This window comes from Macrotis lagotis, chromosome 1 (assembly GCF_037893015.1).
Source record: "Macrotis lagotis isolate mMagLag1 chromosome 1, bilby.v1.9.chrom.fasta, whole genome shotgun sequence".
In the NCBI taxonomy this organism is placed as follows: domain Eukaryota; kingdom Metazoa; phylum Chordata; class Mammalia; order Peramelemorphia; family Peramelidae; genus Macrotis; species Macrotis lagotis.
Window position 1 is genome coordinate 842567169 of NC_133658.1, and position 72089 is coordinate 842639257.

At 36.0% G+C, this 72089-nt stretch overlaps 7 protein-coding genes and 1 pseudogene across 7 annotated transcripts in view; all 8 read left to right on the top strand.

Annotated features, from left to right (window-relative positions):
• Positions 1 to 5152: 5152 nt before the first annotated feature.
• Positions 5153 to 6111, top strand: LOC141490431 (olfactory receptor 56B1-like; annotated as a pseudogene).
• Positions 6112 to 14176: 8065 nt separating this feature from the next.
• On the top strand, positions 14177 to 16495 carry LOC141490447 (olfactory receptor 56B1-like). Its single transcript, XM_074190472.1, has 2 exons — positions 14177 to 14191; positions 15536 to 16495. The coding sequence occupies exons 1-2, from the start codon at positions 14177 to 14179 to the stop codon at positions 16493 to 16495; spliced, it is 975 nt and encodes a 324-aa protein (XP_074046573.1).
• Positions 16496 to 23567: 7072 nt separating this feature from the next.
• Positions 23568 to 28406, top strand: LOC141490463 (olfactory receptor 56B1-like). Its single transcript, XM_074190474.1, has 2 exons — positions 23568 to 23576; positions 27447 to 28406. Exons 1-2 carry the CDS (start codon positions 23568 to 23570, stop codon positions 28404 to 28406), a joined length of 969 nt encoding a protein of 322 aa, XP_074046575.1.
• A 10002-nt stretch (positions 28407 to 38408) lies between these two features.
• On the top strand, positions 38409 to 39383 carry LOC141507891 (olfactory receptor 56B1-like). The gene has a single exon (XM_074215997.1). It carries the CDS (start codon positions 38409 to 38411, stop codon positions 39381 to 39383), a length of 975 nt encoding a protein of 324 aa, XP_074072098.1.
• A 9148-nt stretch (positions 39384 to 48531) lies between these two features.
• On the top strand, positions 48532 to 49506 carry LOC141507893 (olfactory receptor 56B1-like). Its single transcript, XM_074216011.1, has one exon. The coding sequence runs from the start codon at positions 48532 to 48534 to the stop codon at positions 49504 to 49506; it is 975 nt and encodes a 324-aa protein (XP_074072112.1).
• Positions 49507 to 58615: 9109 nt separating this feature from the next.
• On the top strand, positions 58616 to 59612 carry LOC141507901 (olfactory receptor 56B1-like). The gene has a single exon (XM_074216022.1). The coding sequence runs from the start codon at positions 58638 to 58640 to the stop codon at positions 59610 to 59612; it is 975 nt and encodes a 324-aa protein (XP_074072123.1). The 5' UTR covers positions 58616 to 58637.
• Positions 59613 to 68689: 9077 nt separating this feature from the next.
• Positions 68690 to 69686, top strand: LOC141507906 (olfactory receptor 56B1-like). The gene has a single exon (XM_074216035.1). It carries the CDS (start codon positions 68712 to 68714, stop codon positions 69684 to 69686), a length of 975 nt encoding a protein of 324 aa, XP_074072136.1. The 5' UTR covers positions 68690 to 68711.
• Positions 69687 to 71307: 1621 nt separating this feature from the next.
• LOC141507911 (olfactory receptor 56B1-like) overlaps positions 71308 to 72089 on the top strand; it is a 9904-nt gene continuing 9122 nt past the window's right edge. Inside the window, exon 1 of the mRNA XM_074216049.1 lies at positions 71308 to 71360. Within this exon, the coding sequence (XP_074072150.1) occupies positions 71308 to 71360 (53 nt within the window). The remainder of the gene's footprint in view (positions 71361 to 72089) is intronic.

Sequence of the window (72089 nt, forward strand, 5' to 3'; positions counted from 1 at the left end):
TGTAGCTTTAATGTCACTACAGAGGCTTCATATTTCTTTGGTAGGGAAAATCTCTGGGAGCATGTTAACTACATGCCACCATCTTGGCTTCACCCCAAAGGTCCTGAGTTTGATATCATTGCACTGTGATAAAAAATTAATACTCCTAGTCTAAATCAAAGTCTAATCAAACGGCAAAGTAAAACAACACTTGTAGGAGACTCTCAGAATGGAGCACTTCTTACAGTCAAACAAAACAGAAAATGCAGAGCTGAAGATGTTAAAAAAATTAGATTTTAAAAACCAGAAGAATCTTTGAAAAGGGAATAGGAAAGAAATTGCATATCATTTAGTATTGGATGCTATTCAATGGGGGAAAACTAGTTATATGAAATAAAAAAGGCAAAATTATGGAAATTAAAAGACAAAAAATAGCAAAATTTACTATTAATATATGGAATAAAGGAAAATAAATAAAATAATTGGACACTATATAATGAATGACAGCCTGATAAATGAAATGTCAGAAGAATAAATCCTAGAAGCAATAACTATATAAAAGAAGATGATAACAATGGTATAATATATCAGTTCTGAGATGATGAAAAGTATAACAGTGCTCCTGGAAAAAACGTATCTCAGAAAATATAACAAGTTCCAGAGAATTTCCCTTATCCTCTTTCTCTTTAAACTTTTATTCCTCTTGATACTTAAAGAATAGTGGAATAATTTCTACTGTATATTTGAATTAGATTTGTATTTTCAAAACCATATATAGGTTTTAACAAAAACAAACAAACAAATATAGAAGTTGGAAGAGCTGGGGGTGAGAAAATTTATATCAATTATTTTTCACAAGTATTTATTTTTAGCATGTAGAATAAAACAAGCATTTCTATAACATAGTAAAATATAAAAGATGATCACAAATGAACAATGAACTGCACATTTCTTATGTAAAACTTGCTAATCTTTTTAAACTTATGAGGTTATTATGTAAATTCCTTTTTTCCTCCTGCCCCACTAGGGATTGCTATCAAATAGATATAGATAGATATAGAAACATATATATAATATATATAAATTATTCTGTACATCTTATATTTATCACTTCTTTCTTTGGATACAAATAGCATCTTTTTATGTCCTTTGTAGTTAATTTAGATAGCTATAATACTCAAAATGACTTAGTTGCTCAAAGTTGTTCTTTAAAATATCACTGTGAGGGAAACTAGGTGATGCAGTGGATGGAGCACTGGCCCTGGAGTCAGGAGGATTAGAGTTCAAATCTAACCTCAGACACTTAATTACCCAGCTGTGTGACTTTGGGCAAGTCACTTAACCCCATTGCCTTGCAAAAAAAATTTTAAAAATTACTGTTAATGTATTCATGTTCTTTTGGTTCTACTTATTTCATTCTTCAGTATTTTATGCAAGTCCTTCCATATTTTTCTAAGATCATTGAATTCATCATTTCTAATAACCCAGTAGTATTCCATCACTATTATATACCACAACTTGTTCAACTAAATTGATTGGGTATTCCTTCAATTTCCAGTTCTTTGCCAATGCAAAAAGAGCTGCAATAAACATTTTAAAAAATAAAGGGTTTCGCCTTTTCTTTTTTATCTATTTATCTTTAAAAATAGACATTATAGCAATATTACTGGGTCAAAGGATATTACTCTACTCAAATTCAGTGTATAAGAGCTTACAGTAGAGTTTTAAGGAATAAGGTTGGGGTGGCTAGGTGGTGTAGTGGATAAAGTACCGGCCTTGGAGTCAGGAGTACCTGGGTTCAAATTTGGTCTCAGACACTTAATAATTACCTAGCTGTGTGGCCTTGGGCAAACCACTTAACCCCATTTGCCTTGCAAAAAACCTAAAAAAAAAGAAAAAAGAATAAGGAGAGAGTTTCCAAAATTTATTTGCATTTTTGAACATTTGTGAAGGCCTGCTTGAATAGCAGAGTAGTTCCTAGGAGAAATTAAAAGAGAAACCATTGGGGCGGCTAGGTGAGCAGTGGATAGAGCACCAGCCCAGCCCAGTCTCAGACACTTAATAATTGCCTAGCTGTGTGGCCTTGGGCAAGCCAATTAACCCTGTTTGCCTTGCAAAAACCTAAAAGAAGTAAAATAAAAACAAACCATTAGTAATAAATTTGAAATGTAAATTTAATGATTTTTTTCTAAAAAGCATAATTTAGAATTAAAAAAACTTAGAACTGTAAGATTTAATGTTATATTAACAATGTGATGATAATAAAATAAACCTGAACATACAGATGAAAAAACTGAAGTCCAAGAAAATTTAGAATCTTTGGGAAGTTGCACATTATCAGATATATAATACTCCTATGAATTTAAACACAACTCAAAGAAAATTTGCTTTGACACACATTTCAGCAACTCACATTTCATAGATCAAGTTTTTTGATACTACTGCATATTCAAACTTTAGCATCATTGCTCCTTATTCAGTTGGTCTCCTAAGATTATGGGCTTCCTTTACATCTGAGAGAACAATAAATCTCTGAGGGAGGTAGTAAACTTCTTTTAGTTCTAACCTTCTTTTAGTCCTTTTTCTTCCCATTAATTAGGTTCCTCATATGATGAGTATCTGTCCCTTGGACTCTTGAAATGCTTTCCTTAGTCTATAAAATCCTATTTCTTCCCTATGAGTCTGATCAACTCAGAGTTCAACTCAGTTCTTTTACTTGACTCTTGAAGGATTGATTGCTATAGACTGACAGTGATCAGTGGTCATAGTGAGTATCAGAGTGCTCTTCTGCTCACATTCTTCCACTGAATACCAAAGACTTGATCTGGTCATGGTGGTACTGTTGAAACTTTTTGTCCTTTTATCCAAAATTGACCATAAAATGTGCCAAAGAATGGAGGGAACCCACTGCTAGAGAAGAAGGAAGTTTGGTAAGGGGGGTACTGGCCCTGAAGTAGAGCCAGAACATGAGAAAAGAATTCTCTGTGGGTCAAACAGCAGTCATTTAATAATCCCCTACACACAGCTGAGATGATCACAAAATAGTCACTAAGACTGAGTAAGGTTTTTTTTTTTAACTAGCTGAGGAAAAGTCAGTATTTTGATTCTGTGTCCTAAACTAAAAAGTTTCCATATGATAAAGAAAATGCCCTAAAGATATCAGAAATGGTTGTTTGACTCAGTAGAACAAGTATTCATACCTGAAGAATGGTGCAGTTATAAAATTATAGTCTTGGTGTTATTTTTAATTAATTGTTTGATTTTTGCAAGGATTTAACATCTTTCCTTCCCCCAAACCCCAATAGAACAATCAAAAATACAAGACCCTCATAACAAAAATATATAATCATTCAATTACCAAGATTCACAATTGTTACTCCAAATTCATCTGAATCATTCTTCCTTTAAAGTTCATCACTTCCCTGTCAATAGATTTGTAGTTTGTTTCATCTTTACTCTTCTGGATCCATGCTTTACCACTGCATCAACCAGAGTTCTAAGGATGTTTCAAAGATGTTTGCCTACATAATGTCATTATTTGTCCTCCTAGTTTCAGGTTACATCAAATCATAAAGGTCTTCCCAATTACTTTTGAAATGGTATGTTTTACTATTTTTATAGAAGAATATTATTCCATTATCTAGATACAGCATAAGTTTTTAACTTTCCACCATTAAGAGGGCACCCCTTTAGTTTCCAGTTTGAGGCTATAATGAAAAAGAAAGAGCAAATGAAAAGAAATGAAAAAGTAATGTTACATTTTATTCTTTTCATCTTTTATTGACTTCCATAGTCTACTCCCTTATCTAAAATGCTACTCCCTAGAAAGGGGATTGGAGTTCCAGATCAACAAAAACATGATTTAGAACAGCCAGATGATCATCTTCATCATACTTTGGTTATTAAACTTTAAGATTACATTTATTTTCTAGCCTCTATAAAATATTCCATCTATAAGAATAATTACCTTGTCTTCACTTGAATTGACTTTCATTACACACTGATGTAACTATTGAGCAGCTATTACAAAGGACTATGACTAATTTAATTCAATTCAATAAATAATTATATTTAGTTTATACCAAATCTTAAATGATCTTGGCATAACAGCTAGTTTAAAATGTTGTGAAATGATTTCTATATGCTATCTTATTTGTTCTGCTCTGCCACCATGAGAGATAAGTACTTTTTTGATCATCTCTATTTTTCAGATAAGGAAACTGAGGCTAAGAGAGTTAAAGTGGCTTGACTAGGTTCACTCAACTTGAAGGTTTCTGAGGATGCATTTGAACTTACTCTTTTTGATACCAAATCCAGAGCTCTAATGCATTATGTCACTCACCTACATGATTAAATAATAAAAATAATAAAATATGACCCCATTACCATTTGAGAATGGAGTAGTGCAATAAATGCACAAACAAGTTTCATGTCAATTTGGGGATAATAGAAGTTATAGAAAAAATATAAACCAGGTGATCTAGGAAAATTTAGGGCCATAAAAGAATATCAATGAATTCTGCTTGTTAAATGTAATGTTTTGACTAAGACAAAAGTAATACTAATGGTATGAACTAAGACAGCTTGAAGGAAGATTGTAGGAACCTCTCACTATAGAGGGACACCATATAATTGGGATTCTGAAGACCCTGAATTATGGAATGGTATCCTGTGCCCTCTGATCTAAATCTAAAATGCACCAAAGAAAAGGAGAAAATCCACTGAGAACAAAGATGGCACTATAAGTGATAGGGGCAGAGCATGGGGTGGGATGGGATCTCTTATGTTCTCACTTGGAACATGTTTTCATAGAACCATATTCAGAAGCGGGTTGAACAATTTCAGATTCTGACCAGCTTGAATGGCTAAGATAAAAATATTATTCAAAGTAAATCAGGAAGAGGGTATGGGTGAGTGAATGTATGTACCTCTTTTATGGAAGATAGCTAAAGGAAGTAGGTCAGAATGAAGGAGAAGAAAAAGGAGGAAAGAAAGACTAAGCCTTGACTCATTTCTATTCACGTTCCAGTTAGATGGAACAGGGATTCCATTACTAAAAATCTGTGCATGCATTTTGAAATACTACAAACGGACAAATACTGCAAATGGACACAATGATAGAAAATCTATTTTATATTAAATGATTCTGGAGAAATTTTCTTCTTAGAGAATAATGGCTCCATCTGCAAGACTCCTCAATGGCTCCCATTTCCAAGTCACAGAATTCATCCTTATGGGACTCCCCGGAATCCATACTTGGCAACATTGGCTATCTCTACCGTTAAAATAGCTCTACTTCTCAGTCATCAGTGCCAATCTGTTCATCTTCATCACTATCTAAAAGGAACCCAAATTGCATCAGTCCATGTACCAATTCCTAAGTATTCTATCTGTAGTGAACATAGATCTGACCACTACCATCATGCCCAAGATATTAGCCATCTTCTGGTTTGATGCCAAGGCCATCAGCCTCCCTGAGTGCTTTGCTCAGATCTATGCCATACATGGCTTTATATGCATGGAGTCAGGGATCTTCCTTTGTATGACTCTTGACAGACATGTGACTATTTGCCATCCCCTCCACTATCCCACTGTCATCACAGATTCTTTTGTCTTCAAAAATCAATGTATTCATGTTGCTCAGAAATGGACTTGGTATTATCCCAGTACCTGTATTGGTTTATCAGAGAGATTACTACTCCTCAAATGAGATTAAACACTTCATGTGCTCCAACTTGGGGGTCACCAACTTGTCCTGTGATGACAGGAGACCCAACAGCATTTGCCAGATGATTCCAGCCTTGTTGATAATGGGAGGGGACTTAACCATGATCATCCTTTCCTATATGTTGATTTTCTGGTCTGTGTTGAAGTTGAATTCTGCAGAAGCTGCATACAAAGCCCTCAGCACCTGCAGCTCCAAACTCATCTTCATCTTCTCCTTCTATACTGCGATTGTAGTAATTTTTGTCACCCACCTGGCAGAGAAAAAGTACCTCTTGATTCCAGTGCTCTTCAATGTGTAACACAATGTCATCCCCACAGACCTCAACCCTGTAGTGTATAAATTTAGGACCCAGGACCTGTTGGGGCTTCCAGAAGTGACTTCTGCCAGTCAAAAACAACAAATGAGTCAAAAGCAACCAAGCTTCCTGGGGTCACACTTTAATTGTGTACAATCTACCATTCCTCCAGAACAATTGAGGACCAGTTGGATTTTTTTTACTATGTAATAGTTTTAATGTCCCACAACAGTTTGTTATAACATCAGAGTATTTTCTAATTATTGAGATTTATTTCTGCTACTATATCATTAAAAACCAAGGGAATTCTAATGATAGAAAGAATTTTATCACAAATCTTGAGATATTCCGACCACTAGAGAATGCCTTGGAAGAATATAAATGATCTCTCTTGGATTTTAATGAACAGTGTAGACAGAACTTTGCATACAAGTAGGAACTCATATTTATTTGTGGGCATCTATTTGAAGGAAGGTATACAATGCAGAATCTGGAGTCAAAAAGATTTATATTCTGATTTCCAATCAACCCTCAGACACTTACTATTTGCACAAGTTTGGTCAAGTCACTTAAATCTGTTTTCTGAAATTTTATCATCAGTAAAATGAACAAAGAAATGCCAACCTATTCAAATGTCTTTACCATGGAAACTGAAGGCATCAGAAATGATTGAAAAACATCAAACATTCATTTTTGGATTCATGTTGCTTCCATTCTTTTAAATTTTAACAATGAGATGTTGAGTAAACACTCTGTGTAGAAAGGGATATGTATGTCATAGGAGAATTTGCTTTGCATTAACGCTAATGGTTCACTCACTGAATTTGCTGAAACTCACTTGGACTGGTAAACCACTAGATGATATTCCTCCCAAGGAAGGTCTCAACAAATTAAATGCAAGTCCTTTTTTTAAGTCTCTTATGTGGTAGCAGAGAAGCAATAGAGTATGGATCCTCAATACATATATATATATATATATATATATATATATATATGTATGTATATATATATATGTATGTATACACACACACACACACACAAACACATCAATTTACAGATCAGCAAATGCTCTTCTGTACTAAAAATGATGTACATGATAAGATGTGCAAAGTAAAAATGCTTAAAGGATGAGATAAAGATGGGATATTTTATTCTAAAATCCCTGGAACTCTGTGAGGAAAGTGATATGGTCACATAAACCTGACATGTGAACAGAGGATGGTTTGTGTAAGGGAGAGACTTGAAACAAAGAACCGATTTAGAAGATTTATGATAGAATAGGAAAGAAATGATGAGGTCTTGTGTAAACATTGAAAAGGGCAGAAGACTGAGAGATGTTTTCCTGATTTAAAAAGAAGAAATTTGGTAACAGATTAGATAGGTAGAGTGAAGGAGTGTTAGGAGTTAAGAGTGACAAAACAAACTTTTAAATTTAGATGGATACATGGCAGTGCTTTGGATAATAAAATAAAAATTCTAAAATAGGGGCAAGATGCAGCCATGAGACTTGCAAAGTATATTGCAATTCATTTGATGCTTGCTTATCCCCTGATTGTCTCCCTTTTGCTCCCAAAAAATGAAAATTGCTTTACTACTTATAGACCTGAGAAAGCAAGGGGTGAAAAAAGAGGCAGAGACAGAAACAGACATAAGGAAAGAGAGAAAAGTCTGGAGAGAGCCTTGGCTTACACTCACACAATGAGGATAAAGCTTGGATTTTCATCAAAATTAAAATGATAAAAAAACATTTAAGAAACAGAAATGGGGGGTGAGGGAATGAGGAAGAGAGGATATGTAGAAGTTGGTCAATAATAATGAATAAAAGAAAAGAACTTTAGGACTAAAAAAAATAAAAAAGCAGGACCTCACCAAACTAAGTCCTGAGTTCTTTTTCACTCATGTTAAATACATGTCCAAGACACTTTAGTGGCTCACTCTATGTTTCTGCCCTGAATTAGGATATGAATTTGCCCAACAATAATCCACAATGTATCAAATGACTGGTCCTTTAGCCTATTTAGCTTCAAATCACTTTGAGAACTATATGTGACCTAAAAGGATTACTTTATTAATGTTTAAATTATTAAACAGAAAGGAATTTTCATAACATGATAAAATAAAAATATGGCTGTACATGAAATTGCAAATGTATTAGTTATAACTCGCTATTCTTTTCAAAGAAACAACAAAATTATGATGTAATTTTTCTTTTCATTTCTTCCCACCCTCGAGCTAAAGCTCATTACCATTAGACACAAATATATATCTGTATGCATGTGTAAATGTATGTATACTCATAGAAATATATCTAGACATATACTAATAGAAATATACACATTTATGTATATATTTCGAGCTATAGCTCATTACCATTAGACACAAATATATATCTGTATGCATGTGTAAATGTATGTATACTCATAGAAACATATCTAGACATATACTAATAGAAATATACACATTTATGTATATATATATATATATATATTATAGGCTGAAAGAATTTCTAATTCACATGAACGTGAACTAGACTCTACTCTGGAACAAACAAAATACCAAGACAGCTTTTAAAACCCTCATCAGCAGAAAATCTGATGATTCTAATATGGTCTGAAACCTCAGCTCCCACATTCATTCCCTCATCCACTCCAGTATACATCCCAAAGCATTGTCATCTCTAAGGGAAAGCTGCCTAAGCAGTCTCATTCTCAGTTCATGGACTTCACCCCATCTGACTTGACCTATATTGACTTTGCCTTGATAAACTGATCAGAGACTTTTTAAAAGACAATTAAAGGAAGGTCTCTTCCAAGCCTCATAGCATGGTCACAAGAAAGGCTCTCAATCATGTGTTTCCTTGAAATCTCTTCTTCCCCAAATCAGTAGAATGTTTCTTAAAAATATTCTCCAAACCAAGAGAGACTGTAGAAGGACAAATCTCTCTTGACACATCAAAAGAACTAGAAAAATGAAAATAAGCTCCAAAGGCAAGTAAACTTTTATTGAACTCCTACTTTATATCCCAGGTCTGAGCTGAAAGTTGAACACAAAGAATGGCAAAAAAAAAAAAAATAAAAGATAATACCTTTTCCTCAAAGTCTATTGGGGGAGGGGGGACAACATTCAAAAAAACTACGAACAAACCAGATATTTACAAGATAGACTGGAGTTGATTACAGAGATAAGACACTAGCATCATGGGGGATAAAAAAAGTTTTCTTGAAAAAGGTGAAACTTTGGGGAGACTAGGTGACACAGTGGATAGAGCACCGGCCCTGGAGTCAGGAGTACCTGAGTTCAAATCCAGCCTCAGACACTTAACAATTACCTGTGTGACCTTGGGCAAGCCACTTAACCCCACTGCCTTGCAAAAACTAAAAAAAAAAGTGGGGGGGGACTTTAGTTGATCCTTGAAAAGAATCTGTGAAAACAAAGAGGCACAGATAATCAGGCTGAGATCCAAGCATGAAAATGTCCCATGTTGGGAAATGGAGTACCCAATAGGAAGAATAGAATGCAGGCTAATTTCAATGGAGGAGATGTAGGGGAATAAAGTGTAAGAAGTTGATGATAAGAACAGCTATAATTTAAAGAAGAAAATGAAAGACATGAAAATGTAAGGACATAACATGATTGGACCATATCTTTACATAAAGTTGAGAGGAATGAGGCTGTAATGCTAGCAGTTATATTGAATTTGTCATCTGGACCTATTTTCTCACTGTGAGAATTTCCCTATAGAGGATTCCACATGAGAGAACTGAAGATACTTGAAGTTCAAAAACTGTGGAACACAAAACCTTCTTCTTTTTGATCATTAACAAAAAAAACACAGCAAAACTGACCTATCCTGAAAAGTCTACTCTGAAAGAGAATATAATGCAATTGGGACGTTTACTTAAATAAAAAAATTGATTATCAGACATATAATGGTAATTCATAATGTTCTAAGTAAAGAGGCCATCCATGAAATGAATCCATTACAATTTGAGTCTGGTACCTCTGCAGTGATACAGAATCAATATTCTCAAACAAAAGCTAAACAAATTGAAAAAAAAAACCGAACAATACTTGTAAGAGACTTTGTAATGCTCTTCTTTCAGAGTTGTATACAACCTAAAGACAAACAAAACAGAAAATGTAGAACAGAACTGTGTGTCAAAACAATTAGATTTTAAAACCAATTAAGAGTCTTTGGAAAGGAGACAACTAGGTGATGCCGTAGATAAAGCACAGGCCCTGGAGTCAGGAGGATCTGAGATCAAATTGGACCCAATACACACTTAATAATTACCTTTCCTTGAATAAATAAAAAATAGGGGTGGCTAGGTGATGCAGTGGAGAGAGCACTGGCCCTGGAGTCAGGAGGACCTGAGTTCAAATCCAGTCTCAGACACTTAATAATTACCTTGCTGTATAACCTCAGGCAAGTCAATTAATCCCATTGCCTTAAATAAATGAAAAAAATTTTTAAAAAAATAAAAAAATTTTGGAAAGAGAATAGAAAAAGATTATATATCATTTAGCCCTGTAAAGTAACATTATTAAAAAAGGTAAAAATATGATGTATTTCTTTTATGGACAATGTCATGTAAAAAATTATAATCATATAATTAATATAAAGAATAAAGGAAAATAAATAAAACTATATGTACACTATATAATGACAGCCTGAGAAATAAAATCTTTGAAGGATAAATAATTGAAGCAATCACTATAAAAAAGCATGATAACAATGAGATAATCATTTTTGGGAAGACAAAGTTGAACAGCCCTTCTAGGAACAAATAAACATAGGAACTACACAGAAGAAAGCCATTCCCTCATTTTAATTCCTCTTCAGTTGCCATGCAAGCTAAGTAAAAAATTAGAAGTAAGTTTACACAAGACATAGTCCCAACCCTGCTCTCATTCTCAACCCTAAATCCACTGATTTCAAATCCATATTCCTGATTTTATTATACATATCTTTCAGAAAGGAAAAAATTACATTTTATTTTATTGTATCTGGCTATTTTAAAAAAAGAACTCTCTTTTTTCTTTCAGATTAGAATTTCTATACCTACAACATTAATATTGGTCATGTTTGTTGATTTTGTTGTACAGAAAGGAGAAATACTCTTTTTTCTGTTTTACTATTTAGAAGACATCTATTTTTAATCAAAGTTTAAGTGATCTGAAACTCTGGCTCCCAAAGCAGCCCAGAGGACCTAACATTGTTTTGTAAGGATCAAGAGACTTTTCCTGGATTCATTTGTGCTTGTACAACCAAAATATTACACCTTCACATAGAGGTCTGTTTGAAGAGCAGAGTACTTTCTAGGAAACATTAGGTCATAAGAGACAAAATGTTTAAAATGTAAAATGTAATTATTTTAAAAGAATAATTTAGGAATTAAGATAATAAGACTGTAAGATTTACTACTAGAAGAGATCTAACAAATCAACTTTTCGTTTTATAAACTGAGAATCAAGGAAGTTTTAAAAAAAAAAGCTATTCAAAATCATGCATTAAGATACAGAACTGGCACTTATAACCCCATTGCCTTGCAAAAACTAAAAAAAAAAAAGATACAGAACTGGGCATCTAAGTGGGGCAATGGATAGAGCACAGGCCCCGGAGTCAGGAGGACCCAAGTTCAAATCCAACATCAGACACCTAATACCTAGTTAGTTGTATAACCATGGGCAAGTCACTTATCCCCATTGCCTTACCAAAAAAAAATGTATAACCTCCAAATTCAAGGCCAAACCATCTGTCTCCAATTACATTTGTCTTCCTAATAAGTATTTAAGAATATACTCCCAAAGAGATTAGGGAGTTAGAAAACTAAGCTATCTGAGAAACTGAAGATATTGCCTTAAAATATAAATTCATGTATTTAAATACTTTTTAAATTATAAGCGACATCAGCATAATTAGCATTGAAAGGGAACAGATATTATTGATTAGCTCTGAAGAGTGAGTCTTAAAGTATTGTGGGGGGGCAGGGGGAAGTCAAGTCAATAAGCATTTATCAAACATCTATTTGAGAAAACTAAGTGATGCAGTGGATAAAGACGTGGCACTGGAATCAGGAAGATCTGGTCTTAGACACTTACTGTGCTGCCCTGGACAAATCAGCTAACTTTTCTTTGCCTCAGTTTCTGTAACTACAAAATGTGGATGATAACAGCATCTATTTTGCAAGGCTGTTTAAAGGATCAAATAAAATAACATACTGAAAGCACATTGCAAACTTTGAAGAGCTAGGTAAGTGTACTTATTACTATTTCATAAATGATATTATAATCAATATTTATAATTATTATTTACCAGAAAGGAAACCAGTGTCCATAGATAGTATAGGCCAATGAAAGGAATAAATCATGAGAAGACAGGAAAGGTAAGAAGAGACCAGATTATGAAGGACTTTCAAAGTCAAACAAAGGGTCGCTTAGGTGGAGCAGTGGATAAAGCACCGGCCCTAGAGTCAGGAATACCTGGGTTCAAATCTGGTCTCAGACACTTAATAACTACCTAGCTGTGTGGCCTTGGACAAGCCACTTAACCCCACTGCCTTGCAAAAACCTAAAAAAAAGTCAAAGGATTTTACAATTGATCCTGGAAATAATACAAGGTCACTGCAGTTAACTAACAGTGCATTAACTTAGTCAGATCTTTCCTTTAGAAGGATAGCTTTAATAACCAAATGGTAACTAAACTGGAGTAAAAGAGACTTATTGTAGGGAGAGCAACCAGCAGGCTATTGTAATAATCCGGGCATTAGATGATGAGTCCTTCACCTGATGGAGGTCTCACATAAGAGAAGTGGGCATCAAGGAGAGATGTTGCAGAACTACAATCAATTAACTTTCACTATATAAGGAATGAGTTGAGGGCTTGGTGAAGGGGTATGTTAGAATGAAACTTAAAAGATGACATCTAGACTTCAAGTCTAGGAAATTAGAAGTAAGGATGTAATGGGAAAGTTTAGGAGACAGGAGGGAAAAAGTATTTGTGTTTGTCTATGAATGATGGTGTGTGTGTGTGTGTGTGTGTGTGTGGTGGGAGAGATAATGAATTCAGCTTTTTAGTGTGTATGTTACAAAGCTTTGTGGACCACCTTTTTTGGTTTTAACTTTTATATTTCTTTTTTTAACTTTATTTATTAAAGGAAATGGAATTGTGACTTGTTCAAGGTCACACAACAAAGCAATTATTAAAAATCTAAGGCCACATTTAAATTCAGGTTCTCCTGACTCCAAGACTGGTGCTCTATAGAATGCACCACCTTGCTGTCCCCTTAACTTCTTTTTTCAATAATATTTCCAAATGACATGTAAAAGAATTGTTAACAATTAGTTTTTAAAACTTCACATTCCAAATTCTCTCCCTTTCTCCGACTCCTCCTGCCTTTTTGAGTAGGCAAACACTGATTTCAATTACACATGTGAAGTCATTACAAACATAATTCCATACTAACCATGATACGAAAGGAGACAATAAAAAAATTTAAAAAATATTCTCCAACTTGCTTTCAGAATTCATCAGTTTTCTTTGAGTTTTAAACACGTTGAGATTGGGGGTGTCTATAGAATGTCCAGTTGTCAACCCAGTAGGTAAGGTGAGATTTAAGATCCAGGATCAAGAGGATAGAGAAGATTAAATACATCTCACGATAATCTGAAAAATGGTTTTATGCAGATTTGATTGGAGTAGAATCTGCTTTACACTAGGAAGTTTAGTCCAGAAATTTTCTCAAATGTTTTTATAATGACCAAATTATTCTCATGAATTTAAATACAGATCACAAGAAAAATTGCATTGGCAATTTCAGGAGCACTCAAATTTAATAGATCAAAGCATTCTGTACTGCACAATCAAATATTAGAATAATTATTAGACCATGACTCAGTGGGACTCCTGGGATTACTTTCCTTTACATCTGGGAGAACAAGACATCTCTGAGGAGGACAGTAACCTTCTTTTAGTCCTTCCTCCCATTAATCAGTTGCCTCAAATAATCTCTATCCAGCCCTCAGCTCCTTAAAATGCTTTGCCTGGTTTATAAAATCCCATTTCTTCCCTAAGAGCCTGTTGCTATTGTTAACTCAGAGTTCAACTCAGCTCCTTGAAATAACTCCTGCGGGACTGATAAATAAATATAGCTTCCCATTTCCTTTCAGTGGCCATGGTGAGTACCATAGTCTTTTGTGTTCTCAAATTCTTCTAGTAAATGCCAAAGACCTGGTCTTGTCAGGGTGGAATCATTGAAACTCTTAGTTTTTACCCAAATGTGACCATGAGATGTGCCAAACATGGGAGGGATCCAACTGCTAGAGAGGAAGGAATCTTGTTCAGAGGGTTCTGGCACTGAAGTAGAGCTCTATGGGTCTAACATCAGACAGTTAACAATCCCCTGCAAAACAGCTGAGATAATCACAAAACATTCACTAAGACTGTGTGTGGGTAGTTTTACCTAGATGAGAAAACAGCAGTATTTGCATCCAGAATCCTACACTACAAAGCTTCCCTATGATAAAGAAAAAGTCCTAAAGATGTCATTATCTATGTAGATAATGGCATAATATTGATAATATTGATCTGTAAGAAATAAAAAAGCAGGGAGTGCCTAGGTGATGCAGTGGATAGAGTACCGGCCCTGGAGTCAGTATTACCTGACTTCAAATTCATCCTCAGACAATTAACAATTACCTAGCTATGTGACCTTGGGCAAGTCACTTGACACCATTGCCTTGTACAAAAAAAAATGAGTCAAAGTAGAGGAGAAGGAAAAGGAGGAAATATAGACTAATCCCTGCCTCTTATCTGTTCTGCTTTCTAGAGGTAGGATAGTTGAGCTATAGAAATGAAAAAGCTGCAGCTGCAGAGCCCTACGTACTCTTATCCCAAGCCCATGTCAAATGCAACTAAAAGATAAATCCGGGAAGAAGCTCAGGATTTATCTTCTATTTTAAAAGGAAGTCCAGTATACCAATATTGTAACATTAATTATCTTACAATCGAAATTGATAGTAATATGGGATAAACATCTACAAAACAGCATAGTAGAACCTTTAGGGTAAAGTGTTTTGTGGTTGTTTTCCTTTATTTGTCAATAGGTATGCTTTCTTTATTTAAATCTGTCCCCATGGAAATCAGGTTCTGTTATAAGTTACTTTTAGTCTAGAGAAGAAAGAACATAGAAATAATGATCATGAATGATATTGCGCAATAAAGAGCCATTTTATATGTGAATTAGCCCTCCATCAATTTCCTCTTCTATTTGTCATTGCTACTGGAGTAATCACAGATTCTGGGCAATTAGCAGAAGCTGGATCCTTGTAGTGCCCATCTTGGAAATCCTGCTATTTCTTGGAACTGCAAAGCATTAAGGAACAGAGACTCTACTGACAATTCAGTGTGTGCATTTTGAAATATTACAGCACTTGCAAATAAGCACTTTTCAGTGGTTGTAGAATAACAGAATGAATGGTAGAAAAGATGTTTTAAAATAATGATTCTAGAGAAATTTTCTTCTTAGATAAAGATGAGGCCATCCGCAAGACTCCTCAATGGCTCCCATTTCCAGGTCACAGAATTCATTCTTATGGGACTCCCAGGAATCCATAGTTGGCAACATTGGCTATCTCTACCCTTGGCATTACTCTACTTCTCAGCCATAAGTGCCAATCTGCTCATCTTCATAACCATCTGGAAGGAACCCAAATTGCACCAACCCATGTACCAATTCCTATGTATTTTATCTGTAGTGGACATAGGTCTGGCCACTACCATCATGCCCAAGATATTAGCCATCTTCTGGTTTGATGCAAAGGCCATCAGCCTCCCTGAGTGCTTTGCTCAGATCTGTGCAATACACAGCTTTGTATTCATGGAGTCAGGGATATTCCTATGCATGGCTTTTGACAGATATGTGGCTATTTGCCATCCCCTCCGCTATCCCACTATTGTCACAGACACTTTTGTCTTCAAAGTCACTGCATTCATGGTGTTCAGAAATGGACTGGTTGTTATTCCAGTGCCTTTGCTGGCTGCTCAGAGAGATTACTGCTCCTCAAATGAGATTGAACACTGCCTGTGCTCCAACTTGGGAGTCACCAGCTTGTCCTGTGATGACAGGAGACCCAATAGCATTTGCCAGATGATTCTGTCACTGATGATAATGGGAGGTGACCTAACTTTGATATGCCTTTCTTATGCATTGATTTTCTGGTCTGTCCTGAAATTGAACTCTGCAGAAGCTGCATCCAAAGCCCTCAGCACCTGCAGCTCCCACCTCATCCTCATCTTCTTCTTCTATACTGTCATTTTAGTAATTTTTGTCACCCACCTGGCAGAGAGAAAATATCCCCTGATCCCAGTGCTCTTCAATGTGTTGCACAACATCATCCCCCCGGCCCTTAACCCTCTAGTGTATGCTTTTAGGACCCAAGACCTCAGGTTGGGCTTCCAGAAGTTACTTCTGCCTGTTAAAAACAGCAAATGAGACCAAGCAACCAAGCTTCCTGGGGACATATTTTGAGTTTGTACAGTCTCCATCTCCTCCAGACAAATAATGACCTCAGCAGATTTTTTTCATTATTGCTATTATGTCAGAAGACATCAGAGCTATTCTGATGGACTAAAGAATTTTATCACAGATAATGATTTTTATAACTAAAGATGTCTTAGATAATTTCAAATGAACTACCTTGGGTTATAATGAACAGGGTAGACAGGAGGACATTGTAACACAAGTAAGATCTCATACATGTATTTGTGAGCAGCTATGTGGAGGCATTGAAAGGACATGGATTCATAAAGATTTATAATCTGCTTTTCACTCTAACCTCAGGTAATAGTTGCATAAGTGTGGATAAGTCACTAAATTCTATTTCTGCAGTTTCATCATCATTAAAAAGAGCAGAGAAATGGAAAACTGAAAAGTCCTTTGACTTTTCCTTTTGGGCAGCTGGGTCCTACCTTAGTCCCAAGGTCTTTGTGGCGCCAAATGGACATGACAAGCGTGTTCAATAATGAGAATTCAACCAGGAGCAGATGTGTAATAGGTTTTATTAACAGGCCACTACATCTCTTCCTTTGCAAGCAGACAATCCTTTTTTTTTATCCATGTAAGACCACTCTATCAGCCTCTTTAGGTATGCAAAACAGTATAACTCAAGGATCACTCCCAGGCTTCCTCTTGCACAATAGATGTTCTCTTTTCTATCAACTTCAAAGGAGCAAGATAATGGTTAAGTAAAGAAGGACCAGAGCTCCTCCCTGAGTACAGAGCACACTCAGATATTTGCTGTTATCAGAGCATTCTGACCTTGTGCAAACATCTGGGTCTCATGTTTTCTCAAGAGAACTTCATGGCCAGCATTCTTAACTTTAACCCTTTACAGAAAACTACTCAAATAACTTTGTCAGGAAAACTCAAGGTGTCAGAAATGATTGAAAAGCAACTATTCATTTTTTAATTCATGTTACTTCAATTGTTTTAAATTTTGACAATGAGATATTGAGTAAACACTCTGTGCAGAAAGGGATATGTATGCTTTGCATTAACACTAATGGTTCATTCAAACCAAGTTTGCTGAAACCCAATTGGGCTGATAAGCCACCAGGTGATATTCTTCCCCAGGTCTTGACAAGTTAAACCTAAGTTCTTTTTTATAAGTCACTTGATTGGGAGTGGGGATGAAAAAGAGTAGAATCCCCAGATCCTACAGATTGGCAAATACTCTACTAAAATAAAAATTAGATACATTTATAAAATGTGCAAAACAAAAAGCTTAAAGGATGAGATAAAAAAAAATGGAATATTTGATTCTAAAAGACCCTGGAACTTTGTGAGGAGAGTAATATAGTCACATAAACCTATGGCATGTGTGAAGAGAGGATGGATTGTGTAAAAGAGAGACTAGAGGCAAAGAAAGCACTTAGGAGACTTATATAAAAGTATAAGGAAGAAATGATGAGATCCTGATAACAGGGATCGAGAGTCTGTGTAAACATAGAAAAGGATAGAAGATTAAAAGATGTTTTCTGACTTTTAAGGAACAATTTGGCAACAGACTAGATAGGGAGAGTGTTAGGAGTTAAGAGCATTATAACCAAATTTTAATTTTAGACAGAAATATGGTAGTGTCTTGGAAAGCAAAATGAAAATTCTAAATAGGGGAAAGATGAAGTAATAAGACATGCAAAGAATATTGCAATTTGCTAATGCCTGCATATCCCCTGATTTTCACTCTTTACTCCCAAAAAATGAAAATTGCTTTACTCCCTGTGGTGCTGAAAAAGAAGGGGGAGAGAAAAAAGCAAAAACAGAAACAGACAGAGAAAGAGAGACAGAGAAGCCAGGAAAGAGCCTTGGTTTCAACTCATACTGTAAAACATAGATTGTCCTCAAAATTAAAATGATAAAAAAATCATTTAAGTAACAGAAATAGGAGAAAAATGAAGAAGAAAGGATATATAGAAGTTGGTCAATAATGCTTGAATACAATTAAAAAAGCAAATATTTTTAAGTCTAAAAATTGTTTGTAAGCAGGACCTCATCAGACAATATCCTGAATCTTTTTTCACTCACATTATACATGTTTAGGACAATTTAGTGCTTCATTCTAGGTTTATTGCCCTGTGTTAGGGTGTGACTATGTCCAACAATAATCCACAATTTATCAAATGACTCATCCTTCAACCTATTGAGCTTCAAATATCTTTCCCTACTTTATATGAACTAAAAAGATGTTCTCTGTTAATTTTTAATTTATTGAATAAAAAATAATTTTCATAATTTGGCAAAATAAAAATGATTATACCTAAAACTGCAAATTTACTATGTATAATTTGTTATTCATTTCAAATGATCAACTGAATTGTTTTGTAAACATTTTTTATTTCTTCCTACCCTTCCACTACAGATGGTCACCATTAGACTCAAATATATACATGTTTGTTGAATGCATGTGTATGAATGTGTATAAATGTATTCTATACTCATAACCTAAAAGAATTTCTAATTCACATGCAAGTTAAATAGACTGTATTCTGCAAAAAAATAACCAAACTGCTTTTAAAACCCTCATCAGCACAAAATCTGATGATGCTAATCTGTTCTGAAATCTCAGTTCCCTCATTTATTCACTCATCTACTCTTCTATGTGGAGATTTACAACCTCCTACAAATACACATCCCAATGTATTGATATCTGTAAAGAAAAAGTGCCCAAGCAGTCTCAACCCACGGACTTCAACACATCTGACTTGACCTGTATTGACTTTGTGTTGATATCTTCATAGACCCTTCTGGGACTTTCTAAATAACAATTAAAGGAAGGACTCTTCCACGCCTCACAGCATGGTCACAGGAGAGACTCAGAATCATGTGCATACTTGGGAAATAACCCCCACCCAAGGCAGTAGAATGTTTTTAAGCATATTTTCCCAGGGTTCCAAACCAAGAGTGGCTGTATATAAGCACATATCTCCCTTGACACATCAAAAGAATGAGAAAAATGCAAAATATGTTTCAAAAATCAAGTAAACATTTATTGAACTCATACTAGGTATCCATGCTCTGAGGTCAGTGCTGGAATACAAAGAATGGCAAAAAAAGAAAAGAAAAGATAATCCTTCTTTTCAAAGTTGAGCTCAGGACACAAAATGCAAAACACTATGAATAAAGCAGATATTTACAAGATAAAATAGAGATTATTACAAATATAAGACACTAGCACTAAGGGGGATAAGAAAAAGTTTCTTGAAAAAGGTGAAATTTTAGTTGAAACTTGAAAGAATCTGTGGAAACGAAGAGGCACAGATAAGCATGCAGACTTCCAAGCACAGGGATGGATAATGAAAATATCCCAAGTTGGGAAATGGAGTACCTTCTGGGAGGAATAGAATGCAGGTAAGTTTCAATGGAAGGGAATAAAGTGTAAGAAAGCTATGATTAGAACAGCAATAATTTAAAAAGCAACAAGAAAGATATGAAAATGTAAGGGCATGGAGCAAGCATCTCTCAGAATTTGATTGGACATACCTTCACACACGGTTGAGAGAAATGAGGCTGAGCGGTAGCAGATATATTAAATTTGTCACCTGGACCTATTTCTCACTGTGGGAGTTCTCCTATTCAGGATTACACATAAGAGAAATGAAAAGTCTTTAAGGTTGAAAACTGTGGAACACAAACACCTCCTCTTTTGGCTCAATATTGAAAAAATTGACAATAAAACTGACCTATCCTGAAAGAGAGTAAAAATAATTGGGACATGTTTACCTAAATAAATGAAAATACAGTAGAAGATATGTAGAGGTAATTTTTGACTTTCTAAGTGGTCACCCATTAAATGAATCTATTACTATTTTAGTTTGACACTTCTGCAGTAACACAGAATCAATATTTCCAAGGCAATGCCTAAGCAAATTGAAAAAAAGAATCAAATAATGCTTGCACAAGATTTTGTAATATTCCTCTTTCAGAGTTGTATACAACATATACAACTTTCAGAGTTGTCAAAAAACAAACAAAACAGAAAATGTAAAGCTGAAATGTGTGTCCAAAAAATTAGATTTTAAAAACTGTTAAGAATCAGGTCTGCAAGATAATATAGCAGTAAAAAACTTAATAATGTATGTAAAAAGGGAAAAATATGAAACATGACTTTTATGGACAATGGCATGGCAAAATATTATAATCATATAATTAATATATGCAATAAAGGGAAATAAATAGAATTATGTGTACAATATATAAAGACAACCTGGGAAATGAAATATTGGAAGAATAAATAATTGAAACAGTCACTATGTAAAAGAACATGAAAACAATGAGACAATACATCATTTTGGAGAGGTCAAAGTTAAACTATCCTTTTAGGAACCCTTTCTCTTTGATTCCACCTTAATTGCAAACTAAATTAAAATTAGAGGCAAATTTAGACAAAGACATAATCCCAACCCTGCTCCTATCCTCACTCCCAAATCTGACAATTTCAAATCCATATTCTTGATTTTGTTATCCTTATCTTCCAGCAAAGGAAAAAAACATGCCTTTTATTCTTTTTCTGACTTGTACAAAACATCTCTTTTTTTTCTTTCAGATTAAAATCTCAGTGCCTACAATATTAAAACTGGTGATATTTGTTAATTCGGTTTTGAGGAAAAGAGAATTGCTTTTTTTCTGTTTTACTTTTTTGAGTGCATCTATTTTTAATCAAAGTTCAAGTGTTCTGAAATTCTAGCTTCCAAATTAGCCCAGAAGACCTAACAATTGCTTTTTAAAGAAACAAGTGGATTTACCTGAATTCCTTGTTGCTTGTCCAGTTGAAATATTACACCTTGACTCAGAGGTTTGATTGAATAACAGAGTACTTTCTAGGGAAAAATAAAAGATAGGTCATAAGATACAAAAGGTTTGAAATGTAAAATGAAGTTATTTTTAAAAGAATAATTTATGAAATAAAATTATAGGATTGTAAGATTTAGTATAAGAAGAGACCTAACAAATCACCTTTTCATTTAACAAAAGAGAAAATTAAGAAGCAAAGAAGTTTAAAAAAACATACTTCTCAAAATCATGCATTAAGATATAGAACCAGAGCAATGAGGTGGGGCAGTGGATAGAGCACAGGCTCTGGAGTCAGAAGGACCTGAGTCCAAATCCAACCTCAGACACTTAATAATTACTGAGTTGGGTGACCAGGGGCTACTCACTTAACCCCATTGTCTTGCATAAAGAAACAAACAAATAAAAAAGATATGGAACTTCTCAATTCAAGCCCAAGTGCCCTGCTCCAATTCCATTGGTCTTCCCATCAGGTATTTAAGGATATACTCCCAAATAATTTAGGGAGTTAGCAAACTAAATTATCTGAGAAACTGGAGATATTTCCTTAAAATCTAAGTTCAAGTATTAAAGCATTTCTTAAATTATAGTTGACATCAACATCATTAGCATTTAAAGGCAACAGGTATATTGATTAGCTCTGAACAGTGAGTCAAACAGTATTGTGATGAGGGCCAGACAGGGGGAAATCAAGTCAATAAGCATTTATCAAACATCTACTTGAGAAAATCAAGTGATGAAGTGGATAGAGACATAGGAATGAAGTCAGGAAGACCTGGCCTTAGACACTTACTGGGCTGCCCAGGACAAATCAGGTAACCCTTGTTTGCCTCAGTTTCTATAACTACAAAATGTGGATGATGAACAGCATCTATTTCACAAGGTTGTTGTGAGGATCAGATACGAAAGCACACTGAAAGCACATTGAAAACTTTAGAGTACTGGGTAAATGTATTTATTATTATTTCATCATTACTATAATCATTATTTATAATTAATATTTGCCAATAAGGAAACCAGGGTCAATATAAAGTATAGGACAAGTAAAAGAAATAAATCATGAAAAGACAGGAAAGGTAAGAAGAGACCAGATTATGAAGGATTTTCAATGTCAAACAGAGTTTTTCCTGAAAACACTCTAAGGTCACTGAAGATGACTAATGATACATTGACTTAGATCTCTTCTTTAGAAAAATCACTTTAATAGCTAAGTGGTACCTGAACTGGCGAAGAGGAGACTTGATGCAGGGAAAACAACCAGCAGATTATTGTAATAATTCAGGCATTAGTTCATGAGGTCATTCACCAAATTGGGGAGGTATCAGATAAGACAAGGGAGCAACAAAGAGAGATGTTGCAGACTTAAAATCAATAAACTTTAACACTATAAGAAATGTGTTGGGGATTTGGGAATGAAAATTGTAAGATAACACAAAGGCTTCAAGTGTGTGTGGGGGGTATAAATTCAGCTTTTTTAGTTTGTGAAAAAATTTTTTGATCTGCTTTTTTAGATTTTTTTTAGTTTTTATTTCATTTTCTCCAAATGACATGCAAAATAATTTTTAATAATCAATTTTGTTAATTTTGCATTCCAAATTCTTTCCTTTTCTGCCAGTCGTCCTCCCTTTTTGAGCAGGCAAACATTCTGTTTTTAATTACATATGTGAAGTCATTACTGACATAATTTCATACCAGTCATAATACAAAAGTAAACATGTTTAAAAAGAAAATTTCAAAAATATGTTCCAACTTGCTTTCAAAGTTTATCAGTTTTCTTTGAGTTTTAAACACGTTGAGCTTGGGTATGTCTATATAACATCCAGTTGTTAACCCAGTAGGCAATTTGAGATGTAAGATCCAGGATAAGGATAGAGGTTAGAGATGAATAAATAGATCTCACTATAATCTGCAAAATTGTTTTATGTTTTTTGGTTGAAATAGAAAGAATCTGCATTACACTAGGAAGCTTTGACAAAGTTTTCTCAAATGTTTTCATAAGGAGCAAAATCTCATCAATTTAAAAAGGACTCAGAAGAAAGACTGCATCTCAAAGCATTCTGAACACACAATAAAACAGAGATAAGACACTAGCATCATGGGGGATAAAAAAAGTTTTCTTGAAAAAGGTGAAATTTTAGTTGATCCTTGAAGGAATCTGTGATAACAAAGAGACACAGATAAGCAGACAGAGATCCAAGCATAGGGATGGCTAATGAAAATGTCCCATGTTGGGAGATGCAGTACCCAACAGGAAGAATAGAATGCAGGCTAATTTCAATGGAGTAGATGTAGGGGAATAAAGTGTAAGAAAGTTAATGATAAGAACAGCTATAATTTAAAGAAGAAAATGAGAGACATGAAAATGTAAGGACATACCATGATTGGACCTATCTTTACATAAAGTTGAGAGGAATGAGGCTGTACAGGTAGCAGATATATTGAATTTGTCCCCTGGATCAAGTACCTCACTGTGAAAATTTCCCTAAACAGGTCCACATGAGAAAACTGAAGAAACTTCAAGTTCGAAAACTATGGAACACAAAACCTTCTTCTTTTTGATCATTAACAAAAAAAACAAAAGGAAACAAAAAAAAAACACAGCAAAACTGACCTATTCTTAGAGGCAGCTAGGTGGCACAGTGGATAAAGCACGGGCCCTGGAGTCAAGAGTACTGGGTTCAAATCCGACCTCAGATACTTAATAATTAGCTAGCCCTGTGGCCTTATGCAAGCCACCTAACCCCATTTGCCTTGCAAAAAAAAAAAAAAAAAAACCTAAAAAAAAACTGACCTATTCTGAAAAGACTGTTCTGAGAGTAAAATGCAATTGGGATATGTTTACCTAAATAAATAAAAAATTGATTACCAGACATATAATGGTAATTCATAACGTTCTAAGTAAAGAGGCCATCCAAGAAATGAATCCATTACAATTTGAGTCTGGTACCTCTGCAGTAAGTGATACAGAATCAATCTTCTCAAACAAAAGCTAAATAAATTAAAAAAAATTGAACAATGCTTGTAAGAGACTTTATAAGGTTCTTCTTTCAGAGTTTTATATAACCTAAAGGCAAACAAAAGAGAAAAATGTAGAACTAAACTGTGTGTCAAAACAATTAGATTTTAAAACCAGTTAAGAGTCTTTGGAAAGGGGACAACTAAGTAATGCAGTAGATAAAGCACTTGCCCTGAAGTCAGGAGTACCTGAGATCAAATTGAATCTCAGACACTTAATACTTACCTTGCCTTAAATAAATAAAAAATAGGAGTGACTAGGTGGTGCAGTGGATAGAGGACTGGCCCTAGAGTCAGGAGGATCTGAGTTCAAATACAGTCTCAGACACTTAATAATTACCTAGTTGTGTAACATCAGGCAAGTCAATTAATCACATTGCCATAAATAAAAAATTTTAAAAAGGAATGAGTTGAGGGTTTGGGGAGGGGTGTGTTAGAATGAAACTTAAAAGAGAACATCTAGGCTTCAAGTCTAGGAAATTAGAAGTAAGGATGTAATAAGAAAGTGTAGGAGACAGGAGGGGAAAAAGTGTTTGTATTTGTCTATGTATGATTTTTTTCCTCTTTGTTTGTGTGTGTGTGTGTGTGTGTGTGTGTGTGTGTGTGTAGTGGGAGAGATAATGAATTCAGTTTTTTTAGTGTGTATGTTACAAAGCTTTATTGATCAGCTTTTTTTGGTTTTAACTTTTCTATTTTTTTAACTTTATTAAAGGAAAAGGGGTTAAGAGACTTGTTCAAGGTCACACAGCAAAGCAATTATTAAATATCTGAGGCCAAATTTGAATTCAGGTTCTCCTGACTACAAGAATGCACCACCTTGCTGTCCCCTTAACTTCTTTTGTCAATAATATTTACAAATGACATGCAAAAGAATTGTTAACAATTAGTTTTTAAAATTCCACGTTCCAAATTCTCTCCCTTTCTCTGACTACTCCTGCCTTTTTGAGTAGGCAAACACTGATTTCAATTACACATGTGAAGTCATTACACACATAATTCCATATTAACCATGATACAAAAGAAAACAATAAAAAAATTTCCAAAATATTCTCCAACTTGCTTTCAGAATTCATCAGTTTTCTTTGAGTTTTAAACACATTGAAATTGGGGGTGTCTCTAGAACGTCCAGTTGTCAACCCAGTAGGTAAGGTGAGATTTAAGATCCAGGATAAAGAGGATAGAGAAGACTAAATACATCTCACGATAATCTACAAAATGGTTTTATGCAGATTTGATTGGAATAGAAATAATCTGCTTTACACTAGCAAGTTTAGTCTTCAGAAAATTTCTCAAATACTTTTATAAGGAGCTAATTATTCTCATGAATTTAAACACAGATCACAAGAAAAACTGCAATTTTAGGAGCACTCAGATTTAATAGATCAAAGCATTCTGTACTGCACAATCAAATATTAGAATCATTGCCCGTGACTCAGTGGACCTCCTGGGATTACTTTCCTTTACATCTGGGAGAACAAGACATCTCTGAGGAGGACAGTAACCTTCTTTTAGTCCTTCTTCCCACTAATCAGTTGCCTCAAATAATCTCTATCCAGCCCTCAGCTCCTTAAAATGCTTTGCCTAGTTTATAAAATCCCATTTCTTCCCTATGAGCCTGTTGCTATTGTTAACTCAGAGTTCAACTCAGCTCCTTGAAATAACTCCTGCGGGACTGATAAATAAATATAGCCTCCCATTTCCTTTCAGTGGCCATGGTGAGTACCACAGTCTTTTGTGTTCTCAAATTCTTCTAGTAAATGCCAAAGACCTGGTCTGGTCATGGTGGAATCATTGAAACTCTTAGTCTTTACCCAAATGTGACCATGAGATGTGCCAAAGATGGGAGGTATCCAACTGCTAGAGAGGAAAGAATCTTGGTCAGGGGATGCTGGCACTGAAATAGAGCTCTGTGGGTCAAACATCAGACATTTAACAATCCCCTGTACCGCAGCTGAGATAATCACAAAACATTCACTAAGATTGTGTGTGGGTAGTTTTACCTAGATGAGAAAACAGCAGTATTTGCATCCAGGATCCTACACTACAAAGCTTCCCTGTGATAAAGAAAAAGTCCTAAAGATGTCATTATCTATGTAGATAATGGAATAAAATTGATAATATTGATCTGTAAGAAATAAAAAAGCAGGGAGTGACTATGTGATACAGTGGATAGAGTACCAGCCCTGGAGTCGGGATTAACTGAGTTCAAATCCATCCTCGGACATTTAACAATTACCTAGCTATGTGACCTTGGGCAAGTCACTTAACACCATTGCCTTGCACAAAAAAAAGGAATGAGTCAAAGTAGAAGAGAAGGAAAAGGAGGAAAGAAAGACTAATCCTTGCCTCTTATCCATTCTGCTTTCTAGAGGTAGGGTAGTTGAGCTATAGAAATGAAAAAGCTGCAGCTGTTGTCTTTAGTCCTAAGGACTCCTATCCCAAGCCCATGTCAAATGCAATTAAAAGATAAATCCGGGAAGAGGGCTCAGGATTATATCTTCTATTTTAAAAGGAAGTCCAGTATACCAATATTGTAACATTAATTATCTTAAAATAGAAATTGATAGTAACCTGGGATAAACATCTACAAAACAGCATAGTAGGACCTTTAGGGTCAAGTGTTTTGTGGTTGTTTTCCTTTATTTGTCAATATGTATGCTTTCTTTATTTAAATCTGTCCCCATGGAAATCAGGTTCTGTTATAAGTTATTTGTAGTCTAGAGAAGAAAGAACATAGAAATAATGATCATGAATGATATTGCCCAATAAAGAACCATTTTACACGTGAATTAGCCCTCCATCAATTTCATCTTCTATTTGTAATTGCTATGGGAGTAATCTCAGATTCTGGGGAATTAGCAGAAGGCGGATCTTTTTAGTCTCCATCTCAGAAATCCTGCTATTTCTTGGAACTGCAAAGCGTTAAGGAACAGGGACTCTACTGATACAATTCTGTGCATGCATTTGAAATATTACAGCACTTGCAAATAAGCACTTTTCAATGGTCGTAGAATAACAGAATGAATGGTAGAAAAGATATTTTAAAATAATGATTCTGGAGAAATTATCATTTTAGATAAAGATGACTCCATCTGCAAGACTCCTCAATGGCTCCCATTTCCAAGTCACAGAATTCATCCTTATGGGACTCCCAGGAATACATAGTTGGCAACATTGGTTATCTCTACCCTTGGCATTACTCTACTTCACAGCCATCAGTGCCAATCTGCTCATCTTCATCACCATCTGGAAGGAACCCAAATTGCACCAGCCCATGTACCAATTCCTAAGTATTCTATCCATAGTGGACATAGGTTTGGCCACTACCATCATGCCCAAGATATTAGCCATCTTCTGGTTTGATGCCAAGGCCATCAGCCTCCCTGAGTGCTTTGTTCAGATCTACGCCATACATGGCTTTGTAGGCATGGAGTCAGGGATCTTTCTTTGCATGGCTTTTGACAGATATGTGGCTATTTGCCATCCCCTCCGCTATCCCACTATTGTCACAAACTCTTTTCTCTTTAAAGTCACTGTATTCATGGTGCTCAGAAATGGACTGCTTGCTATTCCAGTGCCTTTGCTGGCTGCTCAGAGAGATTACTGCTCCTCAAATGAGATTGAACACTGCCTGTGCTCCAACTTGGGAGTCACCAGCTTGTCCTGTGATGACAGGAGACCTAACAGTATTTGCCAGATGATTCTGTCACTGATGATAATGGGAGGTGACCTAACTTTGATATGCCTTTCTTATGCATTGATTTTCTGGTCTGTCCTGAAATTGAACTCTGCAGAAGCTGCATCCAAAGCCCTCAGCACCTGCAGCTCCCACCTCATCCTCATTTTCTTCTTCTATACTGTCATTGTAGTAATTTTTGTCACCCACCTGGCAGAGAGAAAATATCCCCTGATCCCAGTGCTCTTCAATGTGTTGCACAACATCATCCCCCCAGCCCTCAACCCTCTAGTGTATGCTTTTAGGACCCAAGACCTCAGGTTGGGCTTCCAGAAGTTACTTCTGCCTGTTAAAAACATCAAATGAGACCAAACAACCAAGCTTTCTGGGGTCATATTTTGAGTGTGTACAGTCTCCATCTCCTCCAGACAAATGGTGACCCCCCCAGTGGATTTTTTTTATCTGTGTGAGCAACCGTTTTAATGACCTTCAAATGTTTATTATATCATCAAGGTATTTTTTGTTTTATGATTCATTATTGCCATTATGTCAGAAGACATCAGAGCTATTCTGATGGACTAAATAATTTTATCACAGATAATGATTTTTATAACTAAAAATGCCTTACATAATTGCAAATGAACTACCTTGAATTATAATGAACAGAGTAGACAGAAGGACTTTATACACAAGTAGAATCTCATACTTGTATTTGTCGGCAGCTATGTGGAGGGGTGGAAAGGACATGGATTCATAAATATTTATAATCTGCTTTTCATTCTAACCTCAGATACTAGTTGCATAAGTCTGGGTAAGTCACTTAAGGCTATTTCTGCAGTTTCATCATCATTAAAATGAGCAGAGAAATGGGAAAAGTCAAGGTGTCAGAAATGATTGAAAAACAACTATTCATTTTTTAATTCATGTTACTTCAATTGTTTTAAATTTTGACAATGAGATATTGAGTAAACACTCTGTGTAAAAAGAGATATGTATGCTTGGCGTTAACACTAACGTTTCATTCAAACCAAGTTTGCTGAAACTCAATTGGGCTGACAAGCCACCAGGTGATATTCCTCCCAAGGTCTTGACAAGTTTAATCCAAATTCTTTTTTTTTAAGTCACTTTATTGGGAGTGGGGAAGGAAAAGAGTAGAATCCCCAGATCCTACAGATTTGCCAATGATCTGCTAAAGTAAAAATTAGATACATTATAAAATGTGCAAAATAAAAAGCTTAAAGGATGAGAAAAAGATGGAATATTTGATTCTAAAAGACTCTGGAACTTTGTGAGGAGAGTAATATGGTCACATAAACCTATGGCATGTACGAAGATAGGATGGATTCTGTAAAGGAGAGACTAGAGGCAAAGAAAGCGCTTAGGAGACTTTTATAAAAGTATAAGGAAGAAATGATCAGATCCTGATACCAGGGGTCAAGAGTCTGTGTAAACATAGAAAAGGGTACAAGATTAAGATATATTTTGTGATTTAAAAGGAACAATTTGGCAACAGACTAGATAGGAAGAGTGTTAGGAGTTAAGAGGGGATACAACAAAATTTTAAATTTAGTTGGAAATATGGTAATGACTTCAAAAGTAAAATGAAAATTCTAAACAGGGGAAAGATGAAGTAATAAGACATGGAAAGAATATTGCAATTCACTCATGCCTGCTTATACCCTGATTTTTACTCTTTACTCCCCAAAAATGGCAATTGCTTTACTACTTTGTGTGGATCTGAAAAAGAAGGGAGAGAGAAAAAAGGCAATAACAGAAACAGACAGAGAAAATGAGAGTGAAGCCGGGAGAAAGCCCTGGTTTAAACTCACACTGTAAAACATAGATTGTCGTCAAAACTAAAATGATAAAAAAAAATCATTTAAGTAACAGAAATATGAGGAAAAGGAAGACGAAAGGATATACAGAAGTTGGTCAATAATACTTAATACAATAAAAAAAGCAAACAGCTTTATGTCTAAAAATTGTTTGCAAGCAGGACCTCATCAAACTATATCCTGAGTCTTTTTTCACTCACGTTGAACATGTATAGGACATATAATGATTCATTGTGGGTTTACTGCCCTGTGTTAGGGTGTGAATATTTCCAACAATAGTCCACAATTTAGCAAGTGACTGGTCCCTCAAGATATTGAGCTTCAAATCTCTCTCCTGACTTTGTATGACCTAAACAGATCCTCTCAGTTAATTTTTAATTTATTTAATAAAAAAGAATTTTCATAATTTGGCAAAATAAAAATGATTGTAACTGAAACTGCTAATTTACTAAGTATAATTTGTAATTCTTTTCAAATGATCAAATGAATAGTTTTATAAACTTGTTTTTAATTTCTTCCCACCCTTGCACTAGAGATGGTCACCATTAGACACAACTATATACGTGTTTGTTGAATGCATGTGTATGGATGTGTATAAATGTATGTATACTCAGACTTCATATATATACATACACATTTGTCTGTATACATTTATGTGTGTGTATATATATATGTATATACATATATATATATATACAAAACATTTGAACGAATTTCTAATTCACATGAGGGTCAACTGGATTCTACTCTGGAACCAACAAAAATAACCAAACTGCTTTTAAAACCCTTATCAGCAGAAAATCTGATGATGCTAATCTGTTCTGCAATCGCAGTTCCCTCATTTATTCCCTCATCCACTCTTCTGTGTGTAGAGATTTACAACCTTCTACACATACATGTCCCAAAGTACGGATATCTCTAAAGGAAAAGTGCTCAAGCAGTCTCAGCCCATACACTTCAACACATCTAACTTGACCTGTATTGCCTTTGCCTTGATATCTTCATAGACCCTTCTGGGATGTTCTAAATAACAATTAAAGGATGGTCTCTTCCATGCCTCATAGCATGGTCACAGAAGAGACTCAGAATCATGTGCATACTTGGGATCTCACCCCCCCAAGGCAGTAGAATGTTTTTAAGCATATTTTCCCAGGGTTCCAAACCAAGAGTGGCTGTATATAAGCACATATCTCCCTTGACACATCAAAAGAACGAGAAAAATGCAAAATATGTTTCAAAAATCAAGTAAACATTTATTGAACTCCTACTAGGTATCCATGCTCTGAGTTCAGTGCTGGAACACAAAAAAATGGCAAAAAAGAAAAACAAAACAAAATCCCTTTTTTCAAAGTCCAGCTCAGGACAAAAAATGAAAAACACTTTGAACACAACAGATATTTACAAGATAAAATAGAGATTATTACAAATGTAAGACACTAGCACTAAGGGGGATAAGAAAAAGTTTCTTGAAAAAGGTGAAATTTTAGTTGAAACTTGAAAGAATCTGTGGAAACGAAGAGGCACAGATAAGCATGCAGACTTCCAAGCACAGGGATGGATAATGAAAATATCCCAAGTTGGGAAATGGAGTACCTTCTGGGAGGAATAGAATGCAGGTAAGTTTCAATGGAAGGGAATAAAGTGTAAGAAAGCTATGATTAGAACAGCAATAATTTAAAAAGCAACAAGAAAGATATGAAAATGTAAGGGCATGGAGCAAGCATCTCTCAGAATTTGATTGGACATACCTTCACACATGGTTGAGAGAAATGAGGCTGAGCGGTAGCAGATATATTAAATTTGTCACCTGGACCTATTTCTCACTGTGGGAGTTCTCCTATTCAGGATTACACATGAGAGAAATGAAAAGTCTTTAAGGTTGAAAACTGTGGAACACAAACCCCTCCTCTTTTGGGTCGATATTGAAAAAATTGACAATAAAACTGACCTATCCTGAAAGAGAGTAAATATAATTGGGACATGTTTATCAAAATAAATAAAAATACAGTATAAGATATGTAGTGGTAATTTATGATTTTCTAAGTAAAGTGGTCACCCATGAAATGAATCCATTATTATTTGAGTTTGCTACTTCTTCAGTAACACAGAATCAATATTTCCAAGGCAATGCCTAAGCAAATTGAAAAAAAATCAAATAATGCTTGCACAAGATTGTGTAATATTCCTCTTTCAGAGCTGTATACACCATATACAACTTTCAGATTTGTCAAAAAAACAAACAAAACAAAAAAAATGTAAAGCTGAAATGTGTGTCAAAAAAATTGATTTTAAAAACTTAAGAATCAGGTCTGTAAGATAACATAGCAGTAAAAACTTGATAATGTATAACAAAGGTAAAAATTATGAAGCATGACTTTTATGGACAATGTCATGGCAAAAAATTATAATCATATAATTAATATATGGAATAAAGGAAAATAAATAGAACTATGTGGACAATATATAAAGACAACCTGGGAAATGAAATCTTGGAAGAATAAATAATTGAAACAGTCACTATGTAAAAGAACATGAAAACAATGAGACAATACATCATTTTGGGGAGGTCAAAGTTGAACTATCCTTCTAGGAACCCCTTCTCTTTGATTCCACTTTGATTGCAAACTAAATAAAAAATTAGACGTAAGTTTAGACAAAGACATAATCCCAACCCTGCTCCCATCCTCACTCCCAAATCTGCCCATTTCAAATCCATATTCTTGATTTGGTTATCCTTATCTTCCAGCAAAGGGAAAAAAAACATGCCTTTTATTCTGTTTTCTGACTTGTACAAAACATTTTTTTTCTTTCAGATTAAAATCTCAGTGCCTACAATATTAAAACTGGTGATATTTGTTAATTTGGTTTTGAGGAAAAGAGAATTGCTTTTTTTCTCCATTTTACTTTTTTGAGGGCATATATTTTTAATAAAAGTTCAAGTGATCTGAAATTCTGGTTTCCAAGTTAGCCCAGAAGACCTAACAATTGCTTTTTAAAGAAACAAGTGGCTTTACCTAAATTCCTTGTTGTTTGTCCAGTTGAAATATTACACCTTGACTCAGAGGTCTGATTGAATAACAGAGTACTTTCTAGGAAAAAATAAAGATAGGTCATAAGACCTATGTAAAATGAAGTTATTTTTAAAAGAATAATTTATGAAATAAAATTATAGCATTGTAAGATTTAGTACGAGAAGAGACCTAACAAATCACCTTTTCATTTAACAAAAGAGAAAATTAAGAACCAAAGAAGTTTAAAAAAACATACTTCTCAAAATCATGCATTAAGATATAGAACCAGAGCAATGAGGTGGGGCAGTAGATAGAGCACAGGCTCTGGAGTCAGAAGGACCTGAATCCAAATTCAACCTCAGACACTTAATAATTAGTGAGTTGAGTGACCAGGGGCTAGTCACTTAACCCCATTGTCTTCCAAAAACAAACAAACAAATGAAAAGGTATGAAACCTCTGAATTCAAGCCCAAGTCCTCTGCCTCCAATTCCATTTGTCTTCCCATCTGGTATTTAAGGATATAGTTTCTCAGATAATTTAGTTTTCTAACTCCCTAATTAGCAAACTAAATTATCTGAGAAACTGGAGATATTTCCTTAAAATCTAAGTTCAAGTATTTAAGCATTTCTTAAATTATAGTTGACATCAGCATAATTACCATTTAAAGGCAACAGGTATATTGATTAGCTCTGAACAGTGAGTCAAATAGCATTGTGATGAGGGCCAGACAGGGGGAAGTCAAGACAATAAGCATTTATCAAACATCTACTTGAGAAAATCAAGTGGTGCAGTGGATAGAGACATAACAATGAAGTCAGGAAGACTTGGCCTTAGACACTTACTGGGCTGCCCAGGACAAATCAGGTAACCCTTGTTTGCCTGAGTTTCTATAACTACAAAATGTGGATGATGAACAGCATCTATTCCACAAGGTTGTTGTGAGGATCAAATACAAAAGCACACTGAATGCACAATGAAAACTTTATAGAGTTCTGGGCAAATGTAATTATTATTATTTCATTATTTATAATTATTATTTACCAAAAAGGAAACCAGTGTCAATAAACAGTATAGGAAAAAGTGAAAGAAATAAATCATGAAAAGACAGGAAAGATAAGAAGAAACCGGATTATGAAGGATTTTCAATCTCAAGAGTTTTCCTGAAAACACTATAATGTCACAGAAGATGACTAATGATGCATTGACTTAGATCTCTTCTTTAGAAAGATCACTTTAATAGCTAAGTGGTAACTGAACTGGAGATGGGGAGATGATGCAGGGACAACAACAACCATCAGATTATTGTAATAATCCAGGCATTAGTTGATGAGGTCATTCACCAAATTTGGGGTGGTATCAGATAGGAAAAGGGGGCAACAAAGAGAGCAACTTAAAGGGGGCAAACTTAAAATCAATAAACTTTAACACTATAAGAAATGGGTTGGGGATTTGGGGATTTGGGGAGGAATGTGTTAGAATTTTTCTTGTAAGATGACACAAAGGATTTAAGTCTAGGAAATTAGAAGTAAGGTTGTAATAGTAAGATTAGGATAGAGCAGGGAAGGAGTGTTTGTAATAGTCTTTGAATGTGTGTGTGGGGGGGGTATGAATTCAATTTGTTTAATTTGTCAGAAAATTGTTTGATCTTTTTTTTAGGTATTTTTTAGTTTTTTTATTTCATTGTTTCCAAATGACATGCAAAAGAATTTTTAATAATCAATTTTGTTAATTTTGCATTCCAAATTCATTCCCTTTCTGCCAGTCGTCCTCCCTTTTTAAGAAGGCAAATATCTGTTTTCAATTATATATGTGAAGTCATTATAAACATAATTTCATACTAATCATGACACAGAAGAAAACATGTTTAAAAAGAAAATTTCAAAAATATGCTCGAACTTGATTTCAGAGTTTATCAATTTTCTCTGAGTTTTAAACACATAGAGCTGGAGGAAGTCTATATATACCATTCAGTTGTTAACCCAGTAGGCAAGCTGAGATGAAAGATCCAGGATCAGCCTAGACAATAGAGATGAATAAATAGATCTCACAATAATCTGAAAAAAGGTTTTATGTTTTTTGATTGGAATAGAAAGAATCTGCTTTAGACTAAGAAATTTAGACTTGGGAAATGTTCTCAAATGTTTTTATAAAGTTCAAAATCTCGTGAATTTAAAAAGGACTCAGAGGAAAAACTGTATTCGCACACATTTCAGCAACATTCACATTTAATAGATCAAAGCATTCTGAACACACAATCAAAGAGAATTTTTGCCCCAGACTCAGTGGGCCTCCTGGGCTTACTTCCCTTTACATCTGGGAGAACAGTAAATCTCTGAGGGAGACAGTAACCTTCTTTTAGTCCTTCCTCCCATTAATCAGTTGCCTCAAATACTCTCTATTCATCCCTCTGCCCCTTAAAATGCTTTACCTGGTTCATAAAATCCCATTTCTTCCCTGTGAGCCTGTAGTTATTGTTAACTCAGAGTTTAACACAATTCCTTGAAATAACTCTTGCAGGACTGATAAACAAACATAGCCTCCCACTTCACTGCCAATGGTCATGGTGAGTACCACAGTCTTGTCTCCTCAAATTCTTCTAGTGAGTGCCTAAGATCTGGTCTGATCATGATGGTACTGTTGAAACTCTTAGTCCTTTTATCCAAAATTAACTATGAAATGTGCCAAACATGGGAGAGATGCAAGTGTTAGAGAGAAAGGAACCCAGTAAGGAGGTGCTGGCATTGAAATGGGGCTAGCACTTGAATAAAAGAATTCTCTGTAGGTCAAGCATCAGACATTCAACAAACCCCTAGCACACAACTTACATAATGACAAAACATTCACTAAGGCTGCATGTGGATTGTTTTACCGAGATGAGAAAAAAGCAGTATTTTGATCCTGTAACCAAGAATAAAAAGATTCCCCATGATAAAGAAAAAGTGCTAGAGATGTCAGAATTATTTGCGTGATGATGGAGCAAGTATCCATGTCTGAAGAATGGTGCAATTATTGAATTTTGAAGAGTCTTAGTGTTATTTTCTAATAAAAGTTTGATTATAGAACAATAAAAAATAGAAGACCCTTATAAAAATATGCATAGGCCATCAGTTACAAAGATTCACATCACTCAGTCCAAATCTATCTGAATCATTCCTCTTTTAAAGTCCATCACTTCTCTAGCAATAGGTTAGTAGACTGTTTCACCTTGACTCTTCTGGATCCTTGGATTATCACTGCTTTGACAAGAGTTCTAAAGTCTTTCAAATATGTTTGTCTGTAAAATGTTATCATTTGTCTTACTTGTTTCAGTCCTTCTCAATTCATAGAGGTATTCCCAATTACTTTTGAAATTCTCTACTTAATTATTTCTTATAGAGCAATATTATTCCATTATCTACAGAAAGAAATTTTTAGCTATCTACCCTAAGGGGAGCACACCCATTTAGCTTCAAATTTGAGGTTACAATGAAAAGACTGTGTAAATGAAAAAGGAAATGAAAACAAATGCAAAAAAAATTGTACATTTCATTTTTTTCCAAATTACATGGAAAACAATTCCATGCACCACTGTTAACCTAAACTGCTATCCCCAGAATGACTCTTGGAATTCTGGGTCAGCAAAAAACATGGTTGAAGACAGCAAGATGATCACCTACATCATACTTTTGATTATTGAGCGCTAAGACTACATTCCTTTTTTTCTAGTCTCTATACAACCTGCTATCTACAGGAATTAAGCAATCACTCAAATTGACTTCCATTGCACTTGCTTTCAAGTATTATTAAATTTTAAATGATCACTAATTTAATTCAATTCAATAAATAAGTTTCTACCATATCTTAGATAGTCTTACATTTGGAGAATATAAGAAACATAATAGCTAGCATAAAATATTAGCTAATCTTTTCTATATGTTATTTTATTTGATCTCTACTGGCACCTTGAGTGTTACATACCTTTTTTATCATCTCTATTAAAACTGAGACTAAGAAAGTTTAAGTGACTTGACTAGGCTCACTCACTTGTAAGTTTGTGAGGATGTATTTGAACTAGTCTTTCTGATTCGAGATACAGTACACTAATATATTATGTCACCCAGCTTCATGATGCATCACTAAGAAAATAAATCATGACCCTGTTTATGTTATCAAGGAGTTTATATTCCCATTATTTGAGGAAGGATTACTGCAACAAGCACACAGATTAGTTTCATATGGATATGGAGATAATGATAGTAAAGGGAAAATATAAACTAGGTGATCTTGAAAAATTTGAGGGCATAAGAGAAAGTCAATGAATTCTGCATGTGAAAAGTAGTTTTTGACTAAGACAAAACAATCTTCATGACATGACCAAGACAGCTTGCATGAAGATTTGGGGAACCTCACACTGCAGCAGGGCACCACATAATTAGGAATCTGGAGACCTTGAATTATGGAATGGTACCTTGTGCCCTCTGATCTGTCACCAAGGAAAAGGTGAAAATCCACTTAGAACAAGGGTGGCACTGATATAAATCTGTATGGATGAAAGGAGCAGGGCATGGCAGTGGCATTGGATCTCTTATGTTCTCACTTGGCTCATATTTTCATAGAACCATAATCAAAAGCAGGTTGAACAATTTCAGATCTGATCAGTTTAAATGGCTAAGATAACAGAATTGTCCAATGTTAATAAGGAAGAGGATACAGGGGTGTGAGTGTGTGTACATTTTTATAGAAGAATTAAGTCAAAGTGGAGAAGGAAAAGGAGGAAAGATAGACAATCCTTGCCTCTTATCCATCCTCCTTTCTAGGTGTTGGGTACTTGAGGTATAGAAATGGAAAAATTATAGCTGTTGTCTTTAAACCTAAGGAGTCCTACTCCAAGTTCTACTCCAAGTCTTTACATAGATAAATTCAGAAAGAAGCTCAGGACTGTAGCTTTTACTTAAAAAGGAAGCGAAGTACTGATAGGCTTTAGAGTTAATGATCTTGAAATAGAAAGTGATAGTATCAGTATCCCTAGATAAACATGATCAGAACAGCATAGTAGGACGTTTATGATCAAATGTTCAGTGGTTGTTTTAATTTGTGTGTAAATATGTATGCATTCTTAAGTTGAATTTGTCCTCAAGGAAGTTTTGTGTATCAGATTTTATTGTAAGTTACTATAGACTAGACAACAAAGAACATAGAAATAATCAAGATTGATATTTTCAGTTAAAGAATCATTTCACCATTGAAAAACCCCTCACCAATTTTGTCTGCTATTAGCCACTGCTGTGAGAGTAGGCTCAGAATCTGGGAAATCAACAGAACCTGGATCCTTGCAGTCTGAATCTCAGAAATCTTAGCTGATTTTTTAGAACTGCCAGGCAGTAAGGAACAAGAATTCTACTGGTAAAATTCTGTGCATGCATTTTGAACATTGTAATACTTGCAAATAAGTACTTTTTTATGAATAGGAGAATAATAGAATGAATGACTGAAAACATGTTATAGAATAGTGATAATGGAGAAATATTCTTCTTAGAGAAAAATGACTCCATCTGGAAGATTCATCAATGGCTCCCATTTCCAGGTCAAAGAATTCATCCTTATGGGACTCCCAGGAATACATAGTTGGCAACATTGGTTATCTCTGCCCTTGGCATTACTCTACTTTGCAGCCATCAGTGCCAAACTGCTTATCTTTATCACCATCTGGAAGGAACCCAAATTGCACCAGCCCATGTACCAATTCCTAAGTATTCTATCTATAGTGGACATAGGTCTGGCCACTACCATCATGCCCAAGATATTAGCCATCTTCTGGTTTGATGCCAAGACCATCAGCCTCCCTGAGTGCTTTGCTCAGATCTATGCCATACATGGCTTTATAGGCATGGAGTCAGGGATCTTCCTATGCATGGCTATTGACAGATGTATGGCTATTTGCCATCCCCTCCGCTATTCCACTATTGTCACAGACACTTTTGTCTTCAAAATCAGTGTATTCATGGTGCTCAGAAATGGACTGGCTGTTATCCCAGTGCCTTTGCTGGCTGCTCAGAGAGATTACTGCTCCACAAATGAGAATGAACACTGCCTGTGCTCCAACTTGGGAGTCACCAGCTTGTCCTGTGATGACAGGAGACCCAACAGCATTTGCCAGATGATTCTGGCCCTGTTGATAATGGGAGGTGATTTAACCATGATCATCCTTTCCTATGCCTTGATTTTCTGGTCTGTGCTGAAATTGAACTCTGCAGAAGCTGCATCCAAAGCCCTCAGCACCTGCAGCTGCCACCTCATCCTCATCTTCTCCTTCTATACTGTCATTGCAGTAATTTTTGTCACCCACCTAGCAGAGAAAAAATATCCCCTGATCCCAGTGCTCTTCAATGTGTTGCACAACATCATCCCCCCAGCCCTCAACCCTCTAGTGTATGCTTTTAGGACCCAAGACCTCAGGTTGGGCTTCCAGAAGTTATTTCTGCCAGTTAAAAAGAGCAAATGTGTCCAAATCAGGTGAGCTTGCTGGGGTCAAATTTTGAGTGTGTACAATCTCCATTTCTTCCAGACATGTGGAGAGCTTAGTCAAAATTTTTTAAACTACATGAGCAACAATTTTAATGTCCTACAATTGTTTGTTATATCATCAGAGTGTATCCTAGCTCTTATGATTCATTATTTCCATTATTTCAGAATACATCAGAGCTATTCTGATGGACTAAAGAATTTTATCACAGATAATGACTTTTGTGACTACCAAGAATGCCTTTGATAAATGCAAATGATCTACCTTGGGTTATAATGCACAGGGTAGGCATGAGGACTTTGTACACAAGTGGGATTTCATACATCTATTTGTGGGCAGGTATGTGGAGGAGTAGATAGAATGCAGAACCTAGAGTCAAAAAGATGTATATTCTCATTTTCAGTCTAATCTCAGATTCTCAATAGTTATGAGAGCTGCATTTTCCTGATCTATAAAATGGGCAAGAGAAAACTATGTCACTGAACACTGTCAACAGGAGAACTTTGTACACAAGTGGAATCTCACACATTTATTGGTGGGCAGCTGTGTGGATCAGTGGATAGAAAGTGGATAGGAATATTTATATTCTGTTTTCCAATCTAGCCTCAGACACTTACTGGTTGCATAAATCTGGGCAAGTCACTTTACCTTGTTTTCTGTAGTTTCATCATCATTTAAATGAGTAGAGGAATGGAAAACTATTTGAATATCATTGCCGTGAAACTTCAAGGAATCAGAAATGACTGAAAAACAACAAATATTCATTTCTGACTTCCTTGCTTCCATTCTTTTAAATTATGACAATGAGTGAGCACCCTGTGCAGAAAGGGATATGTATGTCTTAGAAGGATATGCTTTACATTTACACTAATGGTTAATTCAAACTAAGCTTGCTGAAACCCAATTGGCCTGATAAGCTATTCTTCTCCCAAGGTCTTGACAAGTTACTATATATCCCCATGTATAAGACACACCCATGTATGAGATCCACCTTAATTTGGGGGCCCGAAATTTGAAAAAGAAATGTATTCCATAAAGTGATTGAATTCAAGTTTTATTCATCATAAAATTCATACAACTCCTCATCACTGTCAAAACTCCCATGCAGTATCTCATGCTCATTTGTGTTTGATGATGAATCACTGTCTTAGGAGAGGCTCTGACTGCTCTCCTGCCTGTGCTCTGGTCTGGTATGCACTCCTTGGGCAAGTCTGGTGCATGGACACATGCTTAAACTATTCCATTTCATGAACCTGAAGCACCAATTGTGTCCTTGGAAATTAATTTTTCATCAGCAATTCTTGCCTCCTGCTGACCCATCTTTGTGGACACAGGAATTCCAATTGCCCTTTGTTCTTCAAGTCCATCTCTTCAATTCCCTCTCTAACTCAGGTCATTTGGCTGACTTGCCTCTCGTGGCCTTCTTCAGCAAGAGCATTTTCAGTAGGGTTTCTTCTTCTAGTCTCAGAATCTTATTCTCAGTTGAAAGAGGACCGGACAGACATCCAGCAGCGCAATTTCCAATCACTTTTGTAAAGTGGATCTCTTTGAACTTGAATTCAGGACTGCATGAAACTCTTTTTCTCAGCTGTCTCTGGGCAGAACATAACCTAATATGCGAGTAATTAATGTGAAACAATGAGCACAAAGAGAACCGCGAAAAAGCAGGTAATGCAAGGAAAAGATGCTAAAACCATTTTTTTTTTCCAAAAAAAAGGTCATGTCATATACATGGGGAAATACTGTAAATCCAAGTCCGTCTTTTTTTTTTTTTTTTTTTTGCAAGGCAAATGGGCTTAAGTGGTTTGCCCAAGGCCAAATAGCTAGGTCATTATTAAGTGTCTGAGTTCAGATTTGAACTCAGATACTCCTGACACTAGGCCCTGTGCTCTATCCACAATGCCACCTAGCCTCCCCAAGTCCCTTTTTTTTTAATTGCTGATTTGATAGTGGGTTAGAAATAAGATTTGGAACCTCAATACATAATAACTTTACAGATTTGCAAATCCTCTAATATACTAAGAATTATGAACACTATAAAACATACAAAATAAAAAGTTTAAAGGATGAGATAAAGATGGAATATTTGATTTTAAAATCCCTGGAACATAGGGAGGAAAGTAACACGGTCACAATAAACCTATGTCATGTGTCAAGAGAGGATGGATTCTATAAGGGAGGTACTTGAGGCAAAGAAACGAATTAGGAGACTCTAATGAAAGTGTAGGGAAGAAGTGACGAGATCCTGTAGCTGGGGGTCAAAAGTCTGTGTAAACATAAGGAAGGATAGAAGATTGAGAAATGTCTTCTGACTTAAAAAGTAAAGATTTAGCAACAGACTAGATAGGCAGAGTGAAGGAATGTTAGGAGTTAAGAGTGACATAACAAAATTATATATTTAGGTGGAAATATGGTAGTGCCTTGGAGAGAAAAGAAAAATTCTAAAAGAGGGGAAAGATAAAGTAATAAGACTTACAAAGTACATTGTTATTCACTTATGTCTGATTATCCCCTGATTTTCATTCTTTGTCTCCCTGAAAATGAAAATTGCTTTTCTACTTGTGGACCTGAGAAAACAGGGAGAGAGAAAAGAGGCAGAGACAAAAAAAAACCAGACATTAGAGAAAGAGAAACCTGGAGAGAACCTTGGTGTACACTCACACACTGAGGATAACACATGGATTTTCCTCAAAAGATACTGGAATAGGGGGAAAATGAGGAAGAAAGAATATTCAGAAGTTAGTCAATAATCCTGAATACAACAAAAAAAAGCAAATAGCCTGCAGACTAAAACTTTGTTTGCAAATAGGACATCAAACGAAGTCCACAGCAATTTTAAACTCCCATTGTACATATCTAGGACATTTTAGTGCTAGATTTCTGCCGTTTCATACCTGTTAGGATGTGAATAAGAACAAAAAAGATGCACAATTCATTAAGTGACTCATCCCTCAACCTTTTGAGCTTCAAATTTCTTTCCCAACTATATGTAACCTAAAAGGACTCCTGTTTTGTTTATTTTTTATTTATTCAATAAAAAAGAATTTTCATAATGTGGCAAAATACAAATATTATTGTACACAAAACAGCAAATATACTATGTATGACTTATTATTACTTTCAAATGAACAATAAAATTATTATGTAAACCTTATTCTTCTAATTTCTTCCCACCCCCATACTAGAGATGATCACATTAGACACGCAATAAATGTTTGCTGTGTGTATGTATATGTATGAATAAAAATATATGTATAGTAACATATATATCGCATATATTGACACATAAACTCATCAACAGATATACAATTTATGTACATGCATATGGATGTGTATATACATACATAAAGACTTTCTTATTCACATACAAGAAAACTGTATTCTTTATTTTAGAAACAACAAAAATAAGAAGACTGCATTTAAAACCCTCAGCAGCAGCAAATATGGTGATCCTCGCCTGGTGTGAAATCTCAGCCCCCTGTCTCATTCTCAGTTCACGGACTTCATCCCATCTGACTTGACCTATATTGTCTTTGCCTTGATATCTCCCAGGGTCTTTCTAAATGACAATTAAAGGAAGGTCTCTTCCATGCCTCACAACTTAGTCACAGGAGAGGCTAACAATCATATTCATCCTTGGTATCTCTTCTCCCCCGCCAAGTCAGTAGAATGTTTTTAAGCATATTTTCCCAGGGTTCCAAACCAAGAGTGGTTGTGCATAAGCATATTATCTCCCTTGAACATCAAAAGAACTAGAAAAATGAAAAATAAGCTTCAAAAGTCAAGTAAACATTTATTGAACTCTAACTAGGCATCACTGCGCTGAGTTCAATGCTGTAATCCATAGAGACCCAAAAAAAAAAAAGAGAGAGAGAGAGAGAGAGATAATCCCTTAACAAAAAAAAAAGTGATACAGTGCTAGAAACAAAGGACTGGAGTCAGGAAGATCTGGATTTAGACACTGTGCAGCCCTGCACAGGTCAATTAATCCTCTTTTGTCTCAGTTTCTAGAACTACAAAATGTAGATGTTGAACAGCATCTATTTTGCAGGGTTGTGCGGATCAAATAAAAATAACATACTGATAGCAGATTGCAAACTTTAAAGTCCTAGGTAAATTGTTATAATTATCACTATTTATAATCATTATTTCCCAGTAAGGAAATTGATGTCAATAGATAGTATAGGTCAATGAAAGGAATAAATCATGAGAAAAAAGTAAAGTTAAAAAAAAGAGACCAGATTATGAAACACTTCAAAGTCAGAGGAATTTAGAGTAGATCCTAGAAATAATATAAGGCTACTGTAGTTGAATAATGGTGCATTGACTTAGATCTTTTCCTTAGTATGATCACTAATAGCTAAGTGGTAGCTGAACTGGATTAGGGGTGACTTGATGTAAGGAGAATGATCAATAGGCTATTGTAATAATCCAGAAATTAAAGGAAGGCTTGGTGGCACAGTGGATAGAGCTCTGGCCCTGGAATCAGGAGGAGCAGAGTTCAAATCTGACCTCACACATTTAATGATTACCTAGAGTGCAACCTTGGGCAAGTCACTTAACCCCATTGCCTTGCAAAGAAAAATAATAATCATGGTGGCTAGGTGGCACAGTGGATAGAGCACCAGCCCTGGAGTCAGGAGTACCTGGGTTCAAATCCAGTCTCAGACATTTAATAATTACCTAGCTGTGTGGCCTTGGGCAAGCTACTTAATCCCATTTGCCTTGCAAAAACCTAAAACAGTAATAATAATAATAATAATAATAATAATAATAATAATAATAATAATAATCCAGGTATTAGTTGCTGAGGTACATAACCAAATTAGTGGAGGTGTCAGATAAGAGAGAAAGGGGCATCAAGACAGATGTTGCAGAGGTAAAATAAATAAGCTTTCACAATATAAGGAAAGGGTTAGGAGTTTGGGAAGGGGTGTATTAGAATGAAACTCAAAAGACAACATCAAGGCTTCAAGTGCAGGAATTTAGAATTGAAGTTGTAATAGGAAAGTTAAGGAGACTGGAGGGAATAAATGTTTGAGTTCTTATATGAGTGTGAATTTGTATGTGTGTGTGTCTATGTGTGTGTGTGTGTGTGTGTGTGTGTGTGTGTGTTGTGGGAGAGATGATGAATTCTGCTTTTTTAGTGTACTTGTTTGAAAGTTTTATTGAGTTGCTTTCTTGTTTTGTTTTAACTTTTGTAGTTCATTAAATAGTTCCAAGTGACACGTGAAACAATGTTTAAGAATCATTTTGCATTCCAAATTCTCTCCCTTTCTCCCACTCCTCCTCCTCCTCCCTTTTTGAGTAGGCAAACACTCTAAATTCAATTATACATGTGAAGCCATTACAAATATAATTCCACGTAATTCATGATTCAAAAGAAAACAATAAAAAAGATTATATGCTCCAACTTTCAGAGTATATCAGTTTTCTTTGACTTTTAAACACATTGAGATTAGGGGTGTCTTTAGAACATTCACTTGTCAACCTAGGCAAGTTGAGATATAAGATCCAGGATGGAGAGAGGATAGAGATGACTAAATAGATCTCACCTGTAATCTGAAAAAATCATTTTATGTAGGCTTGATTGGAATAGAAAGAATCTGCTTTCACACTAAGAAGTTTAGTGTTTGGAAAAGATCTCATATGTTTTTTACAAGGAGCAAATTATCCTCTTGAATTTAAACAGGGCTCCCCCCAAAAATTGCATTGGCACTCAGACTGAATAGATGAAAGCATTCTGTACTGCACAATCAAACATTAAAATCATTGGCCCTGATTCAATGGTTCTTCTGGGATTACTTCGCTTTACATCTGGGAAAACAGTCCTTCCTCCCATTAACCAATTGCCTCAAATAATCTCTATCCGTCCCTCAGTCCCTTAAAATGCTTTACCTGGTTTATAAAATACCATTTCTTCCCTGTGAGCCTCTGCTTATTGTTAACTCAGAGTTTAACTCAGTTCCTTGAAATAACTCCTACAGGACTGATAAATAAATATAGTCTCCCACTTCTCTGTCATTGGTTATGGTGAGTACCACAGTCTTGTCTCCACAAATTCTTCTTGTGAGTGCCTAAGATCTGATCTGATCATGGTGGCACTGTTAAAACTCTTAGTCTTTTATCGAAAATTAACCATGAAATGTGCCAAAGATGAGAGGGATCCAACTGTTAGAGAGAGGAACCTTAGTAAGGGGTTGCTGGCACTAAAGCTAACACCTGAACAAAAGAATTCTCTGTAGGTCAAGCAGCAGACATTTAACAGTGCCCGACACATATAGCTGAAATAATCACAAAACATATACTAAGACTGTATGTGTGTGCATTATTTTACCTAGATGAGGAAAGGCAGTATTTTGATCCTGTATCCAAGAATAAAAAGCTTCCCCATGATTAAGAAAAAGTACTAAAAATGTCAGAATTATTTCTTTGACTCAGTGGAGCAAGTACCCATGTCTGAAGAATGGTGCCATTACAGAATTGTAGAATCTTACTGTTATTTTAATCTAATTGCTTGATTTTTCCAAGGAATCTTTCTGCACCACCAAAAAACAATAAAACTATAAGACTCTTATAATAAATGGGCAGAGTCAATTAATTACAATGATTCACATCAGTCAATCCAAATTTATCTGAATCATTCTTCCTTTATTTTTTTTTTTTAGATTTTTCAAGGCAATGGGGTTAAGTGGCTTGCCCAAGGCCACAGGGCTAGGGAATTATTAAGTGTCTGAGGTCGGATTTGAACCCAGGTACTCCTGACTCCAAGGCCGGTGCTCTATTCACTGCACCACCTACCCACCCCTCATTCTTCCTTTAAACTCCATCATTTTTCTGCCAATAGATTAGTAGTACCTTTCACCTTCACACTTCCCAATCCCTGTTTTATCACTGCATAGACAAGATTTCTAGTCTCTCAAAGACGTTTGTCTGCAAAATGTCATTTGTCCTCTTTGTTTCTATCAGCCTCAGTTGTTAGAGCTCCCAATTACTTTTGTAGCTCTATTTTATTATTTCTTATGAGCAACATTATTTCATTATCTATATAGACAATAAGGTTTTAACTATTGACCATTAGGAGGGCACCCGTGTAGTTTCCAATTTGGGGCTATAATAAAAAGAATGAGTAAATTTAAAAAGGAAATGAAAAGAAATGAAAAAAGAATTGGTACATTTCATTTATTTCCAAATTATATATAAATGAATTCAATTCACCACTGTTTACCTAACATGCTACCCCCAGAACAGCTCTTGGAACTCCAGATCAGCAAAAGCAAGGTTGAAGACCATAAGAGGAGCATGCATCATGTTTTGATTTTTGAAAACTAAGACTATATTCTTTTATTTGCTAGCCTCTATATAATATACTATCTACAAGAACATGCAATCACATGGAATGATTTCTATTACCCATTGATGGTACTACTGAGCCATCATTAGAAGGGATCATCATTAATTTGATGCAATTAAATAAAAAATTATCTTAAGTTTCTACCATGTCTTAGTTGGTCTTAGGTTTGGAAAATATAAGCTTAAAATACTATGTAATTTTTTTCTATACATTATCTCATTTGTTCGTCTCTGTCACCCTCAGAGGTAGGTACTTTTTGATCATTTCCATTTTACAACTGAGGTTACTGAAACTAAGAGAGCTTAAGTGACTTGACTAAATTCACTCAACTTGTAAGTATCTGAGGACATATTTGAACTCAGTCTTCCAGACTCCAAATTCAGTACTTTAATGCATGATGTCATCCAACTCCATTTTGCAACACTAAGAAAATAATTTATGACCCCATTAATGTTATCAAGGAGTTTACACTCCAACTATTTGAGGAAGGATTAGTGAAACAAATACACAGATTAATTTCATGTGGCTGTGGGGGTAATGGTAGTAAAGGAAAAATATGAACTAGATGATCTAGAAACATTTGAGTATATAAGAGAATATCAAGGAATTCTACTTGCTAAAAGTAACTTTTTGGCTAAGGCAAAATGATCTTAATGGCATGAATTAAGAAAGCATGAATGAAGATTTTTAAGAACCTCTCACTGTAGCAGGGCATCATGTAATTAGGAATTTGGAGACCCTGACTTACGGAATGGTACTCTGTGCCCTCTGATCTACTACTATAGGGAACCAACGAAAAGGAGAAAATCCATTGAGAACAAGAGTGGCACTGTGGGTGATAGGGGCAGGACATGGGGTGGGGTGGGATCTCTTATGTTCTCACTTGCAACAAGTTTTCATAGAACCATATTCAAAAGTAGGTTGGACAGTTTCAGATTCTGACTAGCTTGAATGACTAAGATAACAGTATAGTCCAATGTGAATCAGGAAGAGGGCATGGTTGAGTGAGTGTATGTACCTTTTATACGGAAGACAACTAGAATAGGTCACAGTGGAGAAGGGAAAGTAGGAAAAAATCCTGGAAAAGACTATTCCTTGCCTCTTGTTCATTCTTGTTCTTATTAGAGGCAAGGGATAGAAATGAAAAAGCTACAGTTGTCATTAGCCCCAAGGATTCCGATTCCAATTCTGTGACAAAACCAATTCATAGATAAATCCAGAAAGAATCTTGGGATCATAACTTCTATTTTAAAATGAATGGAAGTATAGGTATTACTTAAAGTTAATTATCTTGAAATAGTGAAATTGCCTGAGAGAAACATTTTTAAAATAGCAGAGAAGGACCTTGAGGGTCATGTGTTCTGTGGTTGTTTCACATTTTGTGTCAATGTGTATGCTTTTGTACTTAAATGTGTCCACAAGGAAGTTATGTTACCTGTAGAATAGAGAACAAGATATGTGGAAATAATGAACATGACTGATAGTACCAGATAAAGAACCATTTCAACAAAGAAAAAGTCCTGCACCAATTTTGTCTTCTATTAGCCACTGCAATGAGTAGACTCCACAGCCTGGATCCTTGTAGTCTGCATCACAGAAATTCAACTATTTCTTAGAATTCAAGGCATTAAAGAATAAGGATTCTATTGGTAAAGTTCTGTGAATGTATTTTGAAATACCACAGCATTTACAAATGAGAACTTTTTATGAATGGTAGAATAAGAGAATGAATGGTTGAAAACATGTTTTAGAAAAGTGATTCTGGAAAAATTTTCTTCTTAGAGAAAGATGACTCTATCTGCAAGATTCATCAATAGCTCCCATTTCCAGGTCACAGAATTCATCCTTATGGGACTCCCAGGAATACATAGTTGGCAACATTGGTTATCTCTACCCTTGGCATTGCTCTACTTCGCAGCCATCAGTGCCAATCTGCTTATCTTCATCACCATCTGGAAGGAACCCAAATTGCACCAGCCCATGTACCAATTCCTAAGTATTCTATCTATAGTGGACATAGGTCTGGCCACTACCATCATGCCCAAGATATTAGCCATCTTCTGGTTTGATGCCAAGACCATCAGCCTCCCTGAGTGCTTTGCTCAGATCTATGCCATACATGGCTTTCTAGGCATGGAGTCAGGGATCTTCCTATGCATGGCTATTGACAGATATGTGGCTATTTGCCAACCCCTCCATTATTCCACTATTGTCACAGACACTTTTGTCTTCAAAATCAGTGCATTCATGGTGCTCAGAAATGGACTGGCTGTTATCCCAGTGCCTTTGCTGGCTGCTCAGAGAGATTACTGCTCCTCAAATGAGATTGAACACTGCCTTTGCTCCAACCTGGGAGTCACCAGCTTGGCCTGTGATGACAGGAGACCCAACAGCATTTGCCAGCTGATTCTGGCCCTGTTGATAATGGGAGGTGATTTAACTATGATCATCCTTTCCTATGCCTTGATTTTCTGGTCGGTGCTGAAGTTGAATTCTGCAGAAGCTGCATCCAAAGCCCTCAGCACCTGCAGCTCCCACCTCATCCTCATCTTCTTCTTCTATACTGTCATTGTTGTACTTTTTGTCACCCACCTGGCAGAGAGAAAATATCCCCTGATCCCAGTGCTCTTCAATGTTTTGCACAACATCATCCCCCCAGCCCTCAACCCTCTAGTGTATGCTTTTAGGACCCAAGACCTCAGGTTGGGCTTCCAGAAGTTATTTCTGCCAGTTAAAAACAGCAAATGTGTCCAAATCAGGTGAGCTTCCTGGAGTCAAATTTTGAGTGTGTACAATCTCCATTTCTTCCAGACATGTGGAGAGCTTAGTCAAAATTTTTTAAACTACATGAGCAACCATTTTAATGTCCTACAAGTGTTTGTTATATCATCAGAGTGTATCCTAGCTCTTATGATTCATTATTTCCATTATTTCAGAATACATCACAGCTATTCTGATGGACTAAAGAATTTTATCACAGATAATGACTTTTGTGACGACCAAGAATGCCTTTGATAAATGCAAATGATCTACCTTGGGTTATAATGAACAGGGTAGGCATGAGGACTTTGTACACAAGTGGGATTTCATACATCTATTTGTGGGCAGCTATGTGGAGGAGTGGATAGAATGCAGAACCTAGAGTCAAAAAGATGTATATTCTCATTTTCAGTCTAATCTCAGATTCTCAATAGTTGTGAGAGCTGCATTTTCCTCATCTATAAAATAGGCAAGAGAAAACTATGTCACTGAACACTGTCAACAGGAGAACTTTGTACACAAGTGGAATCTCACACATTTATTGGTGGGCAGCTGTGTGGATCAGTGGATAGAAAGTGGAGAGAAATATTTATATTCTGTTTTCCAATCTAGGCTCAGACACTTACTGGTTGCATAAATCTGGGCAAGTCACTTTACCTTGTTTTCTGTAGTTTCATCATCATTTAAATGAGTAGAGGAATGGAAAACTATTTGAATATCATTGCCGTGAAACTTCAAGGAATCAGAAATGACTGAAAAACAACAAATATTCATTTCTGACTTCCTTGCTTCCATTCTTTTAAATTATGACAATGAGTGAGCACCCTGTGCAGAAAGGGATATGTATGTCTTAGAAGGATATGCTTTACATTTACACTAATGGTTCATTCAAACTAAGCTTGCTGAAACCCAATTGGCCTGATAAGCTATGCTTCTCCCAAGGTCTTGACAAGTTACTATATATCCCCATGTATAAGACACACCCATGTATAAGATCCACCTTAATTTGGGGATCTGAAATTTGAAAAAGAAATGTATTCCATAAAGTGATTGAATTCAAGTTTTATTCATCATAAAATTCATACAACTCCTCATCACTGTCAAAACTCCCATGCAGTATCTCATGCTCATCTGTGTTTGATGATGAATCACTGTCTTAGGAGAGGCTCTGACTGCTCTCCTGCCTGTGCTCTGGTCTGGTATGCACTCCTTGGGCAAGTCTGGTGCATGGACACATGCTTAAACTATTCCATTTCATGAACCTGAAGCACCAATTGTGTCCTTGGAAATTAATTTTTCATCAGCAATTCTTGCCTCCTGCTGACCCATCTTTGTGGACACAGGAATTCCAATTGCCCTTTGTTCTTCAAGTCCATCTCTTCAATTCCCTCTCTAACTCAGGTCAGTTGGCTGACTTGCCTCTCGTGGCCTTCTTCTGCAAGAGCATTTTCAGTAGGGTTTCTTCTTCTAGTCTCAGAATTTTATTCTCAGTTGAAAGAGGACCGAACAGACATCCAGCAGCACAATTTCCAATCACTTTTGTAAAGTGGATCTCTTTGAACTTGAATTCAGGACTGCATGAAACTCTTTTTCTCAAATGTCTCTGGGCAGAACATAACCTAATATGCGAGTAATTAATGTGAAACAATGAGCACAAAGAGAACCTCGAAAAAGCAGGTAATGCAAGGAAAAGTTGCTACAACCATTTTTTTTTTTCCAAAAAAAGGTCATGTCATATACATGGGGAAATACTGTAAATCCAAGTCCGTCTTTTTTTTTTTTTTTTTTTTGCAAGGCAAATGGGCTTAAGTGGTTTGCCCAAAACCACATAGCTAGGTCATTATTAAGTGTCTGAGTTCAGATTTGAACTCAGATACTCCTGACACTAGGCCTGGTGCTCTATCCACAACGCCACCTAGCCTCCCCAAGTACCTTTTTTTTAATTGCTGATTTGATAGTGGGTTAGAAATAAGAGTTGGAACCTCAATACATAATAACTTTACAGATTTGCAAATCCTCTACTATACTAAGAATTATGAACACTATAAAACATACAAAATAAAAAGTTTAAAGGATGAGATAAAGATGGAATATTTGATTTTAAAATCCCTGGAACATCGCGAGGAAAGTAACACGGTCACAATAAACCTATGTCATCTGTCAAGAGAGGATGGATTCTATAAGGGAGGTACATGAGGCAAAGAAACAAATTAGGAGACTCTAATGAAAGTGTAGGGAAGAAGTGATGAGATCCTGTAGCTGGGGGTCAAAAGTCTGTGTAAACATAAGGAAGGATAGAAGATTGAGAAATGTCTTCTGACTTAAAAAGTAAAGATTTAGCAACAGACTAGATAGGCAGAGTGAAGGAATGTTAGGAGTTAAGAGTGACATAACAAAATTATATATTTAGATGGAAATATGGTAGTGCCTTGGAGAGAAAAGAAAAATTCTAAAAGAGGGGAAAGATAAAGTAATAAGACTTACAAAGTACATTGTAATTCACTTATGTCTGATTATCCCCTGATTTTCATTCTTTGTCTCCCTGAAAATGAAAATTGCTTTTCTACTTCCGGACCTGAGAAAACAGGGAGAGAGAAAAGAGGCAGAGACAAAAACAAAACAGACATTAGAGAAAGAGAAACCTGGAGAGAACCTTGGTGTACACTCACACACTGAGGATAACACATGGATTTTCCTCAAAAGATACTGGAATAGGGGGAAAATGAGGAAGAAAGAATATTCAGAAGTTAGTCAATAATCCTGAATAAAAGAAAAAAAAGCAAATAGCCTTCAGACTAAAACTTTGTTTGCAAATAGGACATCAAACTAAGTCCTCAGCAATTTTACACTCCCATTGTACATATCTAGGACATTTTAGTGCTAGATTTCTGCCGTTTCATACCTGTTAGGATGTGAATAAGAACAAAAAAGATGCACAATTCATTAAGTGACTCATCCTTCAACCTTTTGAGCTTCAAATTTCTTTCCCAACTATATGTAACCTAAAAGGACTCCTGTTTTGTTTATTTTTTATTTATTCAATAAAAAAGAATTTTCATGATGTGGCAAAATACAAATATTATTGTACACAAAACAGCAAATATACTATGTATGACTTATTATTACTTTCAAATGAACAATAAAATTATTATGTAAACCTTATTCTTCTAATTTCTTCCCACCCTCATACTAGAGATGATCACATTAGACACGCGATAAATGTTTGCTGTGAGTATGTATATGTATGAATAAAAATATATGTATAGTAACATATATATTGCATATATTGACACATAAACTCATCAACAGATACACATTTTATATACATGCATATGGATGTGTATATACATACATAAAGACTTTCTTATTCACATACAAGAAAACTGTATTCTTTATTTTAGAAACAACAAAAATAAGAAGACTGCATTTAAAACCCTCAGCAGCAGCAAATATGATGATCCTCGCCTGGTGTGAAATCTCAGCCCCCTGTCTCATTCTCAGTTCATGGACTTCATCCCATCTGACTTGACCTATATTGTCTTTGCCTTGATATCTCCCAGGGTCTTTCTAAATGACAATTAAAGGAAGGTCTCTTCCATGCCTCACAGCATAGTCACAGGAGAGGCTCACAATCATACTCATCCTTGGTATCTCTTCTCCCCCCCCAAGTCAGTAGAATGTTTTTAAGCATATTTTCCCAGGGTTCCAAACCAAGAGTGTCTGTGCATAAGCATATTATCTCCCTTGAACATCAAAAGAACTAGAAAAATGAAAAATAAGCTTCAAAAGTCAAGTAAACATTTATTGAACTCTAACTAGGCATCACTGCGCTGAGTTCAATGCTCTAATACATAGAGAGGCAAAAATAAAAAAAGAGAGAGAGAGAGAGAGAGAGATAATCTCCTAACAAAAAAAAAGTGATACAGTGCTAGAAACAAAGGACTGGAGTCAGGAAGATCTGGATTTAGACACTGTGCAGCCCTGCACGGGTCAATTAATCCTCTTATGTCTCCGTTTCTAGAACTACAAAATGTAGATGTTGAACAGCATCTATTTTGCAGAGTTGTGCGGATCAAATAAAAATAACATACTGATAGCAGATTGCAAACTTTAAAGTCCTAGGTAAATTATTATTATTATCATTATTTATAATCATTATTTCCCAGGAAGGAAATTGATGTCAATACATAGTATAGGTCAATGAAAGGTATAAATCATGAGAAAAAAGTAAAGGTAAGAAAAGAGAACCGGATTATGAAACACTTCAACGTCAGAGGAATTTAGAGTAGATCCTAGAAATAATATAAGGCTACTGTAGTTGAATAATGGTGCATTGACTTAGATCTTTTCCTTAGAATGATCACTAATAGCTAAGTGGTAGCTGAACTGCATTAGGGGTGACTTGATGTAAGGAGAATGATCAATAGGCTATTGTAATGATCCAGAAATTAAAGGGAGGCTAGGTGGCACAGTGGATAGAGCACTGGCCCTGGAATCAGGAGGAGCAGAGTTCAAATCTGACCTCACACATTTAATAATTACCTAGAGTGCAACCTTGGGCAAGTCACTTAACCCCATTGCCTTGCAAAGAAAAATTATAATCAGGGTGGCTAGGTGGGACAGTGGATAGAGCACCGGCCCTGGAGTCAGGAGTACCTGGGTTCAAATCCAGTCTCAGACATTTAATAATTACCTAGCTGTGTGGCCTTGGGCAAGCTACTTAACCCCATTTGCCTTGAAAAAAACCTAAAACATTAATAATGATAATAATAATAATAATAATAGCACAGGTATTAGTTGCTGAGGTACATAACCAAATTAGTGGAGGTGTCAGATAAGAGAGAAAGGGGCATCAAGACAGATGTTGCAGAGGTAAAATAAATAAGCTTTCACAATATAAGGAAGGGGTTAGGAGTTTGGGAAGGGGTGTATTAGAATGAAACTCAAAAGACAACATCAAGGCTTCAAGTGCAGGAATTTAGAAGTGAAGTTGTAATAGGAAAGTTAAGGAGACAGGAGGGAATAAATGTTTGAGTTCTTATATGAATGTGTGTTTGTTTGTTGTGTGTGTGTGTGTGTGTGTGTGTGTGTGTGTGTGTGTGTTGTGGGAGAGATGATGAATTCTGCTTTTTTAGTGTACTTGTTTGAAAGTTTTATTGAGTTGCTTTCTTGTTTTGTTTTAACTTTTGTAGTTCATTAAATAGTTCCAAGTGACACGTAAAACAATGTTTAAGAATCATTTTGCATTCCAAATTCTCTCCCTTTCTCCCACTCCTCCGACTCCTCCCTTTTTGAGTAGGCAAACACTCTAAATTCAATTATACATGTGAAGCCATTACAAATATAATTCCACGTAATTCATGATTCAAAAGAAAACAATAAAAAAGAAAATTTCAAAAATATGCTCCAACTTTCAGAGTATATCAGTTTTCTTTGACTCTTAAACACATTGAGATTAGGGGTGTCTTTAGAACATTCACTTGTCAACCTAGGCACGTTGAGATATAAGATCCAGGATGGAGAGAGGATAGAGATGACTAAATAGATCTCACCTGTAATCTGAAAAAATCATTTTATGTAGGCTTGATTGGAATAGAAAGAATCTGCTTTCATGCTAGGAAGTTTAGTGTTTGGAAACGATCTCAAATGTTTTTTACAAGGAGCAAATTATCCTCTTGAATTTAAACAGGGCTCCCCCCAAAAATTGCATTGGCACTCAGACTGAATAGATGAAAGCATTCTGTACTGCACAATCAAACATTAGAATCATTGGCCCAGATTCAATGGTTCTTCTGGGATTACTTTGCTTTACATCTGGGAAAACAGTCCTTCCTCCAATTAACCAATTGCCTCAAATAATCTCGATCCGTCCCTCAGTCCCTTAAAATGCTTTACCTGGTTTATAAAATACCATTTCTTCCCTGTGAGCCTCTACTTATTGTTAACTCAGAGTTTAACTCAGTTCCTTGAAATAACTCCTACAGGACTGATAAATAAATATAGTCTCCCACTTCTCTGTCATTGGTTATGGTGAGTACCACAGTCTTGTCTCCACAAATTCTTCTTGTGAGTGCCTAAGATCTGATCTGATCATGGTGGCACTGTTAAAACTCTTAGTCTTTTATCGAAAATTAACCATGAAATGTGCCAAAGATGAGAGGGATCCAACTGTTAGAGAGAGGAACCTTAGTAAGGGGTTGCTGGCACTAAAGCTAACACCTGAACTAAAGAATTCTCTGTAGGTCAAGCAGCAGACATTTAACAGTGCGCAACACATATAGCTGAAATAATCACAAAACATATACTAAGACTGTATGTGTGTGCATTATTTTACCTAGATGAGGAAAAAGGCAGTATTTTGATCCTGTATCCAAGAATAAAAAGCTTCCCCATGATAAAGAAAAAGTTCTAAAAATGTCAGAATTATTTCTTTGACTCAGTGGAGCAAGTGCCCATGTCTGAAGAATGGTGCCATTACAGAATTGTAGAATCTTACTGTTATTTTAATCTAATTGCTTGATTTTTCCAAGGAATCTTTCTGCACCACCAAAAAACAATAAAACTATAAGACTCTTATAATAAATGGGCATAGTCAATTAATTACAATGATTCACATCAGTCAATCCAAATTTATCTGAATCATTCTTCCTTTAATTTTTTTTTGTTTTTCAAGGCAATGGGGTTAAGTGGCTTGCCCAAGGCCACAGGGGTAGGTAATTATTAAGTGTCTGAGGTCAGATTTGAACCCAGGTACTCCTGACTCCAAGGCCAGTGCTCTATTCACTGCACCACCTATCCACCCCTCATTCTTCCTTTAAACTCCATCACTTTTCTGCCAATAGATTAGTAGTAACTTTCACCTTCACTCTTCCCAATCCCTGTTTTATCACTGCATAGACAAGAGTTCTAGTCTCTCAAAGACGTTTGTCTGCAAAATGTCATTTATCCTCTTTGTTTCTATCAGCCTCAGTTGTTAGAGCTCCCAATTACTTTTGTAGCTCTATTTTATTATTTCTTATGAGCAACATTATTCCATTATCTATATAGACACTAAGGTTTTAACTATCGACCATTAGGAGGGCACCCATGTAGTTTCCAATTTGGGGCTATAATAAAAAGAATGAGTAAATTTAAAAAGGAAATGAAAAGAAATGAAAAAAGAATTGGTACATTTCATTTATTTCCAAATTATATATAAATGAATTCAATTCACCACTGTTTACCTAACATGCTACCCCCAGAACAGCTCTTGGAACTCCAGATCAGCAAAAGCAAGGTTGAAGACCATAAGAGGAGCATGCATCATGTTTTGATTTTTGAAAACTAAGACTATATTCTTTTGTTTGCTAGCCTCTATATAATATACTATCTACAAGAACATGCAATCACATGGAATGATTTCTATTACACATTGATGGTACTACTGAGCCATCATTAGAAGGGATCATCATTAATTTGATGCAATTAAATAAAAAATTATCTTAAGTTTCTACCATGTATTAGTTGGTCTTAGGTTTGGAAAATATTAGCTTAAAATACTATGTAATTTTTTTCTATACATTATCTCATTTGTTCGTCTCTGTCACCCTCAGAGGTACGTACTTTTTGATCATTTCCATTTTACAACTGAGGAAACTGAAACTAAGAGAGCTTAAGTGACTTGACTAAGTTCACTCAACTTGTAAGTATCTGAGGACATATTTGAACTCAGTCTTCCAGACTCCAAATTCAGTACCTTAATGCATGATGTCATCCAACTCCATTTTGCAACACTAAGAAAATAATTTATGACCCCATTAATGTTATCAAGGAGTTTACACTCCAACTATTTGAGGAAGGATTTCTGAAACAAATACACAGATTAAATTCACGTGGCTGTGGGGGTAATGGTAGTAAAGGAAAAATATGAACTAGATCATCTAGAAACATTTGAGTATATAAGAGAATATCAAGGAATTCTACTTGCTAAAAGTAACTTTTTGGCTAAGGCAAAATGATCTTAATGGCATGAATTAAGAAAGCATGAATGAAGATTTTTAAGAACCTCTCACTGTAGCAGGGCATCATGTAATTAGGAATTTGGAGACCCTGACTTACGGAATGGTACTCTGTGACTCTGATCTACTACTATAGGGAACCAAAGAAAAGGAGAAAATCCATTGAGAACAAGAGTGGCACTGTGGGTGATAGGAGCAGGACATGGGGTGGGGTGGGATCTCTTATGTTCTCACTTGCAACAAGTTTTCATAGAACCATATTCAAAAGTAGGTTGGACAGTTTCAGATTCTGACTAGCTTGAATGACTAAGATAACTGTATAGTCCAATGTGAATCAGGAAGAGGGCATGGTTGAGTGAGTGTATGTACCTTTTATACGGAAGACAACTAGAATAGGTCACAGTGGAGAAGGGAAAGTAGGAAAAAATCCTGGAAAAGACTATTCCTTCCCTCTTGTTCATTCTTGTTCTTATTAGAGGCAAGGGATAGAAATGAAAAAGCTACAGTTGTCATTAGCCCCAAGGATTCCGATTCCAATTCTGTGACAAAACCAATTCATAGATAAATCCAGAAAGAATCTTGGGATCATAACTTCTATTTTAAAATGAATGGAAGTATAGGTATTACTTAAAGTTAATTATCTTGAAATAGTGAAATTGCCTGAGATAAACGTTTTTAAAATAGCAGAGAAGGACCTTGAGGGTCATGTGTTCTGTGGTTGTTTCACATTTTGTGTCAATGTGTATGCTTTTTTAGTTAAATGTGTCCACAAGGAAGTTATGTTACCTGTAGAATAGAGAACAAGATATGTTGAAATAACGAACATGACTGATAGTACCAGATAAAGAACCATTTCAACAAAGAAAAAGTCCTGCACCAATTTTGTCTTCTATTAGCCACTGCAATGAGTAGACTCCACAGCCTGGATCCTTGTAGTCTGCATCACAGAAATTCAACTATTTCTTAGAATTCAAGGCATTAAAGAATAGGGATTCTATTGGTAAAATTCTGTGAATGTATTTTGAAATACCACAGCATTTACATCAGAACTTTTTATGAATGGTAGAATAAGAGAATGAATGGTTGGAAACATGTTTTAGAAAAGTGATTCTGGAAAAATTTTCTTCTTAGAGAAAGATGACTCTATCTGCAAGATTCATCAATGGCTCCCGTTTCCAGGTCACAGAATTCATCCTTATGGGACTCCCAGGAATACATAGTTGGCAACATTGGTTATCTCTACCCTTGGCATTGCTCTACTTCGCAGCCATCAGTGCCAATCTGCTTATCTTCATCACCATCTGGAAGGAACCCAAATTGCACCAGCCCATGTACCAATTCCTAAGTATTCTATCTATAGTGGACATAGGTCTGGCCACTACCATCATGCCCAGGATATTAGCCATCTTCTGGTTTGATGCCAAGACCATCGGCCTCCCTGAGTGCTTTGCTCAGATGTATGCCATACATGCCGTTCTAGGCATGGAGTCAGGGATCTTCCTATGCATGGCTATTGACAGATATATGGCTATTTGCCAACCCCTCCATTATTTCACTATTGTCACAGACACTTTTGTCTTCAAAATCAGTGCATTCATGGTGCTCAGAAATGGACTGGCTGTTATCCCAGTGCCTTTGCTGGCTGCTCAGAGAGATTACTGCTCCTCAAATGAGATTGAACACTGCCTTTGCTCCAACCTGGCAGTCACCAGCTTGGCCTGTGATAACAGGAGACCCAACAGCATTTGCGAGCTGATTCTGGCCCTGTTGCTAATGGGAGGTGATTTAACTATGATCATCCTTTCCTATGCCTTGATTTTCTGGTCGGTGCTGAAGTTGAATTCTGCAGAAGCTGCATCCAAAGCCCTCAGCACTTGCAGCTCCCACCTCATCCTCATCTTCTTCTTCTATACTGTCATTGTTGTACTTTTTGTCACCCACCTGGCAGAGAGAAAATATCCCCTGATCCCAGTGCTCTTCAATGTGTTGCACAACATCATCCCCCCAGCCCTCAACCCTCTAGTGTATGCTTTTAGGACCCAAGACCTCAGGTTGGGCTTCCAGAAGTTATTTCTGCCAGTTAAAAACAGCAAATGTGTCCAAATCAGGTGAGCTTCCTGGGGTCAAATTTTGAGTGTGTACAATCTCCATTTCTTCCAGACATGTGGAGAGCTTAGTCAAAATTTTTTAAACTACATGAGCAACAATTTTAATGTCCTACAAGTGTTTGTTATATCATCAGAGTGTATCCTAGCTCTTATGATTCATTATTTCCATTATTGCAGAATACATCACAGCTATTCTGATGGACTAAAGAATTTTATCACAGATAATGACTTTTGTGACGACCAAGAATGCCTTTGATAAATGCAAATGATCTACCTTGGGTTATAATGAACAGGGTAGGCATGAGGACTTTGTACACAAGTGGGATTTCATACATCTATTTGTGGGCAGCTATGTGGAGGAGTGGATAGAATGCAGAACCTAGAGTCAAAAAGATGTATATTCTCATTTTCAGTCTAATCTCAGATTCTCAATAGTTGTGAGAGCTGCATTTTCCTCATCTATAAAATAGGCAAGAGAAAACTATGTCACTGAACACTGTCAACAGGAGAACTTTGTACACAAGTGGAATCTCACACATTTATTGGTGGGCAGCTGTGTGGATCAGTGGATAGAAAGTGGAGAGAAATATTTATATTCTGTTTTCCAATCTAGCCTCAGACACTTACTGGTTGCATAAATCTGGGCAAGTCACTTTACCTTGTTTTCTGTAGTTTCATCATCATTTAAATGAGTAGAGGAATGGAAAACTATTTGAATATCATTGCCGTGAAACTTCAAGGAATCAGAAATGACTGAAAAACAACAAATATTCATTTCTGACTTCCTTGCTTCCATTCTTTTAATTATGACAATGAGTGAGCACCCTGTGCAGAAAGGGATATGTATGTCTTAGAAGGATATGCTTTACATTTACACTAATGGTTCATTCAAACTAAGCTTGCTGAAACCCAATTGGCCTGATAAGCTATGCTTCTCCCAAGGTCTTGACAAGTTACTCTATATCCCCATGTATAAGACACACCCATGTATAAGATCCACCTTAATTTGGGGATCTGAAATTTGAAAAAGAAATGTATTCCATAAAGTGATTGAATTCAAGTTTTATTCATCATAAAATTCATACAACTCCTCATCACTGTCAAAACTCCCATGCAGTATCTCATGCTCATCTGTGTTTGATGATGAATCACTGTCTTAGGAGAGGCTCTGACTGCTCTCCTGCCTGTGCTCTGGTCTGGTATGCACTCCTTGGGCAAGTCTGGTGCATGGACACATGGTTAAACTATTCCATTTCATGAACCTGAAGCACCAATTGTGTCCTTGGAAATTAATTTTTCATCAGCAATTCTTGCCTCCTGCTGACCCATCTTTGTGGAAACAGGAATTCCAATTGCCCTTTGTTCTTCAAGTCCATCTCTTCAATTCCCTCTCTAACTCAGGTCAGTTGGCTGACTTGCCTCTCGTGGCCTTCTTCTGCAAGAGCATTTTCAGTAGGGTTTCTTCTTCTAGTCTCAGAATTTTATTCTCAGTTGAAAGAGGACCGAACAGACATCCAGCAGCACAATTTCCAATCACTTTTGTAAAGTGGATCTCTTTGAACTTGAATTCAGGACTGCATGAAACTCTTTTTCTCAAATGTCTCTGGGCAGAACATAACCTAATATGCGAGTAATTAATGTGAAAAAACGAGCACAAAGAGAACCTCGAAAAAGCAGGTAATGCAAGGAAAAGATGCTACAACCATTTTTTTTTTCCAAGAAAAGGTCATGTCATATACATGGGGAAATACTGTAAATCCAAGTCCCTCTTTTTTTTTTTTCAAGGCAAATGGGCTTAAGTGGTTTACCCAAGGCCACATAGCTAGGTCATTATTAAGTGTCTGAGTTCAGATTTGAACTCAGATATTCCTGACTCTAGGCCCGGTGCACTATCCACAGCGCAACCTAGCCTCCCCAAGTCCCTTTTTTTTAATTACTGATTTGATAGTGGGTTAGAAATAAGAGTTGGAACCTCAATACATAATAACTTTATAGATTTGCAAATCCTCTACTATACTAAGAATTATGAACACTATAAAACATACAAAATAAAAAGTTTAAAGGATGAGATAAAGATGGAATATTTGATTTTAAAATCCCTGGAACATCGCGAGGAAAGTAACACGGTCACAATAAACCTATGTCATGTGTCAAGAGAGGATGGATTCTATAAGGGAGGTACTTGAGGCAAAGAAACGAATTAGGAGACTCTAATGAAAGTGTAGGGAAGAAGTGATGAGATCCTGTAGCTGGGGGTCAAAAGTCTGTGTAAACATAAGGAAGGATAGAAGATTGAGAAATGTCTTCTGACTTAAAAAGTAAAGATTTAGCAACAGACTAGATAGGCAGAGTGAAGGAATGTTAGGAGTTAAGAGTGACATAACAAAATTATATATATAGATGGACATATGGTAGTGCCTTGGAGAGAAAAGAAAAATTCTAAAAGAGGGGAAAGATAAAGTAATAAGACTTACAAAGTACATTGTTATTCACTTATGTCTAATTATCCCCTGATTTTCATTCTTTGTCTCCCTGAAAATGAAAATTGCTTTTTCTACTTGTGGACCTGAGAAAACAGGGAGAGAGAAAAGAGGCAGAGACAAAAAAAAACCAGACATTAGAGAAAGAGAAACCTGGAGAGAGCCTTGGTGTACACTCACACACTGAGGATAACACATGGATTTTCCTCAAAAGATACTGGAATAGGGGGAAAATGAGGAAGAAAGAATATTCAGAAGTTAGTCAATAATCCTGAATACAACAAAAAAAAGCAAATAGCCTGCAGACTAAAACTTTGTTTGCAAATAGGACATCAAACGAAGTCCACAGCAATTTTAAACTCCCATTGTACATATCTAGGACATTTTAGTGCTAGATTTCTGCCGTTTCATACCTGTTAGGATGTGAATAAGAACAAAAAAGATGCACAATTCATTAAGTGACTCATCCCTCAACCTTTTGAGCTTCAAATTTCTTTCCCAACTATATGTAACCTAAAAGGACTCCTGTTTTGTTTATTTTTTATTTATTCAATAAAAAAGAATTTTCATAATGTGGCAAAATACAAATATTATTGTACACAAAACAGCAAATATACTATGTATGACTTATTATTACTTTCAAATGAACAATAAAATTATTATGTAAACCTTATTCTTCTAATTTCTTCCCACCCCCATACTAGAGATGATCACATTAGACACGCAATAAATGTTTGCTGTGTGTATGTATATGTATGAATAAAAATATATGTATAGTAACATATATATTGCATATATTGACACATAAACTCATCAACAGATACACATTTTATATACATGCATATGGATGTGTATATACATACATAAAGACTTTCTTATTCACATACAAGAAAACTGTATTCTTTATTTTAGAAACAACAAAAATAAGAAGACTGCATTTAAAACCCTCAGCAGCAGCAAATATGATGATCCTCGCCTGGTGTGAAATCTCAGCCCCCTGTCTCATTCTCAGTTCATGGACTTCATCCCATCTGACTTGACCTATATTGTCTTTGCCTTGATATCTCCCAGGGTCTTTCTAAATGACAATTAAAGGAAGGTCTCTTCCATGCCTCACAGCATAGTCACAGGAGAGGCTCACAGTCATATTCATCCTTCGTATCTCTTCTCCCCCCAAGTCAGTAGAATGTTTTTAAGCATATTTTCCCAGGGTTCCAAACCAAGAGTGGCTGTGCATAAGCCTATTATCTCCCTTGAACATCAAAGAACTAGAAAAATGAAAAATAAGCTTCAAAAGTCAAGTAAACATTTATTGAACTCTAACTAGGCATCACTGCTCTGAGTTCAATGCTGTAATACATAGAGAGGCAAAAAAAAAAAAGAGACAGAGAGAGAGAGATAATCCCTTGACAAAAAAAAAAGTGATACAGTGCTAGAAACAAAGGACTAGAGTCAGGAAGATCTGGATTTAGACACTGTGCAGCCCTGCACAGGTCAAGTAATCCTCTTTTGTCTCAGTTTCTAGAACGACAAAATGTAGATGTTGTACAGCATCTATTTTGCAGGGTTGTGCAGATCAAATAAAAATAACATACTGATAGCAGATTGCAAACTTTAAAGTCCTAGGTAAATTATTATTATGATCACTATTTATAATCATTATTTCCCAGTAAGGAAACTGATGTCAATAGATAGTATAGGTCAATGAAAGGAATAAATTATGATAAAAAAGTAAAGGTATAAAAAGAGACCAGATAATGAAACACTTCAAAGTCAGAGGAATTTAGAGTAGATCCTAGAAATAATATAAGGCTACTGTAGTTGAATAATGGTGCATTGACTTAGATCTTTTCCTTAGAATGATCACTAATAGCTAAGTGGTAGCTGAACTGGATTAGGGGTGACTTGATGTAAGGAGAATGATCAATAGGCTATTGTAGTAATCCAGAAATTAAAGGAAGGCTAGGTGGCACAGTGGATAGAGCACTGGCCCTGGAATCAGGAGCAGCAGAGTTCAAATCTGACCTCACACATTTAATGATTACCTAGAGTGCAACCTTGGGCAAGTCACTGAACCCCATTGCCTTGCAAAGAAAAATAATAATCATGGTGGCGACGTGGCACAGTGGATAGAGCACCGGCCCTGGAGTCAGGAGTACCTGGGTTCAAATCCAGTCTGAGACATTTAATAATTACCTAGCTGTGTGGCCTTGGGCAAGCTACTTAACCCCATTTGCCTTGCAAAAACCTAAAACATAAATAATAATAATAATAATAATAATAATATTAATAATCCAGGTATTAGTTGCTGAGGTACATAACCAAATTGGTGGAGGTGTCAGATAAGAGAGAAGGGGGCATCAAGACAGATGTTGCAGAGGTAAAATAAATAAGCTTTCACAATATAAGGAAGGGGTTAGGAGTTTGGGAAGGGGTGTATTAGAATGAAACTCAAAAGACAACATCAAGGCTTCAAGTGCAGGAATTTAGAAGTGAAGTTGTAATAGGAAAGTTAAGAAGACAGGAGGGAATAAATGTTTGAGTTCTTATATGAATGTGTATGTGTGTGTGTGTGTGTGTGTGTGTGTGTGTGTGTGTGTTGTGGGAGAGATGATGAATTCTGCTTTTTTAGTGTACTTGTTTGAAAGTTTTACTGAGTTGCTTTCTTGTTTTGTTTTAACTTTTGTAGTTCATTAAATAGTTCCAAGTGACACGTAAAACAATGTGTGAGAATTATTTTGCATTCCAAATTCTCTCCCTTTCTCCCACTCCTCCTCCTCCTCCCTTTTTGAGTAGGCAAACACTCTAAATTCAATTATACATGTGAAGCCATTACAAATATAATTCCACGTAATTCATGATTCAAAAGAAAACAATAAAAAAGATTATATGCTCCAACTTTAAGAGTATATCAGTTTTCTTTGACTTTTAAACACATTGAGATTAGGGGTGTCTTTAGAACATTCACTTGTCAACCTAGGCAAGTTGAGATATAAGATCCAGGATGGAGAGAGGATAGAGATGACTAAATAGATCTCACCTATAATCTGAAAAAATCATTTTATGTAGGCTTGATTGGAATAGAAAGAATCTGCTTTCACACTAAGAAGTTTAGTGTTTGGAAAAGATCTCATATGTTTTTTACAAGGAGCAAATTATCCTCTTGAATTTAAACAGGGCTCCCCCAAAAAATTGCATTGGCAAATCAGACTGAATAGATGAAAGCATTCTGTACTGCACAATCAAACATTAAAATCATTGGCCCTGATTCAATGGTTCTTCTGGGATTACTTCGCATTACATCTGGGAAAACAGTCCTTCCTTCCATTAACCAATTGCCTCAAATAATCTCTATCCGTCCCTCAGTCCCTTAAAATGCTTTACCTGGTTTATAAAATACCATTTCTTCCCTGTGAGCCTCTGCTTATTGTTAACTCAGAGTTTAACTCAGTTCCTTGAAATAACTCCTACAGGTCTGATAAATAAATATAGTCTCCCACTTCTCTGTCATTGGTTATGGTGAGTACCACAGTCTTGTCTCCACAAATTCTTCTTGTGAGTGCCTAAGATCTGATCTGATCATGGTGGCACTGTTAAAACTCTTAGTCTTTTATCGAAAATTAACAATGAAATGTGCCAAAGATGGGAGGGATCCAACTGTTAGAGAGAGGAACCTTAGTAAGGGGTTGCTGGCACTAAAGCTAACACCTGAACAAAAGAATTCTCTGTAGGTCAAGCAGCAGACATTTAACAGTGCCCAACACATATAGCTGAAATAATCACAAAACATATACTAAGACTGTATGTGTGTGCATTATTTTACCTAGATGAGGAAAAAGGCAGTATTTTGATCCCGTATCCAAGAATAAAAAGCTTCCCCATGATAAAGAAAAAGTTCTAAAAATGTCAGAATTATTTCTTTGACTCAGTGGAGCAAGTGCCCATGTCTGAAGAATGGTGCCATTACAGAATTGTAGAATCTTACTGTTATTTTAATCTAATTGCTTGATTTTTCCAAGGAATCTTTCTGCACCACCAAAAAACAATAAAACTATAAGACTCTTATAATAAATGGGCAGAGTCAATTAATTACAATGATTCACATCAGTCAATCCAAATTTATCTGAATCATTCTTCCTTTAATTTTTTTTTGTTTTTCAAGGCAATGGGGTTAAGTGGCTTGCCCAAGGCCACAGGGGTAGGTAATTATTAAGTGTCTGAGGTCAGATTTAAACACAGGTACTCCTGACTCCAAGGCCAGTGCTCTATTCACTGCACCACCTATCCACCCCTCATTCTTCCTTTAAACTCCATCACTTTTCTGCCAATAGATTAGTAGTAACTTTCACCTTCACTCTTCCCAATCCCTGTTTTATCACTGCATAGACAAGAGTTCTAGTCTCTCAAAGACGTTTGTCTGCAAAATGTCATTTATCCTCTTTGTTTCTATCAGCCTCAGTTGTTAGAGCTCCCAATTACTTTTGTAGCTCTATTTTATTATTTCTTATGAGCAACATTATTCCATTATCTATATAGACACTAAGGTTTTAACTATCGACCATTAGGAGGGCACCCATGTAGTTTCCAATTTGGGGCTATAATAAAAAGAATGAGTAAATTTAAAAAGGAAATGAAAAGAAATGAAAAAAGAATTGGTACATTTCATTTATTTCCAAATTATATATAAATGAATTCAATTCACCACTGTTTACCTAACATGCTACCCCCAGAACAGCTCTTGGAACTCCAGATCAGCAAAAGCAAGGTTGAAGACCATAAGAGGAGCATGCATCATGTTTTGATTTTTGAAAACTAAGACTATATTCTTTTGTTTGCTAGCCTCTATATAATATACTATCTACAAGAACATGCAATCACATGGAATGATTTCTATTACACATTGATGGTACTACTGAGCCATCATTAGAAGGGATCATCATTAATTTGATGCAATTAAATAAAAAATTATCTTAAGTTTCTACCATGTATTAGTTGGTCTTAGGTTTGGAAAATATTAGCTTAAAATACTATGTAATTTTTTTCTATACATTATCTCATTTGTTCGTCTCTGTCACCCTCAGAGGTACGTACTTTTTGATCATTTCCATTTTACAACTGAGGAAACTGAAATTAAGAGAGCTTAAGTGACTTGACTAAGTTCACTCAACTTGTAAGTATCTGAGGACATATTTGAACTCAGTCTTCCAGACTCCAAATTCAGTACCTTAATGCATGATGTCATCCAACTCCATTTTGCAACACTAAGAAAATAATTTATGACCCCATTAATGTTATCAAGGAGTTTACACTCCAACTATTTGAGGAAGGATTTCTGAAACAAATACACAGATTAAATTCACGTGGCTGTGGGGGTAATGGTAGTAAAGGAAAAATATGAACTAGATCATCTAGAAACATTTGAGTATATAAGAGAATATCAAGGAATTCTACTTGCTAAAAGTAACTTTTTGGCTAAGGCAAAATGATCTTAATGGCATGAATTAAGAAAGCATGAATGAAGATTTTTAAGAACCTCTCACTGTAGCAGGGCATCATGTAATTAGGAATTTGGAGACCCTGACTTACGGAATGGTACTCTGTGACTCTGATCTACTACTATAGGGAACCAAAGAAAAGGAGAAAATCCATTGAGAACAAGAGTGGCACTGTGGGTGATAGGAGCAGGACATGGGGTGGGGTGGGATCTCTTATGTTCTCACTTGCAACAAGTTTTCATAGAACCATATTCAAAAGTAGGTTGGACAGTTTCAGATTCTGACTAGCTTGAATGACTAAGATAACTGTATAGTCCAATGTGAATCAGGAAGAGGGCATGGTTGAGTGAGTGTATGTACCTTTTATACGGAAGACAACTAGAATAGGTCACAGTGGAGAAGGGAAAGTAGGAAAAAATCCTGGAAAAGACTATTCCTTCCCTCTTGTTCATTCTTGTTCTTATTAGAGGCAAGGGATAGAAATGAAAAAGCTACAGTTGTCATTAGCCCCAAGGATTCCGATTCCAATTCTGTGACAAAACCAATTCATAGATAAATCCAGAAAGAATCTTGGGATCATAACTTCTATTTTAAAATGAATGGAAGTATAGGTATTACTTAAAGTTAATTATCTTGAAATAGTGAAATTGCCTGAGATAAACGTTTTTAAAATAGCAGAGAAGGACCTTGAGGGTCATGTGTTCTGTGGTTGTTTCACATTTTGTGTCAATGTGTATGCTTTTTTAGTTAAATGTGTCCACAAGGAAGTTATGTTACCTGTAGAATAGAGAACAAGATATGTTGAAATAACGAACATGACTGATAGTACCAGATAAAGAACCATTTCAACAAAGAAAAAGTCCTGCACCAATTTTGTCTTCTATTAGCCACTGCAATGAGTAGACTCCACAGCCTGGATCCTTGTAGTCTGCATCACAGAAATTCAACTATTTCTTAGAATTCAAGGCATTAAAGAATAGGGATTCTATTGGTAAAATTCTGTGAATGTATTTTGAAATACCACAGCATTTACATCAGAACTTTTTATGAATGGTAGAATAAGAGAATGAATGGTTGGAAACATGTTTTAGAAAAGTGATTCTGGAAAAATTTTCTTCTTAGAGAAAGATGACTCTATCTGCAAGATTCATCAATGGCTCCCGTTTCCAGGTCACAGAATTCATCCTTATGGGACTCCCAGGAATACATAGTTGGCAACATTGGTTATCTCTACCCTTGGCATTGCTCTACTTCGCAGCCATCAGTGCCAATCTGCTTATCTTCATCACCATCTGGAAGGAACCCAAATTGCACCAGCCCATGTACCAATTCCTAAGTATTCTATCTATAGTGGACATAGGTCTGGCCACTACCATCATGCCCAGGATATTAGCCATCTTCTGGTTTGATGCCAAGACCATCGGCCTCCCTGAGTGCTTTGCTCAGATGTATGCCATACATGCCGTTCTAGGCATGGAGTCAGGGATCTTCCTATGCATGGCTATTGACAGATATATGGCTATTTGCCAACCCCTCCATTATTTCACTATTGTCACAGACACTTTTGTCTTCAAAATCAGTGCATTCATGGTGCTCAGAAATGGACTGGCTGTTATCCCAGTGCCTTTGCTGGCTGCTCAGAGAGATTACTGCTCCTCAAATGAGATTGAACACTGCCTTTGCTCCAACCTGGCAGTCACCAGCTTGGCCTGTGATAACAGGAGACCCAACAGCATTTGCGAGCTGATTCTGGCCCTGTTGCTAATGGGAGGTGATTTAACTATGATCATCCTTTCCTATGCCTTGATTTTCTGGTCGGTGCTGAAGTTGAATTCTGCAGAAGCTGCATCCAAAGCCCTCAGCACTTGCAGCTCCCACCTCATCCTCATCTTCTTCTTCTATACTGTCATTGTTGTACTTTTTGTCACCCACCTGGCAGAGAGAAAATATCCCCTGATCCCAGTGCTCTTCAATGTGTTGCACAACATCATCCCCCCAGCCCTCAACCCTCTAGTGTATGCTTTTAGGACCCAAGACCTCAGGTTGGGCTTCCAGAAGTTATTTCTGCCAGTTAAAAACAGCAAATGTGTCCAAATCAGGTGAGCTTCCTGGGGTCAAATTTTGAGTGTGTACAATCTCCATTTCTTCCAGACATGTGGAGAGCTTAGTCAAAATTTTTTAAACTACATGAGCAACAATTTTAATGTCCTACAAGTGTTTGTTATATCATCAGAGTGTATCCTAGCTCTTATGATTCATTATTTCCATTATTTCAGAATACATCACAGCTATTCTGATGGACTAAAGAATTTTATCACAGATAATGACTTTTGTGATGACCAAGAATGCCTTTGATAAATGCAAATGATCTACCTTGGGTTATAATGAACAGGGTAGGCATGAGGACTTTGTACACAAGTGGGATTTCATACATCTATTTGTGGGCAGCTATGTGGAGGAGTGGATAGAATGCAGAACCTAGAGTCAAAAAGATGTATATTCTCATTTTCAGTCTAATCTCAGATTCTCAATAGTTGTGAGAGCTGCATTTTCCTCATCTATAAAATAGGCAAGAGAAAACTATGTCACTGAACACTGTCAACAGGAGAACTTTGTACACAAGTGGAATCTCACACATTTATTGGTGGGCAGCTGTGTGGATCAGTGGATAGAAAGTGGAGAGAAATATTTATATTCTGTTTTCCAATCTAGCCTCAGACACTTACTGGTTGCATAAATCTGGGCAAGTCACTTTACCTTGTTTTCTGTAGTTTCATCATCATTTAAATGAGTAGAGGAATGGAAAACTATTTGAATATCATTGCCGTGAAACTTCAAGGAATCAGAAATGACTGAAAAACAACAAATATTCATTTCTGACTTCCTTGCTTCCATTCTTTTAAATTATGACAATGAGTGAGCACCCTGTGCAGAAAGGGATATGTATGTCTTAGAAGGATATGCTTTACATTTACACTAATGGTTCATTCAAACTAAGCTTGCTGAAACCCAATTGGCCTGATAAGCTATGCTTCTCCCAAGGTCTTGACAAGTTACTCTATATCCCCATGTATAAGACACACCCATGTATAAGATCCACCTTAATTTGGGGATCTGAAATTTGAAAAAGAAATGTATTCCATAAAGTGATTGAATTCAAGTTTTATTCATCATAAAATTCATACAACTCCTCATCACTGTTAAAACTCCCATGCAGTATCTCATGCTCATCTGTGTTTGATGATGAATCACTGTCTTAGGAGAGGCTCTGACTGCTCTCCTGCCTGTGCTCTGGTCTGGTATGCACTCCTTGGGCAAGTCTGGTGCATGGACACATGGTTAAACTATTCCATTTCATGAACCTGAAGCACCAATTGTGTCCTTGGAAATTAATTTTTCATCAGCAATTCTTGCCTCCTGCTGACCCATCTTTGTGGAAACAGGAATTCCAATTGCCCTTTGTTCTTCAAGTCCATCTCTTCAATTCCCTCTCTAACTCAGGTCAGTTGGCTGACTTGCCTCTCGTGGCCTTCTTCTGCAAGAGCATTTTCAGTAGGGTTTCTTCTTCTAGTCTCAGAATTTTATTCTCAGTTGAAAGAGGACTGAACAGACATCCAGCAGCACAATTTCCAATCACTTTTGTAAAGTGGATCTCTTTGAACTTGAATTCAGGACTGCATGAAACTCTTTTTCTCAAATGTCTCTGGGCAGAACATAACCTAATATGCGAGTAATTAATGTGAAAAAACGAGCACAAAGAGAACCTCGAAAAAGCAGGTAATGCAAGGAAAAGATGCTACAACCATTTTTTTTTTCCAAGAAAAGGTCATGTCATATACATGGGGAAATACTGTAAATCCAAGTCCCTCTTTTTTTTTTTTCAAGGCAAATGGGCTTAAGTGGTTTACCCAAGGCCACATAGCTAGGTCATTATTAAGTGTCTGAGTTCAGATTTGAACTCAGATATTCCTGACTCTAGGCCCGGTGCACTATCCACAGCGCAACCTAGCCTCCCCAAGTCCCTTTTTTTTAATTACTGATTTGATAGTGGGTTAGAAATAAGAGTTGGAACCTCAATACATAATAACTTTATAGATTTGCAAATCCTCTACTATACTAAGAATTATGAACACTATAAAACATACAAAATAAAAAGTTTAAAGGATGAGATAAAGATGGAATATTTGATTTTAAAATCCCTGGAACATCGCGAGGAAAGTAACACGGTCACAATAAACCTATGTCATGTGTCAAGAGAGGATGGATTCTATAAGGGAGGTACTTGAGGCAAAGAAACGAATTAGGAGACTCTAATGAAAGTGTAGGGAAGAAGTGATGAGATCCTGTAGCTGGGGGTCAAAAGTCTGTGTAAACATAAGGAAGGATAGAAGATTGAGAAATGTCTTCTGACTTAAAAAGTAAAGATTTAGCAACAGACTAGATAGGCAGAGTGAAGGAATGTTAGGAGTTAAGAGTGACATAACAAAATTATATATTTAGATGGAC

Excerpts from the sequence above, each read along its gene's own strand:
- LOC141507891 (XM_074215997.1), top strand. The coding sequence starts at position 38,409 with ATGACTCCATCTGGAAGATTCATCAATGGCTCCCATTTCCAGGTCAAA.
- LOC141507906 (XM_074216035.1), top strand. The coding sequence starts at position 68,712 with ATGACTCTATCTGCAAGATTCATCAATGGCTCCCGTTTCCAGGTCACA.
- LOC141507901 (XM_074216022.1), top strand. The coding sequence starts at position 58,638 with ATGACTCTATCTGCAAGATTCATCAATGGCTCCCGTTTCCAGGTCACA.
- LOC141507893 (XM_074216011.1), top strand. The coding sequence starts at position 48,532 with ATGACTCTATCTGCAAGATTCATCAATAGCTCCCATTTCCAGGTCACA.